The following is a 72,089-nucleotide window of genomic DNA, read 5'->3' as shown; positions in this document are numbered from 1 at the left end:
ACAGAAGGATCCAGTGGGTGGAGGAAGACGTCAAAGGAAAACAAGTTTAACCCCTTAGTGACCAAGCCTGTTTGTGCCTTAATGCTCAGGCCAAATTTTGGAAATCTAATATGTCACTTTAACATAGAATAACTCCGTAAAGGTTTTGCATATCCAAGTGATTCTGACATCATTTTTCGCCACATGTTGTACTTCATTTAGGTGGTAAAAATAGACCAATAGAATTTGTGTTTATTTATTTAAAGCGTCAACATTGGAAACATTTTGAAAAAATTATAATTTTTTTCACTTTTTCAACTGCAATATCTCAAATATGTGCAAACATACTGTACACATTTTTTTGAGATATGTATTTCCATCTGTTTATTCTGGATGCACATTGGAAAAACTTCAGTTTTTTTTTTTAACCATTTAGGAGACGTACAAATCTAACATTACTGCTCAACATTTTGAGGAACATTTTGTTTTTTTACACCAAGCCAAGATTGCAAAGGCTCATAGGCGTCAGAATGAGATACCCCCACAAGTGACACAATTTTACAAAATATATATTTGAACGTATTTACTGAGGGGGGTCGTGAGTATTTTGACCCCACAGTTTTTTTTCAGGTTTTAATGTAATTTAAAAGAGAAAAAATAAAATTTCATATTTTTCCAAAAATGTCATTTAAAAGACAAGATTTCTTTCTGTAGTGCACATGAAAATGAGAATTTGCAACCAAAATGGATACCCCTGTTTGTCCTGTGCTCTGAAACATACCCATTGTGGTCCTAATCTTGGGTCCCTATGTACAACGGGGCCCAAACCGAAAGGAGCACATGGTGGCTTTCGGAACAGAGATTTAGCTTGAAGGTGATTTAGGCCCCATTGCACACTTGCAGAGTCGTTGAGTGGTGAAAACGATGGGGGACGCCAACACATTATCCCATCCTGAAAACTAGACCCCACAGTTTTTAAATGAATCTGAGCAAAGCCCAAGGAAAAAATTGTGATTTTCATTTTTTTGTTAATTGTGTCATTTTAAAAACATTTTTTTGTACAGCACACATATGAATGAAGACTTACACCCCAAAATGGATACTCCTGTTTGTCCTGTGTTCATAAACATAGCCATTGTGGCCATAATCTTATGTCCGTATGCACAACGGGACCCTAACCGAAAGGAGCAGCCAGTGGTTTTCAGAATAGACATTTTTCTTAAAGGTGTTTGAGGCCCCATTGCCCATTGGAGACCACTTGAGCTGCCAAGATGATGGAGAACCCAACATTTGACTACATTTTGAAAACTAGACCCCTTATCGCATTCAACTAGCGATGTACTGTATATTTTTAATCCACATTTTTTGGATGAATCTGAGCAAAGCAGAAGGAAAAAAATACAATTTTCATTTTTTTGGCAATTGTGTCTTTCTTTTTGTACAATACACGCATGAATGAAGATTTTCACCCCAAAATGGATACCCCCATTTGTCCGATGTTAAGAAACATACCCATAGTGGCCCTAATTTTATGTCCGTATGCACAACGGGGCTCAAAAGAAAAGGAGCATTAAACTTCAACTGTGTTTTAACTTTTATGTAATCTTCATTATCATTGGTTAACGGCTATCACGTTACTAGGAACCACTCAATGTGGCCATTGGTCAGTATTTCAGGCTCCCGGCTACTGAAAGTACCCAGGAGCAAGGAAACTTTATATTTCCTGAGCGAGCCGCAGCTTTTGCGCTTGTGTCCGCCATCTTGCAGATGGGCGCATGCGCTGAAGTTGGGTGGAGATCCATGGATAAAGATCCAATGAGAAACATTTGCCGGAGGCCTCAGGTAATTTCACCACCCCTCACGAATTGGATCCACGGAAGGTGAAATTGTAATTTTTTTTTTAATTTTACGTGATCACTGTTTTCTATTAGAAAACAGTAATCACATGACCAGGGAGTATTGCACCCCACCCCCACCCCCGTGAAATCTCAAAGCTCACATAGGCTTCATAAAACAATCTAATCTTTATTATTCTATGGTCTAAAAAGGTAGGCTTTGTTTCTGCACAAAAGGGTCCTTTTTAAAGCTACCTATTACATACACATACACCACTTAAATAACAAGACATAAAAAAATACACAAATCACAAACAAGTATACACCCACAATAATCAGTCCATAAAAAGAAAGCAGGTGCAAGCACATAGCAAATATGGTCAGGCAGTGTGTCCAGAGCGGTGTGTGGAGTCTTCTCTGCTGTGTCATGTCTCAGTAGCGTCCGTGAAGATCCACTGTGCATTCGCGAGAACAGGCTGATATTGCGGCACCACATTGCACTGAACAACTGAAATAGCTGCCATGCGTCATCGCTACGGCAACCACAGAACTGGGCAGATGCTAAAACACAGAATGGCAGTATTAGCTGCACACGCGTCATCGCCACGGCTACCACAAAGCTGGGCAGATGCTTAAAGAAAGTAGTAGGTCTCAGCGCTGCAGAGGTATGTGATCAACAAGATCACATGACCCATAACATGGAAAAAGCAGGGCAAAGCTTCAATATCACAAAAATATAAAGTAGTTTTAATAGGAGTTTTAATGCAGAAGTATCCCATACAACAATAATAGCCTTAATATGATAGCTACATTCAAATCATTAAAAAGAAGATAAATAAATAAAGTGATGATAGGGAACATAAATATGGAAAAACCCACCAACTATACACAAAAAAACAAAAGCACAACCAATCTTGCAAAGAAAAAGAAAAAGGGAAAACAAATAAGACTGCATAAAATAAAGTATATATGTGTAAAAACCAAAGTAAATCTTGGAGGAAAAAAAACACCCACTACCATAAAGAGTAATATTAAACAAACAACAAAACCCCAAACACATTTTATACATAACAAAATTGAAGAAAATTTTTTATTTTGCACAAATATATAAATCAAATAACAAAATCATTTTTATTATGCGCAAAACAGAGGGGCAGAACAAAAGAAGATGAAGCAGAGGAGACAATCCACCGAATCGGACAACACAACCTGAAAGGGAAAGAAAAAAATATGTAAGAACACAGAAATAAATACAAATCAAACACATAATTCACAGCATAGTAGATAAAAGAAAAACAAAGGGAAAACGCCTAACAGAATATATCATATATAGGTCTAAATTCAACCCATTAGGTGTCAGAGTGTTCAAATTATAGATCCATCTCAATTCTTTTATTTTTAGGATGGAGACCCGATCTCCACCTCTTGGTAAGAAGGGGCACATGATCAATGACCTGAAAGCGAGGCTGACTAACATTGTGTTTCTTCTCTAAAAAGTGCTTGGGGACAAAGAGCTTAGTATTACCGGTGTGTATGGTGGATTTGTGTTTTATTACACGAGAACGTACCTCCATGGTTGTCTCACTGATATACATCAACCCACATAGGCATGTGATCAAGTACATTACATAAGAATACAGACATGAATATCAGTTTTTAATTTTATATCGAGCACCTGTATATAGATGATAAAATGTGTCACCTTTGGTGATGTTCCCACAGCACAAACAATTGCAGCAAACAAAATTGCCATTTTTCAATGGTGCAAGTGTACTTGGTCGCATTGTGCCGCCTATGTCAAAAACTGGTTTAACCAAATGATCTCTAAAATCTTATTTCTCTTGTACGCCATAATTGTATAAGTGTAGAATTCTACGACATTATTGCAACCTTTAGCTAAAAAAGACCAATATTTTTTAATAATATTGGAGATCTTACCACTGCAAGGATTATACGTGGAGACAAAAGGTATCTTTACCGGCACATCAGCTTTAGACTTAGGAAGCAAATGTTCACTGCATTCTTTTAATCTAGCCCTAGTAATTGCCTCCTCAACAGGGGTTTTGGATATCCCCTAGTGAGGAATCTGGCGCCCATCTCATTGAGCCTAGAATCAACATATTCACTATCAGTCACTCGTCAGACATGGAAAAGAGCGTATCATGAATTTAGTGTGGTTGCTGCTATAATGCAGGATACTATTTTTGTCTGTTTAATGAACAAATCTGTAGATGATCTACCACCTACTTTAATAACATTAAAATCCAAAAATTGAATGTTGCTTACCGAATGATGGTGAGTGAACTATATTTCCTGTCAAACAGCATTAAGGGAATGATGAAAATAAAGGAGCTCTGTTATACTTCCCTCCCATACCAAGAAAATGTTGTCTATATATCGTAGCCAAGACTTTACTTAAGGCCAAAGGGGTGACAGATACACGTTGTCTTCCTGGAACATTGAAACCCTTGGCGGTGCCCTGCCACTGCGTGTAGTGCATCCCCCCAAAACAAAGTAGTTGTTGGAAAGGATCAATCCACGTAGTGGCAGGGCAAAGCCACAAAATCCGGGGAACTAACCAGACTGAGTGATACAGTGGTTAACCATTTCAAGGCCGCACTTATGCTCAATTGAAGTATAAAGTGACACTACATCAAAAGAAGCTAAAATAGATGCATCTGTCACCCCTAGGTCGCTGATCTTGGTCAAGAAGTCATCAGTAAGATGAACATATAATTTTGTGTCTTCTGCATATAGCCTAAGGATTTTGTCCAGAAATCTAGCTGCATTGCAAAAAAATAGAGTTGCAGCCCGAAACTATCTGGCACCCTGGTGAGTCAATTAAACTCTTGTGGATTTTTGGGAGCATGCAGAGGATAGCGATGCTAGAATGTAATACATCAATATATCTGACCAGCTCTGCATCAATAGTGCACTCAAGGAGCGCCTCATTTAGTAATACATTCAACTGTACCTGGAACCTAGAAGTAGGATTAGGTGTAAGCCTTTCATAAACAGTCATGTCATCCAATTGTCTAAGTATCTCGTTCTTAAATTTATCAGCATCAAGAACCACAAGTGCTCCGCCTTTATCAGCTGGCTTAATGACTATATTGTGGTCTTCAGATTGTGTTTTCAGTGTAATAGTATTAGCTTTAGTAAAATTATAGTTGAGCTTCATTTTAGATCTAGTCTGTTGTGTTTTTAATCTGGGGACATCATTTTGAACCAAAGGGATAAGCTTCAACACAGTGGTTAGAAGCAGTAGGTTGAAAACTACTTCTGTTGCACAGTCCAACACCAGCCAAACAAAAAATTGACAGAATGCAGCTCTTGTTCGTATTGGACCAGTCTCTCTTTCTTCATCTGCTATGCCTCTTTCTTCCTCACCGCTTGTTCAGTCCATAATGTCCCTCTTTTTCCTTTTCAGGGATGATGTTCTGTCTAAAAAAGAATTGTTTATAGAGGGATCACGTGTGGATTCATTAGTAGAGATGGAATCTACTGGGGAGAATGTAAGCCGTGTGCATTGTTGGTGCCGTCTCGCCCGAGAACGTCCTTCCACCTGGCCAATCCATATGTAATTCTGTGTTTTTTTATGAGATTGTCAATTAAACACCGTAGCATTTAAATAGTCACTTTGGTCATAGAACCACTTAGCTCTCTTCATGCTCTCTATTCCATCCTTATGTTTTTTAAGGGATAATTCAATTTTACCATGATCAGTGTCCCATTCATGTTGCGAGTTTTTTTGTAAGATCTCCTTTTTAAGATCCACAAGTTGTACTTTGCAAGTCTAAAGTTCGATCTGTAGGAACTCAACATTCAGTAAAATGACATCAAAAGAGAACTTATTGATGTGCATTGTTGGTGCCGTCTCGCCCGAGAACGTCCTTCCACCTGGCCAATCCATATGTAATTCTGTGTTTTTTTATGAGATTGCCAATTAAACACCGTAGCATTTAAATAGTCACTTTGGTCATAGAACCACTTAGCTCTCTTCATGCTCTCTATTCCATCCTTATGTTTTTTAAGGGATAATTCAATTTTACCATGATCAGTGTCCCATTCATGTTGCGAGTTTTTTTGTAAGATCTCCTTTTCAAGATCCACAAGTTGTACTTTGCAAGTCTAAAGTTCGATCTGTAGGAACTCAACATTCAGTAAAATGACATCAAAAGAGAACTTATTGATGTGCATTGTTGGTGCCGTCTCGCCCGAGAACGTCCTTCCACCTGGCCAATCCTTATGTAATTCTGTGTTTTTTTATGAGATTGCCAATTAAACACCGTAGCATTTAAATAGTCACTTTGGTCATAGAACCACTTAGCTCTCTTCATGCTCTCTATTCCATCCTTATGTTTTTTAAGGGATAATTCAATTTTACCATGATCAGTGTCCCATTCATGTTGCGAGTTTTTTTGTAAGATCTCCTTTTCAAGATCCACAAGTTGTACTTTGCAAGTCTAAAGTTCGATCTGTAGGAACTCAACATTCAGTAAAATGACATCAAAAGAGAACTTATTGATGATGCTCTCAAACGTTTAAAAAAAAAGTTGACTATTTTCCATCAGAGTAGGTCTAACATGTGGTCTTAAACCCCTCAGAATCCTTCTGGTTTTATAATACTCAGTTAAAATTACCATATGTAAATCCAATCGCACCTCATCATTAACATTCCAAAATAGGTGAACTCAAGAAAGTACCTACACTCAAAGCACCAGCCATGATCCTGTCGGCATCCTCCTCTATGCATGAAAATACCAAGGAATTGACCACAGTACCTTGGACCAGAGCAAAACATCATTTATCACTGCATTGTGGTGCACGCTAGTTTTAATTGATTTGTTTTGTGGGTACAAGCAAAAAACAATTAGTTTGTTCATTTTTCATTGGTGATAAAAACTATGTGTATACATTTATAGTTCTGTAATCGTTCATTGTTAATCTTGATGTTTTAGTGCTATTGTGTTGACTTTATGTATTAATACTGTTTTTCCACTGATGTTGAGGCCAGCACCTATGAGGAATACTGAGAGTTAATATATTGCCTTGGGAGACATGTATGTTGGAGGGGTAGCTGACACGGACACCAACACCTCTTGTGGTGGGTACATGGATTTGTCCTGCAGACCTAGTTATAATTCCTTAACTGTGCATCTATTCTGTGGACTGCTTTCCAGTTAGGGTGGCCGAGGCTGGGATTGCCCAGAATCATCAGGTGTTTGCATTATCTGGAAGTAGAACTGGATCAGAGCAGCAGATACTAGAGCAGTTTAAGGAGCGAAAGGTGAAGGAAATAAAGCCTGTTCTTTAGTTTAAAGAAAGGAGCCAGTATCAGTGTAAGCTTAAAAAGGCAGTTTAATAAACAGCACGGGGGTATAGATATTATTACAGAATGTGAACATAAAGGAGACATTATTACAGAGTGTTGAAATAAAAAGAGGATTATTAAAGGGAGTTGTGGCATAAAAGGAGACTTGAAACAAAGTGTTAGTATAAAGGGGGAATAATTACATAGTGGGGACATAAAGGGGGCATTTTTAAAGAGTGAGGGCATAAAGGAGGCATTAGTACTGTTTGTAGCATAAAGAGGGAATCATTAATACTTGGGGGGGATCATAAAAGGGCATGATTACTGAGTGAGGGCAAAAAAGTAAACACTTTTACTGTGTATGGGACTTTTGAAGTGGCACTTACTATGCAGGGCCTATAGGTGGGGCAAAAAAAGGGAGGTACTATCAGTGTGTGGGGCACTGTGATACGTATTATTACAATCTATATCACTATGAATTTGGAGAGGTGTGAACAACATAGGGGGGGGGGGGGGTTATGGCAAAAAGAAGAACCAAGATGTCTGTATGTCAAATTCTGCAGAAACAAGGAAGGACTATTAGAAATGTCATGGCGGTCTGTGCTGCATAGAGAAGAAAAAGGAAAGTAAATAACTCCAACCAGAAATGACCGCACTTGTGATCACTGGATATAACAGTACTGTAGCCATCATATGGTTTGCAGAGCACCTGCTTATAACTGGTATCTACCACCATATCGTCACTGTGTGGTGGAAATTCTTGGTCCTAGTATAGTGGTATTATTGTATAACTATATAAGTATATGAAGAATGTTTTATAGGCATGTATGTGGGAATATCAATGCAGTACACTTAAGACTTGTGCCCCTGATCTCCTAAAACCCCATCAATAGCCCTAGAAGGGTTAGAGATCAGCACTACTGCACTATGTATTCCACTTATTGAATTTCCTGAATGCGATTTTAGTGGTAGAATATTTCAATATATAGGACCCATCATCAGTTTTGACCAAGGTCATACTTTGTGTAAAGCCGGCACTGTGGATAGCTATATCATGGCTCTGTACATCCTCCATGTTGTACACAGACCTAGTATAGTGAAGATCCAGTACTCTAAGGGTTCTTAATGTATTTGTAACTACTTCTGATTTAAAAAAAAATTACGACCTGTGTCCTTGAACACACTATTACAGTATTCTTCTTGCCTTCATAATATGCTATGGTATACAAGCACTATGTGACAGCACATTGATTGCTATGTCTAAGTACTATTGAACATGGGGGGGCGTGGCCTGGCTGCTGAGGAAGATGGAGGTCTCTCTTTGATCTTACTGGAAGAAACACAGCCTAAACAGCTACTAACTTAACATCCAGCAGCAAAATTACTCACAGCTATTCCCTTTCCTACCTGGATCTTGAGGATGCCTAAAAGAAAGTCCTCCAAAGCTCCGAGACTTTTTTGCTGCACGAGGAGCTGGTCAGGAGAACGCAGTAGTTAACAGGGGACTGCCTCCCCTACCAGCTTTACTTCATGCAGAGAATCGGAGCATACTCCTCAGCCCGCTGGACAGAGTAGCCGTACTGCTGTAAATCACAGACAGAAGAGGATTAGAAGGTGATAGATAGCGCTCACTCGGAGGGTATTCAGAGATGAAGTTGATAAAGGATTGTTGTTGCAGGACGGCAAATGTTCGTGGTTGCTCGGGAGATCTCATATATGCATGAGAGAGCAGCTGGAGAGGGCTCCAATCATATGAAATGAGGGAGAAGAAATGAATATAAAATAAGAGAAAAAGTCCTCAGCGCTCGAACCCAGCAAGATTTGGAAATGTGGAGTAACAAGTTATATAACTTACTTCGTGGAGGCGCCTATGTGTAGGCACCTCCTGATCCAAGATGGCGTATCAAAGATCTCTATTCCATCTATTCAAGTATGAAAAAGGCCTTAAGGCCGAAACGCGTCGTACATTACTGTGAGTATGAAATTGTGGAACTATCATCGCTGCCGGTGTCCACTGACCTTTGATACGCCATTTTGGATCAGGAGGCGCCTACACATAGGCGCCTCCACGAAGTAAGTTATATAACCTGTTCCTCCACATTTCCAAATCTTGCTGGGTTCGAGCTCTGAGGACTTTTTCTCTTATTTTATAGACAGCAGAGGAGGAAAGTCCAGGGGCTTCATCTCAGGGAGCAGTAAGTGCAATTAAAGGAGAGCCGTCTACCAGCCTGGCAGGAGTCAGCAGGATGGTGCCTGTGCACCGCTCTTCTCTCTCCTCTCCCTCAACTCTCCTGATGAGTCAAACTGTCAGCACAGCTGAGACACCAACAACTGAGAATCAGCTACAAAAGGAAATGTCAGTGATAAGACCTCAGACTGGGGGAAGTGAAACTACTGAGGCAGCACATGTCACCCCTACACTACCTCACAAGATGGCTGCTGAACTTTCACCATGTCTCCCCTCCTCCTCATCCCCTTCAAAGAGCCCAGAGAAATAAAGACCTAGACTCTCACCTCCCTCCTCCCCACAGAGGAAGATCCCATAGCAAGTCTCCCTGCATCCAGTCACCCAGCTTCAGAGGAGTTTATTAAGAATACTTGCTGATATACCCGGCTTCGCCCGAGTTAATTTGGTACTGGTGTTTATCTGCTGTTCACACGGAAAATCCTATGAAGTCGTGGTTACTTTAGAGATACCGGGAAAAAATATGTTCACCATTTTGCATGGTTCTTTGTGTTACCCAGGAAACAGCATGTGGAGGTAACCATGAAACGTTTTCTTTATATAAAATGACATCGGGAAGTGAGAGAATTAGATTACGTACATAAAATTTGGATGCTCATTCTTTTGCTCTTAAAATTGAATAATCGAGTTGGGACCCATGAGCTTTTCCTATTTATGACATAATCAATGTCCGTGCCAAATTTCATGTCTCTATGACACCGGGAAGTGAGAGAATTAGATTCCGTACATAAAATTTTGATGCTAATTCTTTTGCGCTTAGAATTGAATAATCAAGTTGGGACCCATTAACTTTTCCTATGTATGACATAATAATCAATGCTCGTGCCAAATTTCAAGTGAGAGAATTAGAGTACGTACGTAAAATTTGGAAGCTTAGTCTTTTGCGCATTGAATGAATAATCAAGTTAGGACCCAATAACTTTTCCTATTTATGACACAATCAATGCTCGTGCCAAATTTCGAGTTTCTATGACACCGGGAAGTGAGAGAATTAGATTCCGTACGTAAAATTTGGACGATAATTCTTTTGCGCTTAAAATTGAGCAATCGAGGTGGGACCCATTAGCTTTTCCTTTTTATGACACAATCAATGCTCGTTGCAAATTTCAGCTTTCTATTACACCAAGAAGTGAGAGAATTAGATTCCGTACGTAAAATTTGGTCACTAGTTCTTTTGTGCTAGAATTGAATAATCGAGTTGGGACCCATTAACTTTTCCTATTTATGACATAATCAATGCTCGTGCAAAATTTCAAATTTCTATGACATTGGGAAGTTGGAGAATTAGATTCCGTACGTAAAATTTGGACGCTAAATCTTTTGCGCTTAGAATTGAACAATCGAGTTGAGACCCATTAGCTTTTCCTCTTTATGACATAATCAATGCCCGTTCCAAATTTCACGTTTCTATGATACTGGAAAGTGAGAGAATTACATTCCGTACGTAAAATTTGGACGCTAGTTCTTTTGCGCTAGAATTGAATAATAGAGCTGGGGCCCATTAACTTTTCCTATTTATGACATAATCAATGCTCATGCAAAATTTCAAATTTCTATGACATTGGGAAGTTGGAGAATTAGATTCCATACGTAAAATTTGGACGCTAGTTCTTTTGTGCTAGAATTGAATAATAGAGCTGGGACCCATTAACTTTTCCTATTTATGACATAATCAATGCTCATGCAAAATTTCAAATTTCTATGACATTGGGAAGTTGGAGAATTAGATTCCATGCGTAAAATTTGGACGCTAGTTCTTTTGCGCTAGAATTGAATAATAGAGCTGGGACCCATTAACTTTTCCTATTTATGACATAATCAATGCTCATGCAAAATTTCAAATTTCTATGACATTGGGAAGTTGGAGAATTAGATTCCGTACGTAAAATTTGGACGCTAGTTCTTTTGCGCTGGAATTGAATAATCAAGTTGGGACCCATTAACTTTTCCTATTTATGACATATTCAATGCTCGTGCCAAATTTTAAGTTTCTATGACATTGGAAAAATAGAGATTTAGATTATGTACGTAAAATTTGGACGCTAGTTCTTTTGCGCTAGAATTGAATAATAGAGCTGGGGCCCATTAACTTTTCCTATTTATGACATAATCAATGCTCATGCAAAATTTCAAATTTCTATGACATTGGGAAGTTGGAGAATTAGATTCCGTACGTAAAATTTAGACGCTAATTCTTTTGTGCTAGAATTGAATAATCGAGTTGGGACCCAATAGCTTTTCCTATTTGTGACACAATCAATGCTCGTACCAAATTTCATCTTTCTATTAGACCAAGAAGTGAGAAAATTAGATTCCGTACGTAAAATTTGGACGCTAGTTCTTTTGCGCTGAAATTGAATAATCGAGTTGGGACCCATTAACTTTTCCTATTTATGACATATTCAATGCTTGTGCCAAATTTTAAGTTTCTATGACATTGGAAAAGTAGAGATTTAGATTATGTACGTAAAATTTTGACGCTAATTCTTTTGCACTAGAATTAAATAATCGAGTTGGGACCTCTTTACTTTTCCTATTTTGGACATAATCTATGCTCTTCCCAAATTTCATGTTTCTACGACATAGGGAAGTTGTAGAATTAGTGGTGAGTCAGTCAGTGAATCAGTGAATGAGTGAGTCAGTGAGGGCTTTCGTCTTTATATATATAGATGTGATGATGCTGAGGGGCTGGATTCAGAATGATCTTAAAATTCTTCAGGATTCAGTTCTTTCTTACAGGAAATAAGTGAGCGCACAGGTCACATAGAGGTTAAAATGGAGGAACTTACTACAACCCATAACAGCTTTATAGACACACACCATGCATTAGAGGAGAAAGTAGTATGCTTGAAAGCCAAGATGGCAAATCTTGAAGACAGGAGTATGAGGAATAATGTAAAGTTTAGGGGTATTCCTGAGAATTTCTCATCAACCAACTTAACTGACTTTCTAATGAAACTTATAGCAACTCTTCTGCCTAATAGCTCTGAACAACATTGTATAATTGTCAGATTGTCAGGTCACAACGCCTGTCTGACTCAATCCCACGAGATGTGATAGCGAGACTTCATTTGTTTCATACTTAAGAGGCCCTAATATTTGCCGCAGGTAAACTTACCAATTTACTCAGTCCGTATACCAATATATACCTCTATGCTGACTTATCTGCATCTACCATCCAATCAAGGAAATCCCTCTCACGTCACACAAGCTCTGAGAGAGGCTAAAATCTCTTAAAGGTGAGGGTTTCCCACAAAACTGCTCATCCAAACAGATAAGGCCTCATGTCCACGGGGAAAATCAGATCCGCTGCGGATTTGGGCTGCGGATGCACTGTAATTGTCTTTTAGTTTTCATGCGGGAGATCAATTGAGCTATGTGCTGTATGAGCTCCCACATGCGTGATCCACACTAAAATGGAGCATGTCCATTTTTTTTCATGCTCCAGAAATTTTTGAATTACCATCCACGGGTATTTATCTACCCGCGGGTGGTGAATGCATTCCTACGGGGCGCGGATCCGCGTGCGGGAAAAACGCTGCAGTTTTTAACTCTTATTTTCCCCATGGACATGAGGCCTTACAGTAGCAACTCCTGAAGAAGGAGAGAAGATCATTGCTCAATGAAACATCCCTGTTTCAAAAAAAACAACAAGATGCGATCCAAATGCGCCCAAAAAAGAATTCCAGGAACTGACCAAACTTCTCTTCCTCATGAGATTAGTGTATATTCTATACATTCCTGAGGTTTAGTCGTCTCACAGCTGCTGGACTTAATCTAAAGCAACCAGATATTAGGCTGGCTTATTGCCAGGTGAACTTGTTCTAATGTTTCCCCCCCCCAAAATAGGCAGATGCTAAAATTTAATTTGCTGATTAAGTTTATATGTTCCATTTTCCAGGTCTCTGAATATTCACCATCTAGTGGTAACTGCATGGCTTTCTATCAAGAGTCCTACTATATGTTCCTTATCTTTTAGTACAATGATTTTTTTGAATATATGCACTGTCATAGTGATTCCAATGGTAACTTACTTTTTTTGTATATTATGTCACTTAAGATTCTGTTGCAGAACACCAAAGGGCTAAACTCCCCTTTTTAAAAGAGCACTGATCTGGAAAGATGCAAACTTGTCCAAAGCTGACGTGCTGTGCCTACAAGAGACGCACTTCATGCAGGCAGATGGTTCAAGATTCACCAAAAAAGATATTTATGCCTTGGGCCACCAAAAAACATGCAGGAGTCTTAATTGCATTAAGAGAAAACGTACAATTCACTCTGACAGAGCAGGTGGTTTACTCAAGGGGAGGATATCTCATCCTGGTGGGCACCCTATACGGGAATCCTATTACCCTAGCCAAAATATATGCCCCAAATAGTGCCCAAATATCCTTTATGAACAAAATCATTAAAAAAATAAAGAAAATTCAGAAAGGAAAGTTAGTTATGTGTGGGGACTTTAATATCATCCCAGACAAAACAATTGATTCCACAGCTGGCCACAGAACCTCCCCACGCAAATCCCTGGTTACATGAAGAGGCTTTATACAATACTTTTAGGTGCCTTAAGATCCTCTTTAAAAGAGTATACCTTCTACTCACCATGTCACAAAACATTCCCCCATATAGACCCCTTTCTGGTGGACAGATGGAAACTCCCATTAAGCCTATCCTCAGAAATAGGTACAACGACATGGTTTGACCACTCTCTTATATATTTAAGACTTGCACTGTGAAATCCTCATGGGAAAGCCAATATATGGCGCAACAATGTTTCCCTGCTTAAACCCCCAGAAATCTAGTCTCAGATAAGTGATTCATTAAAAGAATATTTTGACTTTCATGCAAGCCCAGATGTAAGTCATTTTACCATTTGGAATGCCCACAAGGCAGTTATCCGAGGTATACTAATAAAATTAAGTGCCCAACATAAAAAGAATAAAAGAGTTAAAATTAATGATCTTTTGGATAAAATTCAAAAACAGAAAAGGGTGGCTTAAACTTTTCCATCAACAAAATGCCAGGCCAAATTGATGGCACTAAGACTTAAATTGAGAACAATTCTATTAGTAAATTAAGACAAATTCGTTATCTATCCGCAAGCCAACTACTATTCCTTCCTAGAGAAACCCTCAAAATTAATGGCCAGTCTTTCAGAACAGAGACATGTGAAGGCAAACATTTTAATTTCTCGTCAAATCAGATGACCCCTCAACCAAAATATCTTAACCTCAACTGATAGTTATATCCTTCTATGACAAACTATGCAATCTGAGAGATGACCTTTCAGTCCTACAACCCAGCTCAAATATAATCAATGATTTTCTAAGTAAAATGGCCCTCCCTACGTTAGGCGACAAAAAACACAATCTAGACAAACCCATATCGATCTCTGAAGTATCCAAAACTATTAACCTTCTAAAAAACTTTAAGTTCCCTGGTCCTGATGGTTTCCCAAATGAATATTATAAAATATTTTCCCTAATTTTTTCCCCATACATCGCCTCCACTTTCAATGAAGCAATGACTAAGGGCTCCCTACCCAATAAAATGTTACAAGCAATTATAGTCACTATTCCCAAACTGGGTAAACCCTCTGATTCACTACGGATAAACTACAGACTAATATCCCTCCTCAACACAGATGCAAAGCTTTTTGCTATAAGACTCCTAGAGGTTTTGCTGGAAATAATCTACAATGATCAAGTAGGATTTATGAACGGTAGACAGGCTGTGGATGGCACAAGAAGGACACTTAACTTAATCAGCGCAATGGGGTCGAGTCAGGCGCCTTCTCCCTTCCTTGCCCTGGATGTGTAGAAGGCGTTCAATAGACACCATTGAGGCTTCGCATTTGCCACCCTTCAGAAGTTTGGAGTGGGGAGCACTTTTACAAGCAGTTAAAGCTCTCTATTCTATGGAATCTGCCAGAGTCTTGATTGACGATGCACTTTCCTCTCCCTTCCACATAACAAATGGAACATGCCAGGGATGCCCCCTCTCCCCTTTACTGTTCATAATGGTCATGGAACCACTGGCGGAATTGATTAGGGTGTCCCCAGAGATCAGAGGTGTCCTGTTAGGGTTTAGGCAATACAAATTTGAACTTTTTGCTGACGATCTGCCCCTGTCACTGGTTGACCCCCTGAACTCCCTGAGAGCAATACATGATATTATTTCAGAGTTTAGCAGAGCTTCAAATTACAATTTAAATATAGAGAAATCACAAATATTGGGGATCAACGTAAACACAACATTGAAAGCAGACATAGAGAGAGAATTTTCCTTCCAATGGAAACCCACAATCCCATACTCGGGTATAAAACTATGCTACCCTATATCAAAAATCAACCCAATGAATCTGGATCCCCTAAATCTATCTACCCAAAATTATTAAGGTATAAAATTATTACCTTGCCAAAAATCTTACACTTTTTTCATACCTTAGTCTATCCAATTCCACGTCTAGTGTTAGGCAAATTTCAAAAACAACTTATGGGCTACATCTGGAACCATAAAAGGCCAAGAGTAGCAGCTCAGACTCTATATCGACATTGCAAGCATGGTGGTCTGGGAGTTCCCAATTTACACGCTTACTACTAAGCAACAATCATGAATCAATCTACTGTGTGGTGGGATAGCTCCCAGACTCCAGCCTGGTACCACATGGAGAAACACCTCAATGGGAACAGATCTTTAGAGTCCTTGCTTAAGGCCTCAATGCTAGAAACACTCTATCCAAAAACAGGTCTAACTTTAAATATGCAAGGTTTGTCCCCCCTATACTTTTAACTCTCCAGACCTGGAACCTTTGTGCTCATAAGCTTAGGCTCTCCTCTAGAGGGAGACATTTTGATTTACCCATAGAAATTCTCACCTACTATATTCCTAACCTAAATATTGGAAGATGGAGTAAAGACGGCATTAAAATAATCGGGATAACCTTCCATTCTCTCTACTTAGGGAAAGATTTGACTTAGAGATGGGAGATTTCTATTGCTATTGCCAAATCCAATCCTTTCTTAGAAGACACTGCTTGGTGAGATACGCTCTCCCAGACAGTGTAATGTCTCTTATCCCTAAGAGTCAGGTTCCAAACAAGTCCTTGACCAGAGTATTCTATAATGACATCTCTGGTGATCTGGGAAACACCAGAAAGATCCATTTACTGAACTGGGAAAAAGACCTGAAAAGTAATTTCTCTATACCCCAATGGTTGACTTCTTTTGAGTGGGCAAACAAATCCACCTTATCTGCTACTCTTCTGCTAACCCAGTAGAAGGTTTTAACTAGGTGATATTGCACACAATCCAAACTTGCGAGAAGCTTCCCCACAGTAAGCAAAAGGTGCTGGAGGGATTGTGGTCAAGAGGGGACACTATATCACATTTTCTAGGAGTGTCCTCAGATACAAATATTCTGGAGGGATGTATTTCGAATTATGCAAAATGCTACAGGAGTAACCCTAACTTGCAACCCACACCAGTCCCTATTGCTCCTGAATTGTAATTCCATTCCTAGATATTGTCAGAGTTGGGTGTGCCACTTTCTACTAACCGCGAAGCTACTCATAGCCAGACGGTGGAGATCTTACCCTCCTCCCTGCATTAGAAATTTGGAGAGGAAAAGGGGCAGCGAGATCGCCTGAGAAGCAAGAGTCGACCACATCCTCCCAATCTGAGTGTATCCTAAAAATTCTCCATTGGCTAAACCAAATTCCTCCTGAAGTTCTGGTATAACATTAAAGTCTCAGCATAATATCAGATTCCCCTTTTGTAAACTCCTTATTTTTCTTATCACTCTATCCAAAAATCTTACTTGATGGGTTTTGGGTGCATAGATCTTGGCTATAGTCATGTGAAAGCCTTCAATCTTACACATTAATAGAATAAATCTCCCATCCACTTCTACCTCCTTTCCCAATAGTTGAAAGTCCACAGAGTCTCTCACAGCCACCAGTACCCCTGCTTTCTTCCAAGGGCCATTAGCCTTAAATATTTTAAGGAATTTAGGATGGGCCATCTTAGGCTCTTTGCCTTGGGCGAAATGAGTTTCTTGGACACATAGGATGTCTGTTCTTGTAGTTCTTGTAGTTAATGCCTCTTTCCAGAGCGCCGATCCTTTGAAAGGGTTAAGTCCCTTCAGAGAATTCAGAGCTAGCAAATTTACCTCCATCGTGGTCTTAATGGTAAAGCTCTAGAACTCTTATTTGGAATTGTGTGGTCACATAAAGATTCATAATGGGGCTTCTGTCTAGGATTTTTTATGTGCTGACTCTCAATTTGATAGCAGATGCTGTTTTAGGGGGTTCAGAAAGTTCAGGGTGGGAGTTCAAGGTTGTAACTTTTGTTCAATATCAAAATTCAAAGGAAGAAACAAAAACAAGAGTAACTGAAAAGCACCATTATGGGTCTCTGGACAACTGGAGACCTTATGTGCAAAGGCCTTGTATTAGGGTGCGAAAAGTTCCGCTATTTTCAGGATGGTTCCTCCTCTGTTGATGTAAGGGGCCAGTGATGAGAGAACTTTACCCTATATAAGGAGAAACGGGAAGCCATGGGGATCACCGAAGGTTGGTTGGTGCTTTTTTAGGGTGCGAGGCTCTTTTCTTCTGAGACCATTCTTTTTCAATTTGGGAGGGGGCTGTGTTTTTAGAAACCAGTAGCTTCCATTTCTCCAGTTGCGAAATTCTGTCATCTAGAGATGATATGGTGGTGGATTTTCCATCTCTAAACATGTATAATTTAGTTGGAAAGCCCCATTTGTAGATATTTTTTTTTTTCTTAGAACTTCTGTATTTGGGGCAGGGTTTTTACGTGCAGCCATGGTTAGCTGGGAGAAGTCGGAGAAGATTTTAATGTTCGCATATGGAGAAGGGAGTTCCTTGAGAGTTCTAGATTTCTGAAATATCTCCTCTTTTATGTGGAAATAATGTATCCTTGTTATCACCTTCCTAGGACCTTTTCTGGAATATTTTTTGGCTTAGGGAGTCTATGCATTCTGTCCAAAATAAACTCAGCAGGATTAATATTTGGCAGCAAGGACTTCAAGGAACATAAATCTTCAGATCTCACTGTCTCCTCTATTCCTCTAAATTTAAGGTTATTTAGTCTATTACGATCTTCCTGATCTGCTAGTTTAAATTTGAGGGCTTCAACTTCCTCGGACAGCTTGTAGTGAGCAACTATTAGCTTGTTATGGGAACTTGTTATTTCTCAAGTCTTTGCCTCTAAATGATCGACCCTGTCGCTTAGTTCTAGGATGTTAGATTTCACTCTTCTGTTCATGGCAGCTAAATCTTTTTGCAACGTTCCCCTAAGAGCCAGCACCATGTCCCTGATGAAGAACTGAGAAGCTGCCTGACTGGAGCATTCAATGCTCAGGATTGGATCCAGCATGCCCCCTCCCTCCTCAAAATCCTGGACAAGGGGCACCTGGGAACCACTCTTCTCCAGCCTTGGCTTTCTTTTCTTGGGCTTTGTCTGGGAGATGATAATTCTTCTCCCTCTCTGCTTTCTGCAACCTCCATGTTTGCAGTCGTACACCCCCACTCCCCACAGCCTGCACTATGCAGAGATGATTCCTCCTGATCCTCAGTATGTAAGCTTAGGGTTAATGCCCTCTTACCCTTTCTTCTGTCTTGTAGTTCCCCTCGGTCAGCTTGGAGAACACCAGTGCAGACAGCCCCCCCTCCTCCACCGCCCACGCTGTACAGGGCTGCTTCCTCTCCCTTCCCTGTCTGCAGCTCTGAGGCTGTGTGGTTCAGGGTAGGTGCACAGGGGTTTTCAGAAGGCGAAGGGCAATGGGAAGCATTCTACTACCTCGTCTATCTTGTGGATCCCCTCTGCCCTCCGCCTCCATCCCCAGCTTGTTCTTGACAGAAGTGGTGGCCACAATTTCCTGCTCCTCTGCTGCTCCATGTGCTGGAAAGAAACCTGTCAGCCTCTTCGGTCCTGCTCTGGCTGACTTTCTTTTTGTCATCTCCCTTCTCCAGGTGCCTTCCGATATCTGGAAGGAGGGTTTTCCGGTCCTCTGGAGTCTCTAGGAGTCGCTGAAGGTGACTATTAGACGGAGCTACACTTTCATGTGTCAGTCATTAGCACATCCAGGCCATGCCCCGAGAGTAGACTACTTTTTCATATCAATGAGGCACTCAAATTGATAACATCACTGTATCTGATCATGCTCCAGTACACATTATCTTAAATATTCTACCAAATAACCTAGGTGAATGGAGGTGGTGTCTAAATCAATCTATCCTGAGGTGAGAGGACACCCGGCTGGAGATAAATAAGAGACTAATAAAATTCTTTGATATAAAGTCTAGACAAAACACAAATTTTCTCATAATTTGGGAAACACACAAAGCATCAGGACTCAGGACGATCCCTAATGGACTGCACAACTGCTGTTGAGGCCACTAGCAAGCATCAGTCCTGCCTCTTTGCTAAAGATATAGAGAGAACCTCCCCACTGGAGAATCAAAATAAAAAAACAGCAGCGCCTCTGGCCTTGATGGTAGGGGTTTGTTAGAGCTACAAAGCTACTAATACCCCCTTAGCCCGGTGTTGCTTTGGGTCACCTATCGGGGAACCCATCAGTGCAATTTGGCATGCTACGGGACGGATACTATATAGGAGGGTGACGTCATTTATTCATCACCAGTTCTGTATTCTCTTACACATGACTTTTCCTCTCAATTTGCAATACATATTTGATTGATATTTAATTCAGTCTGTCAGTCTCATCTAGGCTCCCATATCTACTGAAGATCTGCCATTTTGGCGGTGAAACGGTTGAGCTAGAGGAGCAACACAATCAGTTGGCAGACTAAGCAATCAACACTATGAGCTAGAGGAGCTGCAACAAGTTGGCAGGGTGAGTAATCAAAATTATCCGATCTATTGAGTGTACAGTACTATATTCTTGGTGTCTCTATAGTAGACACCTTGAGTCTCTCAGGGTTCTCACCTCTCTATCTGAGCTGAGAGCTGTCACTCTCCCCCTTATGTGTGTCTGAGTTTTTCTGCTTTTTGTCTGTCTTGTCGCTGGATCGTTTCCCTTATATCTGGATACCCAGCTGTCTAGCCCTAGTGTGTATGTTTTTAGTAGGTTCTAATAAAGAGTATCAATAGTGATCTTTTAACAAGTCTAATCTGTGAAGGGCTATTATTACTATTTAGACTTTCTGCACTCTGTGAATTTTTTGCACATGGGGATAAAGGGGGCAAACTAATGTCCTCACTTATAAAAAAGACAAGAGAAAATTAGGAGGGAAAAAAACTACAGCCTCATCAGATATATCTGCAGCCTTTCAAACCTATTATACTAAACTCTATCATCTCAATGAAGGCGAGACCCAACTGTCTTCAGACAACAAAGCTAGGGAAATAGATAGGTGTTTGAAGGAATTAAACTTACCCTCACTAAGCTCGGATAAGACGGGGAACCTGCTTGCACCCATTAGTCAAGAAGAACTTAGTTCAGTGATAGGCAGCTTCCCAAGTGGAAAGAGCCCAGGACGAGACGGTTACTACAAAACTCTACAGCAGACGATACTGCAGCTCACTCTCAATGCTATCATAAAGGGTGCTCCTCTTCCTAGGCAGCCACAAGAAGCACATATAACCCTGATGCACAAAGAGGACAAAGACCCAACCCAATGCAACATTTATAGACCTATTTCTTCACTAAATTTAGATGTGAAGATGTGGGCAAAACTATTGGCTCTTAGGATTGGTAAAATTTTCCCTGACATGATAGCGGATAATCAGACAGGTTTTGTGAAGGGTAGAGAAGGAAAAGCATTAGACAGTGTAGACTGGTCCTACTTGAAACCAGTTCTACACAAATTTAACTTCCCAGCACAACTAGTTAACACACTATTTTCCTTATATACCCAACCACACTCTAGACTGAGAATGAACTGCACTCTATCCCAATCACGAATGGTACCCATCAGGGTTGCCTTTTATCCCCAACATTATTCGTACTTACACAAGAAGCCCTTCTACAAGCAATCAAACAAAATCCAGAAATACAAGGTCTCATAATTGCTGATGACATTCTTTTTTGTAATCTCAAATCCCCAACAGAGTATTTTAAAACTGAACAACTTATTGGATCTTTATGGAAACCATTCAAACTTCAAGGTTAATAAAAATAAATTGGTGATCTTAAATATTACTATGCCACCACATAGAGTAAGAGAAATTAAAGATAATACTCTGTATGCCTGGGCAGAACACTCTATTGACTACTTGGGTATTAAGCTTAAAAACCTCTCCACATTATTCGAATTCAATCTCTTTCCACTACTAACTGAAATTAAGACCTTGTTAACTATGTATAACCTTCCTATTATATCTTGGTTTGGCAGAATAAAACTTATTAAGACATATATTCTACCCAAGATACTTTACAAAATAGAAATGCTATCACTTCACATACCACAGTCATTCTTTAAACTTACTCCTGTGCACAATTAAGTGTCTCACTTCACCACACCGGAAAAATATGGAATATTTTTAAAAAAACATGACAATTCAGGACATCCATGGGGTTATACACAATGATCCTCAAACCATAATAGATACTCTTGTGCTGCTCAGTAAGGTTGAAGGCCTGCCCTGCATCTTGCACATCTCTCCGCAGTTATCTCAAATTTTAAAACTCAACACTTATCTTCGAGACCCTTAACAGATTTTGAAAAATGAATAAGTAGCCAGAACAAAACCTCTAGGAAGATTTTGTCGTTGACCAAAAATTTCACCTCCTCTTGTGCTACATACTGTATGGACCAACTTTCATCTCATCATGAGAAAAGTGGAGCATAAAAATATCTGATGCCGAAATCAAAACAATGTTTAAAACTACATGTTGGATCTCACCATGTGTCCATCTGCAGGAGAACCATTGCAAATTATTAATCAGATGGTATAAAACCCCAGAGTGGCTACATGCATACAAACTCACAGAAACGGACAGGTGTTGGAGGTGCCAAGAACATACAGGTTCATATCTACATATTTGGTGGAACTATCCTAAGATCAAGATATTTTGGGCAAAGGTTGCAAGGGAAATGGGTACAATTCTTAGAAAAAAGATACAGCTTTCTCCTGACAAAGTTATTCTTAGTAGACCAAGTGCACCCCTAAAAGATAAACTAGCCTCTTATATGATTGCAGTGGCTAAAGCACTAATCCCCCTCCTTTGGGGAAAAACTAACCCACCTTCTTTATATATGCGGAAAAACAAGATAAACCAAATATATACATTTGAAGAACTACTTAGTTTTTATTGGTATCATTTGGGATGAAGGCAGAATTCTGGTTGCTTTTTATTGAGTTTTTTAGGAGTCTAGCTTGTAAAAAAAAACTGCCACTGCAATAGTGGTGTTTATTCATGTGCTGTTGCCTTTACTGTATGGATTCTGTTATCCTAATGGCAGACTCCCTCAAGCATGCTTCTGCATGAGCAATACTCAGAGAATAAACCCATTGAATGCAATAGGTTCATTCTCATTTTTTTTTTTACCCAGCACACTTTATTTTAGTACGCATTTGTGCACCAAAGGCCCCATAGGAGTCCATAGAAGGGGTGTTCAAGCTGCACAATTCCATGGGGGGGAAAAAACATGGGGAACTAATTAGGCCAAGTAGGTATTTTGCTTGGGGTGCAGCTGTGTCCTGTGCCAAAGTGAAATGGCCCAGTGTATTGCCAAGTTTTTTGTGTTTGAAGTTCTGTTACACCTTTAAAAAGGACAAAGAATTAAATGTAACACAGTTTTATTAATAGAACTGTTATACAGTTGCATATAGTGAATGATATTGCATACACTTTTGCAAAAATGTCTAGCAAAGGTTAAGTACTTGGTAACTTACTTACACATCACTAAGGGCTGTTACAAGCATCATCTGCCTAGACCATCAGCTGGGGAAGCACCAGCAAGAATAGAGAAGCCCTGGGAAGTTCACAGCAACATGCAGCCACGGGAACAGAGCGTCTGACTCAAATTGGACTTCCCATCTTATAATACACAGTAACAAATATTGTACATAACCTAGCATTATATAACCTGTAAAAGGTCAGTGCTGATGTGTTAGCAATCTGAGTCACAGAAAGTCTAGAGTGGCCAAACCCCCAAATACATGTGAGACACAGGGACAAGACTTGTTCCCAGACTACGATAGCAGTGCGCCCAGAAATTTACAAGGTTTTAGCTAGTCTGGAAAACAGATTGTATAAACTACACTATTCAATAAAGAGGCATAGATGGCTAAAACAATACAAATTGGTGGCTGCAAATACCCAACTAAACCACTGTTATCATACCCAGCCTGCACAAAAAGTACATTGATATGTGCAAAAACACGTGCAAAAACGACTCAATCACAGTGCTAAAACATTCCGCTACCCTGTGTACAGCCGACATTATTCTGCAGGTCATTAAAGTTGCAGACAAATATGCACATGTAACAATATTACATATTATATCGCTGATTACTTCATAAGGGTCAATGATTCAGGGATTATTCTGATTGCCAGATTGGAGTGGAGGAGGAATTTTCCACCTATAATGAGGAAAATTGACTTCTACCACGTTTTCTTTTTTTTTTTTGCCTTTCTCTGGATCACCATTGGGCGGTTAAAGGCTGATCTGGAAGAATTTAGGTCTGTTCTTCTGCATTGCACACTATGTAATCTTTGACAAACTTGTCTCCTGAGTACAATATATATTTTTTCCCATCCTTATTCATCTTAGATTGCAGTGTGGGGCATAAAATGAAGGAAACCTGTTAGCTAGAATAAGCTGCCCAAACTGCAGGTCTCATGCAATAGAGTATGAGGAGATGAACAGTTTGGGGTGAGATGTTGTTCATTTGTTGAACAGTTTAAGTTTCAAAAATACGTGAATTACAGACAACCATGCTAGCCATAAACTATCGCCTTTTAAAGTAAAATGAAGCCTAGAATCTGTACATATGAAAATAACAAAGTCTTACAAAAAGAGCAAAATTTGCTGTATATGACTGTAGATCTGCCACAGATGGCATTAATCAAGTGCCAGTCCAGGTAAGATGGTGATGCTTCGTGTTGGTGGGGAAACTGGATCGGTTTTCTGTAGAAACAATAGGGGGCAAATAAAGGGTTAGCCAGCGGGTTAAGAGAGGTAGAAAAGGACCAAAAGAGACGCCGAGACAAACTAATACATTGTTCACACAACTACAGATATATATTTTTAGGGCTCTTTCACACAAGCGCTGTTTTCACACAATATAGCCGTGAGAAAAGATAACATCACCTGGCTACTTCAAGCTACTTGAAGTAACCTGTTCACACGATCCGAGGTGTTGGCTTTGTGCTTTCAATGCTCCCATAGGAGCCTATGGAAAACATGCAGCAAAGATAGGGCATGTCCTATCTTTGTGCACACCTTGGAGCACTCACATGTCCTATCTTTGTGCACACCTTGGAGCACTCGCATGTCCTATCTTTGTGCACACCTTGGAGCACTCGCATGTCCTATCTTTGTGCACACCTTGAAGTACTCGCATGTCCTATCTTTGTGCACATCTCGGGGCACTCGCATGTCCTATCTTTGTGCACACCTTGGAGCACTCTCATATCCTGTCTATTGCAGGCGAGTGCATTTTACGCATCTAAAATTCCTTCATGGGAACGCTTCTATAGCAAACCATTGGTTCTATTTAGACACAATCTATTCATGTGCCGCTAATGCATATGGAACATGCTCATGTGAAAGAGCCCTTATAGGAAGAGGTTCAGTATGCAGTAAATTGTATTTTATTCATTCAACCTCTGCAGATTTCAGGCCATAGATGGCCTTATCAGTGAATACAAAAACAGCTGTCAATCACTGATAGGACCGCCCACTGGACTTCAAAGTCCAATATGAACATGAGTTTTTAAATGAATAGAATACAATTTTTGCAAATTAAGCGAATTTAGTGTGTGATAGAAATACAGCTTTCTAATATGCTCTGTACTTCTGTTCCTCGCCATTTTCCATTTGCAGGATATTTTTGTGTTTGTGAAGGATAACAATCTGAGTCTGAAAACCTATATATGTATATTAATATATATTAATTTATTTTGTTCGCTGAACATTGGATACCGTTGTATCTGTTCTAGACAATGCTCTGTGAGCTAAACAACCTGGACTCCAGGCTGATAAATTGTCACAGACAGGTTTGTGCAATTGCTGCTGATGTACTTTTGCAGAGTATTGTGTTTTGATCGCTGCTCATGGTTTCTGGTCATGGCCGGCGGCTACTCCTACCTACTCCCTCTGCTGGTCACGGCCAGCAATACTCCCCAGCTGTTAAGAGTAGCAGAGACCATCCAGTCTGCCAGGGCTCCTGTCACTGCCACCCACAGGGATAATGCACACTCTCAGCCCTCTTTTATATATCACATTTGAAAGTACCATTGGGCTCCAAGCTGCCTCTTTTGCTGTTATACAAGAACTCTGCCAGTCCTCAAGTTTGAATATTGACCATGTCTCGATGTGTTCCATGGCGCTTCTGACCTGTCCATGTCATTTGCCACTAAAAATGAGACAACTATTAAGTTAATGGTTCAGGAGCCCATAGAGGTAAGAGGGGTTAAAAAGTAAGAACCAGGAAACCCTAGGTGCTGCCTCTGGAGTAGCCCAAAGTCAAATCAGTCAGTGGGTTTACACCCGCTGCTTGACACGCAAGTGATAAGGTAACATTTTTATTTTTCCATGAACATAGATGTATGATCCTTTGTTTTTTGGGGGGACATGATTTTTTAAAAATACTAAAAAAGTTAAATGGGGTAGAACAAAAAAAACGTGTAATTTCATCATTGGTTCCTGGATGTTAGAATTTTGGTGATGTCTGAGGATTTTTTGTCTGTGAGTTGTGATTGTGGCAACCTTCAATTTGCACTGCAGCTCCATTAACTTTTTTTTCGTTCAAATATTTTTTATTGGTTATAAATCTGTCCACAGTTTAAACATAATTTAGGTCACTTCAAAAGTCCTGAGACCAAAACAAAAAAAGAACCCAAAAACTATTGTATGAATATCTACTTTAAAGTCCGTTATAAATACTATGAACTTGAAGGGGAGAAGAGACAGTATTTCGCAGAAAGATGAGATTGCTTTATGAGTGTTGATTAATAGACAAATGTGTTGTATAGATGTAGAGAGGCGCGCTCTCGCCTTTTCTCCTCTCGATCTTGTCTTATGATACGATACTGGGTGTCTCGTCTCGACCCTTGTTAGAATTCTGGCCTGGACTTCTCCTTTACTGCCGACACGAGTTTTACTTACTCTAAGACATACATTGGGATGGGGGAGGGGTGAGGAAAAGACCAGGGGAAGAAACATGGGGGTGAGTGGGGGGGGGGGAGAGGAGAGGTATATGGAGATAGGCGATGTGGTCGGGGGGGCGCTCCATGCGCGGATGAAGTGGTCGAGTTAGTTGATAGAGCCTTGATCTATCCACTTTCTGAGGTTGTCAGATCCCCTGAACGCTACCCACGGCTGCCATGTCTTATAATAGGCTTCCCATAGTTTGGGCTCGTCTGCTCCCTGCTCGTCGAATCTCATGAGGGTATGGAGTTCCTCCACCCACATGCCCCTAGTTGGGGCGGTTGTTGAACGCCAGAGTCTTGGGATGAGTCTTCTTACCGCTATTATAAAGTGTTTCAACAAACTTGATTTAGCTATTCTCGCAGCGCCTGGGAACAGTGAGAGCAGGGCGAGTTTGGGTGTCATTATCACGTCTGAGTGGTTAACATGGTTGAACAGGGTTGTCACTTCCTTCCAGAGCTCGGCTACTGGTTGACATTCCCACCATATGTGGATCATGGTGCCTCTGCTCCCACTGCATCTCCAGCACCCCGAGGAGGCCTGGGGAAAAACCCTCTGTAATTGGTCAGGGGTTCTGTACCATCTTGAAACGATCTTGTAGTTGAGGTCTTGAATTCTACTCGCCGTGGAAACCTTATGAGTAAGAGTCCAGATTTTGCCCCAATCCTCGTCGGGGAGGTTTTCACCCAGCTCTCGTTCCCATGACTCTTTATAGTTCAGGGCCTCGTCCCCCGTCTCCCGACACAGCAGTATTTTGTATAACTTAGAAATCATATGCCTCTGGCTTAGGCGTGATAAGCAAATTTGTTCAAACTCCATAAGGGATGCCGTCAGATTCACTTTTGGTATCAGCGAGCTCACAAATCCCCTTAACTGCAAGTATTGAAGCCAGGAACCTGGCTGTGGTGGGGACTGGCCCAGGATCTCTGTCATGGGTTTCAGTCCCGACACTGTCACTACATCCCTTAGCCTGGGGGTTGGTGTGGCTGGGAGGGACAGCAGTCTCGTCTGGCTTATAGTGGTTTCGAATAGAGGGTTTGCTGTGAGCGGTGTTAATGGGCCTGGGACTGTGACTAAACCATATCGGGGCGCGAAGCTCGCCCATACGTGAAACAATTGGAGACTGAAGGGGGAGATGTTCGGAATTGCCTTAACACATCTGGGGGGTATCCAGGGCGCTCCGTAAAGGCCATCGGGCTCACCTGAATGCTCTACTTCCACCCAGAGTCTTGAGCTCCTACTTTTGATGATGTCAAGGACGCAGTTTGCGATGTTGGCCTTGTGGTATAGAGAAAAATCTGGTAGCCCCAATCCTCCCCTTTCTTTTTCCCTCGTCAATACGGAGAAGCGTAGACGTGGTTTACGGCCCCTCCAGACAAAGTTTGTGATCAGAGACCTAAGTTTTTTGAAGAATACTCTTGGGAGCCCTATTGGGATGGCTTGACAGATGTAGAGAAATCTGGGCAATACATCCATTTTTACTGCGTTAATTCGCCCATTCCACGAGATGTAGAGGGGATTCCATTTGCCCAAGTCCTTCTCCAGGTTCTCGACAAAGGGAATAAAGTTTAATTTATAGGCTGAGGCCAACTCTGCTGAAATGTTTATTCCTAGGTATTTTAAGTGTGAGTCAACCCACCGAAAGGGGAGTACCGATCTCAGGTGGGTAACCTCGGCCTGCGGTAGCGAGATGTTCAGGGCCTCTGATTTCTGTGCATTAATTTTATAGTTGTTAATTCTCCCGAATTTTTCGAATTCCTTTAAGAGCACAGGCATGCCGACTCTGGGATTGGATAAATATAATAACAGGTCATCGGCGAATAATGCCATTTTATGCTCTGTGGAGCTAATCTTAAGGCCTTTTATTGAGTCGTTGCTTCGGATGGAATTGGCTAGGGCTTCCATGGTAAGGATGTACAGAAAGGGTGAGAGGGGACACCCCTGTCTCGTCCCGTTGCTCACTCTGAGCCGGTCGGACAACGTCCCGTTCACTCTAATTCTAGCCGTGGGGTCCTGATAGAGCGCCATGATCCACTGGAGCATCCGTGGGCCCAGTCCGATTTTCTCTAGCGTGGCTGAGAGGAAGGCCCAGCTCACCCTGTCGAAAGCCTTCTCTGCGTCAATCGACAGGAGGCATAGGGGAGTATTTGTTGATTTGGCCCTCGCTATTAGGGACATTGTTTTAATGGTGTTATCCCTTGCCTCTCTGCCAGGAACAAAACCGACCTGCTCCAAGTGGATCATTCTGGGGATTTGGTTCTGTAATCTATTTGCTATCAGTTTCGCGAACATCTTGATGTCTATGTTTATTAGTGAGATTGGTCTATAGCTCCCGCAGGCCGAGGGGTCCTTATCCGGTTTAAGTATAATTGTGATATGAGCTTGTAACGCCTGCGTGGGGAACGGGTGGCCTCTGTTTACAGTGTTGAAAGCGTCTAGTGCTATTGGGGCTAGTTCTTCCACAAATAGTTTGTAAAATCTGGCCGTATACCCGTCTGGGCCTGGGCTCTTGTTGACTTTCAGGTTTTGGATTATGTCGGTTAGTTCTGCTGGTGTGAAGTCTTGCTCCAGGGCCTCTGCCTCCGCTGATGTCAGGCTCTTAGGGGCATGTTGAGAAAGGTAGGTGTCTATCTCGTTTTTAAGGAGCTGGGTTGGGGCATGGGGCTCTGTTGGGATGTTGTAGAGTTTATCATAATAGGATTTAAACTCCTCCAATATGTCTTTGGTGTTATGGACCAATTGACCTCTGGCAGTTTGGATTTTGGGGATATATGTTTGGGGGGACCTGGGGTGAAGGGTTCTGGCTAGGTGGTTTCCGCATTTATCCCCATATTCAAACGACCCTTTTCTAAGTTTGTCCCTGAAGGCCAGAGAGCGTTGATCTAGTATCCCCAAGATCTGTTGGCGGATTGAAGATATTTCCGCTCTCAGGACTTCGCTTTGCTGTCTTTTATTAGCAGTTTCCTTGGCCCTCAGGGTGGCCAATAGCCCTGTAAGGGTGGCCGATCTTTCTTTTTTGATCCTGGCCCCCTGGGAGATCAACACGCCTCTTAGTATACACTTAAGGGTTTCCCATTTTATAGGTGCGGGGGTCTGGTCCGCTTGGTGTGTCTCCTTGAAAATTTCTATCTCTTTTCTGAGTGCTGCTACGCATAGAGGGTCTTTTAGGAGGTTATCATTAAGTCTCCAGGACTGGCTTCTAGGTGTAGCTCCCCAGCCCGCTAGGCCCCCAAAGACTGGGGCGTGGTCTGACCACAGCATGTCCCCATGTGAGCATGAGGGGGAACTGTCTAAGAGACTGTGTGAGATCATAAGATAGTCAATCCTGCTATAGGAGTTGTGAGCTGCTGATTGGAAAGTGTAATCTCGGGTGTCTGGGTGCAATATTCTCCAGAGATCTATTAAATGTAGTGTGTCTAATTTTTTTTTGAGTGTCCTGGTTGCTGCCCGGGAGACGGAGGACTTACCCGATGTGGTGTCCATGACGGGGTCCATTGCCGTGTTGAGGTCTCCACCCAGAATAATTTTCGATCCGTCTGCAAAGTTGGCTAGGGCATTCAGCACCCTCAGCGCAGCGGATACTTGGTTCTGGTTGGGGAGATAAATATTGGCAAAAGTGGTTACTGTACCTAGTATTTCTACCTTAAGAAAAATATATCTGCCTCCTGAGTCAATCAGGGAGTCGACTTGCTGGTACTGGAGGGTCCTATGTAAGGCAATGGAAACCCCTCCCGCCTTTCTCAGGGGATCGGGGCTATGTAGCCATTTGGGGTAGTATGAGGAGGAACAGGTTGGCACGCACCCCGCCTTGAAGTGGGTCTCTTGTAGCATAGCTACCATCACCTTTTTTTTATGTAAGTGGTAGAGGAGTTGTCTTCTCTTCTGGGGGCTGTTCAGGCCTTTGGTGTTGTAGGTGCAGAAGGTTAAGTTCGCCATTTGGGCTTAAATGCGGGGGTGGTTGCGTGCCTCCCCTCTCCCCTCAAATGGGTAGTGGGTGGGGGGGAATGGGGAGAAGTGGGCACAAGAGGGGAAGACACATAAGGGAATAACATAGGGGGGAGAAACATGTAACTTGCAAACAAACAGTAATAGGTGAAGGGGCACTAAGAAACCCCTATAACTAATGGTCTGCCTAGGATAGGCAGGAAACAACAGCTTTAATAAGCTGTTAGCCCTACGTGGGAGAGTGGAAGCTACGAAGGGGTGGGCTCTCTCCCGCTTCCCGACCCCGTATGAAGAATGATTCCCGGGTTTAACGTCCGGGACTATTAGGCATGTATGTGAACGTTCCCAGACCCGGCCGAGTCAGTTCCCTCCCCTGTTGGTTTAGGTTTATAGTGTGTTCATCTAGAAGGGGTGAACATGAAAGAGGGGGGGGATAGGTATGGAAGGAGTATAGATATGAAAACAGATGAATCAGATCGGTATAGCTTTGCATGACAGAATAAGAATGAGTTCGTCCGGATCATTCTACTGCTCCACTTCTGTCGTCGTTTTTTCCTCCCTGGCGGAGGTCTCTGCGTCGGCGTCTGGACCTCGGGGGTGCGGGTTGCCACGTGTTTCTGGGGGGCTGCACCGGAAGGAAGGACGGCGATGGCCAGTCCGGAAGTTGGACTGGAGGGAGTTCCAGAGCGCCCAGGAAATGCGGCAAGTCTCCCGGTCCTCGAAATGTTGATGACTTGCCATTCTTGGAGGCGTGTAATTGGAAGGGGAAGCCCCACCGATAGGGGATCTCTCTTTCCTGAAGGAGAGTCAGTAAGGGCCTCAGGGCCCTGCGCAACTCTAGGGTTCGTCGAGAGAGGTCCGGAAGAATCAGGATCGGGGTTCCCTTGAAAGACATGTCTTTGATGTAACGTATTTTTTGTAAGATTAGGTCCTTGTCCTTGTAAAAATGGATTCGGCAGATCACATCCCTGGGTCTGCCAGGGTCGGAGGGTTTCGGGCCTAGTGATCTGTGTATTCTGTCTATTTCTAGTGTGGAGGACTCTGGTCTTTTTAGAATATTGTTAAAAAATGACTGGGCCCAGTTTTCGAGTTGTGATGGTTCGACTTCTTCAGTAAGGCCTCTTATACGCACATTATTTCTTCGATGACGATTTTCCAAGTCATCTAGGTGTGTATAGAGCTCTTGGATCTGCTGTGAGTGTAGATGAAGTTCTTGATCATGGGCCTCGAGAGTCTCTGTGACCTTTTCCTGTGCCTCCTCCACAGCCTCTACTCTCTGGCCTATTTGGCGAATCTCGTGTTGCAGGGACTCTACATCCTTCTTGCGCGCAGTCTCGAGTTGCTGAAAGAGAGTATCGATATGATTCTGCGTCGGTAGGGCCCGGAGGTGACTTTTCCAGTCCCAGCTGTCTTCGGCCACTGGTGTGAGGGTTGGATTGCTGGGTGTTCTCTGTGTGGGACGCCCGAGGTGCGGTTGGTCTACTATGTCACTGGGGTTATCCCCGCTATCTGGGTTTGGTTTACATGGTTGTGTCTTCAGGACCCTGGGTTTAGCTGCGCTCTGCGGGGCGATCTGTGTGGGTCTCCTCTGGACCCCACTTCTCTGTGGGAGCGGGGAGCTATGGGTTTGCTGAGCTGTAGGGCCGGCCCCTGCATCAAGATGGCGGCTATTTGAGGGATCTTTGAGAGGGTCTCTAGATCCTGGCGATGCTTCGGGGGAGCTGTGTGTTGGTGGGGAGCTGGGCCGCGACGGGACATGGCACGGCGATGGGGTATGATCCCTTGTTTGTTGATGTTTGTTTGATGGGGGTCCTCCCCTTGGCTCTGGGGATTGTGGGAGCTCAAGGCTTGAGCTGGCTTTAGCCCGCGTTTTGCTGTCAGGGGGGGCTGAGCCTATTACCCCTTGGGGCGATGGGGCCCCTTTTTGTGTGGAGCAATATGGAGGGGCTCTGCTCTGTTGGGCTGTGTCCCCTGGCACTTGTGTTCCTGTGGGGCTCTGGTATAGTGTGTGCAGTGGGGTGTCTGGGGCTCCGGTGTTTACAATCATTGGGGAGAGTATGTCATCACTCTCCCCTGTGCCCGGCTCTTCTGCTTCACTCACCGCTCCTGCCGCCGCTGGTGTTATGTTCCGGTCTCGGCTGGCTGCGCTCGCTCTCCCTCTGCTGTTCCTGGCCATCTCGGGGGGGACGCTGTTCTCCGGCGCCTCTCCGCTGTCTCCTCCGCTCTCCCCGCTGTGCCTGCTGTCGGCACTGCGGTGTATGGTGTCTTGGCTCCTTTCAATCATCTCCGGCGGCTGTTCCTGCTCGGAGTCGGAGCTTGCCGGCCTCGCCGGAAGTGCTGCGGGCGCCATCTTGGGTGCGGCGGCTCGGCGCTCCTCTCCAGCCGCTCTCCTCATGTACGCTGCAATGCCGCTCCCGGAGACTTTCGGCGATGCCCGTGGGGTTCCTCTCCTCCTTCCCTTCGCCATGGTTGTGAGTAGCCGGGTCTGGGTCATCCACGGACGAAGATATAGGGGTCAGTCGCGGGAGCCGAGCTGGGATGCGACTCACTCCTTCATGAGCTAGCCACGCCCCCTAGCTCCATTAACTTTAATGGCAGTGCAAGGTCACAGCGCTATACAGTGATCTATGGTTATGTGACCCCTACCACAGTGTAAGTTGTTGTGTTGCCCTAGCCTTAGGGAGGATTAGAAAATCTGCCCCATTTTCTTTTACATCATGATCTTTACCACTTAATGTAAGATGATATTAATTCCTTAACACCACAGAATGTGCATTTATGTTCTGGTTGTGTGGAGTTTATATAGAGCCGGGCTATGAGCAGTTCCTTCTCCATACACGACGGGTGCCATCTTTCTATGAGACTAAACTGCCCACAACAGCATGATCAGTGCTGACAGGTCAATCCTCTAAATTCTGCTGTAAATTCTCATAGTGGCATTTAAATGCCCCTGAATAGATGACAGGGTGACATTTGGTTGCCTCCTGAAGCACCACAGGGCTGCCCATTAAACATTCTGAGCTGGGACTAAAAAAATTTAAAAATAAAAAAGTTTTATTAATTATTGGAAAAAATACAAAGGTACTAAAAAATTTTTTTTTTAAAAGTCTTCTCTGTTTAATGAAAAATAAATAATAGCATATTTGGTATCGCTGCATCTATTAATGTTTGAACTATCAAAATAACATTATTTTTCCCACACAATGAAAGTAATCAAAAAAATAAAAATACAAAACGCAGAATTGGTCACAATTAGAGATGAGCGAGCTCACTCGTCCAAGCTTGATACTCGTTCGAGTATTAGGGTGCTCGAGACGCTCGTTACTCGAGACGAGCACCACGCGGCACTCGACTCTATTACATTTCCTTCCCTGAGAAATTTGCGCCCTTTTCTGGCCAATAGAAACACAGGGAAGGCATTACAACTTCCTCCTGTGACGTTCCAGCCCTATCCCACCCCCCTGCAGTGAGTGGCTGGCGAGATCAAGTGATCCCTAAGGATTTAAATCAGCTCCGCCCGCGGCTCGCCACAGACACACGCTAAGAGAGATCAGGGACAGTGTTGCTGCTGCTGCTGCTATAGGGAGAGTGTTCGCGTCTTCAAGAACCACAACAGTTCCTTCTTAGGGCCACAGCTCACCAAGTGCATTACTGTTGTGGCTGCTGTGAGCAGTTTTGCACTTTTTTTTTTAAATGTATATCGGGCGTGCAGGCTATAGCGTTCTCAGGCTGCAGGCTGTACTTGAGTATAGGGGCAGTATTGGTCAGGCAGGGACAGTGGTATTGTAGAATCCTTTCTACAAGAACCCCAACGGTCCTTCTTAGGGCTACCTGTGACCGTGTGCATTTAACTCTGTGGTTGCTGGGAGTTGTAGTACCTCAGTATTGCACAGCAGAGCCAGCGTGCAGCCTTCATGTAAATATTTTTTGGTCTGCAGTTAGTGTAACGTCAGCGCTGTCTGCTAAGTCTACGCCAAGAAACCACAAATTTTTTACAGCGCTCTGTGTTACACGCGTGCTGTCTCAGATGTGTACGGTGTGTCAGACACCCATAGATTGAAAGTGCAATACACACTGCATAGCCTCAGCCTGCATTGCATCGAAAAAAAAGGAAATTTTAAAAAGAAATCCTTTTTACGGCTGACGGTGACCCAGTGCATTTGCCGGCATGGCCTGTGGGAGCTCACGTACATCCAAACATTTTTACCGCTCTGTCTCTGCTCGATTCTTTATCCACCATGCTGAGGGGTAGGGGTAGGGGTAGAGGACGGGAACGCGAGCGAGGACGTGGAGTTCCAAATGAGGGTGTGGGTATAGGCCGAGTTCCTGGTCCAGGCGAATCACAGCCGGCTGCTGCGGGAGTAGGAAAGAGGACAGTTTCTGGGGTCCCCAGCTTCATATCACAATTTTTGGGTCCACGTGGTAGACCTTTATTAAAAACCGAGCAGTGTGAGCAGGTCCTGTCGTGGATGGCAGAAAGTGCATCCAACAATCTATCGACCACCCTGTCTTCCACTCCGTCCACTGCTGGAACTCTGAATCCTCTGGCTGCTGCTCCTCCTTCCTCCCAGCCTCCTCACTCCATGAAAATGACACATTCTGAGGAGCAGGCAGACTCCCAGGAACTGTTCTCGGGCCCCTGCCCAGATTGGGCAACAATGGTTCCTCTCCAGGAGTTTGTTGTGACCGATGCCCAACCTTTGGAAAGTTCCCGGGGGCGGGGGGATGAGGCTGGGGACTTCCGGCAACTGTCTCATGAGCTTTCAGAGGGTGAGGAGGACGATGACGATGAGACACAGTTGTCTATCGATGAGGTAGTAGTAAGAGCGGTAAGTCCGAGGGAGGAGCGCAAAGAGGATTCGGAGGAATGGCCGCTGGACGATGAGGTGACTAACCCCACCTGGTGTGATAAGCCAACTGAGGACATGTCTTCAGAGGGGGAGGCAATTGCAGCCGCAGGACAGGTTGGAATAGGCAGTGGGGTGGCCAGGGGTAGAGGCAGGGCCAGAGTGAATAATCCACCAGCTGTTTCTCAAAGCACCCCCTCGCACCAAGCCACCGTGCAGAGGCCAAGGTGCTCTAAGGTGTGGCAGTTTTTCACTGAGACCGCGGACGACCGGTGAACAGTGGTGCGCAACCTTTGTTGTGCCAAGATCAGCCGGGGAGCCACCACCACCAGCCTCACCACCACCAGCATGCGCAGGCATATGATGGCCAAGCACCCCAGAAGATGGGACGAAGGCCGTTCACCGCCTACGGCTTGCGCCACTGCCTCTCCCCCTGGGCCCCAACCGGCCACTGAGATCCAACCCACTTCTCATGACACAGGCACGACCGTCTCTTGACCTGGAGCCACACCCTCACCTCTGCTCTCCTCGGCCCCATCCAGCAATGTCTCTCAGTGCAGCGTCCAGCTGTCGCTAAGAGAATCGTTGGAGCGAAAGCGCAAATTCGCCGCCACGCACCCGCACGCTCAAGCTTTAAATGTCCACATAGCCAAATTGATCAGCCTGGAGATGCTCCCCTACAGGCTTGTGGAAACTGAGGCGTTCAAAAACATGATGGCGGCGGCAGCCCCACGCTACTCTGTCCCCAGTTGCCACTATTTTTCACGGTGTGCCGTCCCAGCCCTGCACGACCACGTCTCACGCAACATTGTACGTGCCCTCACCAACTCGGTTACTGGCAAGGTCCACTTAACAATGGACACGTGGACAAGCACAGGCGGGCAGGACCACTATATCTCCCTGACGGCACATTGGGTGAATTTAGTGGAGGCTGGGACCGAGTCAGAGCCTGGGATCGCTCGTGTCCTACCCACCCCCAGAATTGCGGGCCCCAGATCGGTGCTGGTTTCTGCGGCGGTGTATGCCACCTCCACTAAACCTTCCTCCTCCTCCAATGCAACCTCTACCTCGCAATCAAGACGTGTCAGCAGCAGCACGTCGCCAGCAGTCGGTGTGACGCGGTGCGGTAGCACAGCGGTGGGCAAGCGTCAGCAGGCCGTGCTGAAACTACTCAGCTTAGGAGAGAAGAGGCACACGGCCCACGAACTGTTGCACGGTCTGACAGAGCAGACCGACTGCTGGCTTTCGCCACTGAGCCTGCAACTGGGCATGGTCGTGTGTCACAACGGCCGTAACCTGTCTGCAGCTCAGCAGCCTCACACACATGCCATGCCTGGCCCACGTCTTTAACTTGGTGGTTCAGCGGTTTCTGAAAGGCTACCCACACTTGTCAGACCTCCTCGGCAAGGTGCGCCGGGTCTGCGCACATTTCTGCAAGTCCAACACGGACGCCGCCACCCTGAGGACCCTGCAACATCGGTTTAATCTGCCAGTGCACCGACTGCTTTGCGACATGCCCACACGGTGGAACTCTACGCTCCACATGTTGTCCTGGCTGTATGAGCAGCGTAGAGCTATAGTGGAATACCAACTCCAACATGGGCGGCGCAGTGGGAGTCAGCCTCCTCAATTCTTTACAGAGGAGTGGGCCTGGATGGCAGATATCTGCCAGGTCCTTGGAAACTTTGAGGAGTCTACCCTGATGGTGAGCGGCGATGCTGCAATCATTAGCATCCCCATTCCCCTGCTATGTCTGTTGAGAAGTTCCCTGCAAAGCATAAAGGCTGATGCTTTGCGGTCGGAAACGGAGGCAGGGGAAGACAGTATGTCGCTGGATAGTCAGAGCACCCTCATGTCTATATCTCAGTGCATTGAGGAGGAGGAGAAGGGGGAGGAGCCTGAGGAGGAAGAGACAGCTGGGCCCACTGCAGAGGGTACCCATGCTGCTTGCCTGTCATCCATTCAGCGTGTATGGCCTGAGGAGGAGGATCCTCAAAGTGATCTTCCTAGTGAGGACAGCCATATGTTGCATACAGGTACCCTGGCACACATGGCTGACTTTATGTTAGCATGCCTTTCCCGTGACCGTCGCGTTAGACGCATTCTGGCCACTACGGATTACTGGGTATACACACTGCTTGACCCACGGTATAAGGATAACCTTTCCACTCTCATTCCCGAAGAGGAAAGGGGTTTGAGAGTGATGCAATACCACAGGGCTCTGGTGGACAAACTGATGGTAAACTTCCCATCTGACAGCGCTAGTGGCAGAAGGCGCAGTTCCGAGGGCCAAGTAGAAGGGGAGGCGCGGAGATCAGGCAGCATGTTCAGCGCAGGCAGGGGAACACTCTCCAAGGCCTTTGCCAGCTTTATGGCTCCCCAGCAAGACTGTGTCACACCTCCCTAGTCCAGGGAGTCGGAGGGAGCACTGTAGGAAGATGGTGAGGGAGTATGTAGCGGATCGTACCACCGCCCTCCGTGACGCCTCTGCTCCGTACAACTACTGGGTGTCAAATCTGGACACGTGGCCTGAACTCGCGCTGTATGCCCTGGAGGTGTTGGCTTGCCCTGCGGCTAGCGTCTTGTCAGAGAGGGTGTTTAGTGCAGCTTGGGGAATCATCACGGACAAGCGTACCCGCCTGTCCACTGACAGTGCCGACAGGCTCACACTCATAAATATGAACAAAGCCTGGATTTCTCCAGACTTCTCTTCTCCACCAGCGGACAGCAGCGCTACCTAAAGACCTTTGTCAATCTGTGTATAATATTCGTCCTCCTCCGGCTCCTCCTCCTGAAACCTCACGTAATCACGGCAAACGGCCAATTTTTCTGTGGGCCAAAAGGCTCATATTACTTTTCTAAATAATATTTATCCGTTTCAATTCTCATTAAAGCATTAAAACTTCCACCTGAACCAATTTTTATTTTGACTGGGCTGCCTCCAGGCCTAGTTAAAAATTAAGCCACAGTACGCTAAGCGATTAATGGGTTTCGCCTGCCCTCTGGGTTGGGCATGGGCAATTTTTTGTGGGGTACATTTGTACTGTCGGTACACCAATTTTTTGGGCCCTCGCCTACAATGTAATCCAAGTAATTTTTATGGGCTTCGCCTGCACTCATGCTACACCAATGTGTCAGGGGTTGGCCTACACTTTTGCTACAGAAATGTAACTCTGTTCTGGCTAGCTATACTTCTGCCACAGAAATGCTACAGGGGTCTGACTATACTTCAGCAACAGAAATATAACTTCGGTCTGCCAATACTTCTGCTCCTGAAATGTTACCTTGGTTTGTGTATTCAGTTACTACTGTAATTTTACTAATAGTGGGCTCTGCCCATATTGCTTCAACGGAAATGCTACTGGGGCATGTCTATACTGCTATAACAGAAATGTAACTAATAGTGGGCTCTGCCCATACTACTTCTACGTAAATGTTACTGGGGCCTGTCTATACTGCTACTACTGAAATGTTACAAATACTATGCTCTTCCTACACTGCTGCCAGGGAAATGTTTTTCTGCTACTTTGCCCATACTGCTTCTACGTAAATGTTACTGGGGCCTGTCTATACTGCTACTACTGAAATGTTGCAAATACTATGCTCTCCCTACACTGCTGCCAGGGAAACGTTTTTCTGCTGCTTTGACCATACTGATTCTACGTAAATGTTACTGGGGTCTGACTATACTGCTACTACTTAAATGCTACAAATGCTGTACTCTCCCTACACAGCTGCAAGGGAATTGTTAATATGCTGCTTTGTCCATACTGCTTCTACGTTAATGTTACTGGGGTCTGAGTATACTGCTACTACTGAAAAATGCTCTTCCTACACTGCTGAAAGGGAAATGTGAATCTGCAGCTTTGCCCATACTGCTTCAACGTAAATGTTACTGGGGTTTGTCTATACTGTTATTACTACTGAAAAATTACTGCACTCTGTCAATACTGCTGCAAATGAAATGTTACATTGCTCAGCCTACACTGCTGCAACGGAAATGTTAAAGGGGTGTGTCTATACTGTTACTACTACTGAAATGTTACTGGGGTCTGTCCGCACTGCTGGAACTGAAATGTTACTGGGGTCTGTCAATACTGCTGTAAATGAAATGTTACTGGGGTCTGTCTATACTGTTGCTACTGAAATGTTACTGGGGCCTGTCCCTAATGATACTACTGAAATGTCACTGGGGTCTGTCTACACTGCTGGAACTGAAATGTTACTGGGGTCTGTCAATACTGCTGTAAATGAAATGTTACTGGGGTCTGTCTATACTGTAGCTACTGAAATGTTACTGGGGCCTGTCCCTAATGATACTACTGAAATGTTACTGTGGTCTGTCTACACTGCTGGAACTGAAATGATACTGAGGTCTGTCAATACTGCTGTAAATGAAAAGTTACTGGGGTCTGTCTATACTGTTGCTACTGAAATGTTACTGGGGCCTGTCGCTCATGATACTACTGAAATGTTACTGGGGTCTGTCTGCACTGCTGGAACTGAAATGTTACTGGGGTCAGTCCGCACTGCTGGAACTGAAATGTTACTGGGGTTGTCTACACTGCTGGGAGTGAAATGTTACTGGGGTCTGTCTAGACTTATACTACTGAACTGTTACTGGGGTCTGTCTATACTTATACAACTGAAATGTTACAGGGGTCTGTCGATATCGTTACTACTGAAATGTAACTGATACTGTGCTCTGCCTATACTGCAGCTACTGAAATGTTACTGGGGTCCGTCTATACTGTAACAACAGAAGTGTTAATAGGGTCTCCCTAGACTTCTGCAATATAACTGTTAGTGGGGTGTGCGTATACCTTAGCTACAGGAGTATTACAGGGGTCGGTGCATACTATGGGTACACTAAGTGTTCTCATTGCGGTGTTCCACGTACATGGCCCAAAAAAAAAATACACAGTCTGACTAGGGCATGCAGTGTGGGCCGAAGCCCACCTGTATTTAATCTGACGTTAGCTCTGCTGTCCAGGGCACTGCAATGGGATATATTTATGTACCGCCGGTGGGTTCCAGGGAGCCACCCATCCTGTGGGTCCACACGGACATCACATTAGGGAGTTGTACCTGCCTGTGTATACTTATAAAAAAACCCAGTCTGGCTGGGGCATGCAGTGTGGGCCGAAGCCCACCTGTATTTAATCTGACGTTAGCTCTGCTGTCCAGGGCACTGCAATGGGATATATTTATGTACCGCCTGTTGGTTCCAGGGAGCCACCCATGCTGTGGGTGCACACGGAATTCCCATTGCGGAGTTGTACCTGCCTGTGACTATTTATAAAAAACCCCAGTCTGACTGGGGCATGCAGTGTGGGCCGAAGCCCACCTGCATTTAATCTGACGTTACCTCAGCTGTGCGGGGCAATGCAATGGGATTTATTTATGTAACGCCGGTGGTTCCTGGGACCCACCCATGCTGTCGGTCCACACGGAGTTGTACCTGCCTGTGTCTACTTATAAAGAACCCCAGTCTGACTGGGGCATGCAGTGTGGGCCGAGGCCACCTGTATTTAATCTGACGTTAGCTCTGCTGTCCAGGGCACTGCAATGGGATGTATTTATGTACCGCCGGTGGGTTCCAGGGAGCCATCCATGCTGTCTGTGCACACGGAATTCCCATTGCGGAGTTTTACCTGCCTGTGACTATTTATAAAAAACCCCGGTCTGACTGGGGCATGCAGTGTGGGCGAAGCCTACCTGTATTTAATCTGACGTTAGCTCTACTATCCGGGGCACTGCATTGGGACAAACTACAGGAGCAATACAGCGCTAATGAGACGTGCACAGCTACGCTAGCATTGGAGTCCGCTGTAGGCCCGCGATTGCTGAGGGTTTGTGCAAAGGCCTATGTTCTGGGTGCAGTGAAAGTCCGCTTCCTGCCTAGGATTGCTGAAGCTGTGGGCCGAGGCCTATGTCGTGGCCGTGGTGCAAGTCTGCCATGTTTGGCCGGTCAGATCAATTTTTGGTTCATGTCTTGGGTTTCCTAGGACCCACCTATGCTGTTGGTGCAAACTTAGTTCCCATCGCGGTGTTTGACCTGTCTGGCACAAAGACACTGACTGACTTGGGCAGGGGGCAGAGCGCAGACGGCTTTCCCCCATGCAGTGTCGATTGAGCTTTGCGACACCTTGACAGAATGAATACTGTGTGACACATGGATTCCCCATTGCTATGCCCACGTTTGCAGCTCCTGACGGAGGTGGCACAGGACTGGATTTCTGATTGCTTCTGTACAGCATTGTGGGCTATCGCCCCGCCCCTTTTAAAGAGGGTCGCTGCCTGGCCCTGCCAACCCTCTAAAGTGTGTGCCTCCGGTTCCTCCCGATCGCGGACACACTTATAAATAGACATGAGGGTGGTGTGGCTATGCAGCCAGCGTGTGGCATGAGGGCAGCTGAAGGCTGCGCAGGGACACTTTGGTGTGCGCTGTGGACGCTGGGTCGTGCGGGGGGGGGGGGGGGTTGGGCAGCATGTAACCCAGGGGAAGAGGCAGCGGTGTGTCCCGCAGGCAGTGCTTGTGCTTAGTTGGAGGTAGTGTGGTGCTTAGCTAAGGTGTGGCTTACTAATGAGGGCTTGTGCGAAGTAAAAATTGTTAAGGGGGGCCCACTCTTGCCGCTGTTGTGGCTTAATAGTTGGACCTGGGAACCTGAAATGCAGCCCAGCATGTTGCCCATCACCTGCCCTATCCATTTCTGTGTCGTTTCCATCACTTTCTTGGGTTTTGCAGATTTTCACCAATGAAAACCTTAGAGAGCATCGGCGAAATACAAAAATGCTTGAGTCGCCCATTGACTTCAATGGGGTTCGTTACTCGAAACGAACCCTCGAGCATCGCAGACAGTTCGACTTGAGCAACGAGCACCCGAGCATTTTGGTGCTCGCTCATCTCTAGTCACAATGCCTCCAGGAAAATAAGTTAATAAAAATCGAGCAAAAGGTTGTATGAAAACAAAATATCAATAGAAACTGCAAGACGTCCAGCAAAAAAAACCCTCACACATCAAAGGAAAAAATAAATTTATGGCTTTTAGGAGATGGCAGCAGAAAATATTTTTTTTGTTTTTCCCAAGATTGTTGTTTTTTGAAAGTAGTACAGGAAAAGCAAAACCAATAGAGTTGGTATTGTCATAATTATAGTATCCTGCAGAATAAAGTACTCACGTAATTTTAATCAATTTTTTGAAAACAAGACCCCACACCCCCAAAATAAAATGGCAAGAGTGTGGGTTTATTTCCAATTTCATTCCACTTAGAAAATTATTTAAAGTATTTCAGTACATTTATGGCAAATGAAATAGAACCATTAAGACATGCATCTCATCCCACAAAAAAAGAAGTACTCAGGATTTTTTGAAAGGGAGTAGAAAAAAATGAAACAAAAGATTTTAATCCTAGTGCTATAACAACAGTGAATTCTCAGCTGAGAACTCATATCAGGAGTGTTGCTCCTCTACTATATTGTTGGACAGGAGTTCAGGTAGATATCCAGAAACAGCATAAATTGCTCATCTTCATCCTCCTTGTGTGATGGAGGAAGAACATGAAGAGGGAGATGTAATAGCAAAATTATGAAATTATTGTTCCTAGAATGAAAAGGTGTTAATAATCAAAATTTGTCTAATCAATGAATGTACAGTTATGTTGTGGTAACTAACACAAACAAGAAGTATGAAGTATAAAAAAGGGCAGACACCTAAAAATATAGCTTTTAAATATCCTTTAGAGAGACAGGCACAGAAGGAATAACAAGCAATTAAAAAGTACCCAATTGGTACTTAGAAATCTTATCTAGGGAGGAAAAGAGAATAAAGAGTGAAATTCCAGAGCCATCTATCATGCATATTCATATACTACCACTATATGTCGAAAGACAACCATGGAAAATGTATATTTAGAAGTGATATATGTTTACCCTCCATTTACCTTATAGAGCCACTACTTCTATGTTCTCTCTGGTTTCTGCATCTTTCCTTTGGAATAAGAAATCAGTTACACTCTGGAGAACCTTGGACATCTGACTCCTGAGTTTAGCTGTTCTGTAGGTCAGGTAGGAGGAATGTAGAACCAGGAGAAAGTCCAAGACAATAAAAAGCCATAGAAGGTCCGCACAGTACAAATAGTAATATAAGACACAAGCAAAAGCGGTAGAGAAGTATAAAGTGTTATATATGAAAGTGAAGGACAGTAATTTCATCACTGAGTAATATGTCTCCAGATTGATGGATAAATTACTGCTCATCTTCATCTTTGTTGTGTGATGATACAACGAGGCGAAGAGAAAAATTGTGGAGATGCAATAGAATAGCAGTGGGAAGAACGCTCCTATAGTATAAGTGTATACATAATGCATATTGCTACAACTCATGGATAGATTGTGTATGGTTGTATTGTACGTCACACCTTTCATCACATCACTAGTAACCACTGAGAAGGACATCAAACAAGTGAAAGCAGAGAGAAGTACTGAGGCTCCAATGAAATAAACAGTCCTGTGTGCTATCATCCCCTTCAGATACAGGAACAGTCTGCTGTGGAAGTTGGAGATCTTCAGGCAGAAGACAACGGAGAGCAGAGATGTTAGCCAGAAATTGGCATAGGAAAAGAAAATATTAGCAAAGAATATAACAAGCAGAGGGATAAGTGAATTCAAGCTTTTCAGGCGGAACGTATACAAAAAAATATATAGTGTGTCACCACACTGAGTGCACATCCTTGAGACCCCAATAGAAGTTACAATGTGGTCAACAGGAGTCACAGATCTTCCTTTCCACCAGTCGGTGACATTGACTCCTATAATAAATGAATGTATCACCAGTCCAGTTATGAGAGCAATCAGTGCCAGGACCAGGAGACTCAGATACAGGACATCAGTGTCACCCTGTGTAGCATCATCCATCTTCACTGTGCTATGAGCCTCCTAATAACACCAATAGTCTTCATTGAAGGTTAAATAACATAATAATACATCTGTTTCCATCTAGTCAAATATTGGGAGATTTACATTTGGAATGCAAACTACATCACAGACTCCGAGCAGAAGCAACACAAATCACCTGTCATAACTCTCTGTACCGCTGAATAAACAAGACGTGAAAACTAACTTATCAGATTTACTGTTCTGAAAAAATGAGCTACAATGAGAAGGAAAGCTTGCTGATGTAGCAGCTGAAGTTTGATGTTGGGAATGCTGAGTTGATCTTTTCATGGATGCTGACAAGTGATATAAATGAGTTGACTTCGGGTATTATGAGCTGCATTTTCACTACTGGCAAGTAATATTGCTCCTCACGATTGGCCAGGGAATTTTTTTGTTTGAACACTAGATTTCAATTGGATATGAGAACATTTTTAATAAACACAAGAGAAACTTTACCCGTTACAAACAGCACTATATTTGAAGGGGTAGATACATCTGGCAGGTCTTTTGCAGAATAAGATGGGTCAAGCAGATCTTTTTGGTGAAAATTGCAGTAAATTTGTTTTTTTCATAGTGCAAGCTGAACCATGTGAGTATGCAGTCAATCAGCAGGCAGGGTGCCTTGATGTCAGTAAATATATCGGCCATCTTGAATTTGGGCAGCACTATAATTTGATGTCTGTATCACATTATCCAGCTCTATTTAGTCACATGGCCATGGCTTTAGCAGTGTCAACAATGACATGTGCATCATGTAATTGTAGTTTAACTTAGGCTGGCTACACACGGGTGGATCGGATTCCGCATGCAAAATCCGCATGCAAAATCCCATAGCGAAATTCAATGTTGTGCCCAGCTGGCATCCACACAGAGCCGTCGCACATGTGCTGTACAGATTTTATTTAAACCTCTGCTTTTCCTGCTTCATCACTTAGCGATGAGACGTAATCCATGACCTTTCCACAATGTCATTGCAGAAGGGCTGTGGATCAGGCACCAAAATAGAACATGCAGAATTTTTTCCTCCGCGAGAGGAAAATGGCAATAGTTTTTTTGCTCATGTAGAGGAAAAAGCAATTTTCAATAGCATGTTATAGACATTATTTGCTGCGCAATCCGGAAGCTGACACCCTCTCTAGATTCCGCTGTGCAAATCTGTCCGTGTGCAGGTGGCCTTACGGTTCACGAGCGCCATCTTTAAAACTTTATATATAAAAGTATTACAATCAAACACCCCACCTACTTGAAAAAGCAGTTAGTTACACCCCCGAAATGCATTGTAGAACCATCTTAAAGAATCCCCCCCCCCCTGACATACTATCTCTTGGTATAAAGAATCTCTAAACCAACTACCTGTGTCATAAGCGCCTAATTAAGGGTTATCACAAGCAAATGTGGACATGGAGATCTGCCTTAAAAAGCAGCCTCCTCACAGTTGTAAATATTCCAGATTTCTACCTGTATTATTAACTGAGGAGAACCGAAATAAATTAACTTTAAAGGTTAGCCTTTATTACTAATTATTAAAATCCTATAGGGAACCAACTATTAAACATGTAAAATCTAGTTTGTCTTCCAGATTTATAGATATTGATTTAGGAAGAAAACAGGTAATGTGGTATATCTTGTATTGCTTTTAGTATATGTGTGGTGACTCAAAACTTCAAGACTGCGAACCGTGTTTTCCCTCACATACTACTATGAAAAATAGGGATTTGTATATATACGAAAAGACCAGTAGGGTAGGGGCACACAGCAGCCTTGATCAAAGCAGCAGAGTTAAATGAACTGTCATTCAATTTTATGACTGTGCATGTAAATGATCACAGATAGCCATCCAATCCTTCTCAGAACTGAATGATGTCACTCTGAATGAAATCACAAATAGGTCACTATAGAAATGAAATATTTATACAATGATATATCCAGAATAACCTTCCCACAGAAATAATATTCCTGCCAATCGATCATATATAGAGAGGAATAATCATTGAAGATAAAGGATCAAAATACCTATTTCTCGCATCACTACATAGATTAAGCTCCAATTAGTACAAGGATATTTGGACACAGTTCACCCTAGCTGTATAGAATTAGCTTGTGATTTGCAAGTCAAGTGTATTTTATACAAGAGTGTAACTGGTCTGTTATAGAGGATTAATAAAATAGCCCTAAATCTGTGATTGGCTTATTAAAACAAGCAACAATTCTCAGTAAACAGACCCCATTTCCAAGCGTATATTATATAGGTAGCCTAATGCAATTGAGAGATTTGCTATGTATGAAGTTATCCGCTTAGGCTGGAGGCTGTAATGTGCACAGACACTTAGCATATGAGAATGATAGACCACAATGGCGGCTTGCTGAGAAGGTGGACATAGATAGATGAAGTAGCAACCTTCATACAGGGTTAGATGCTGACTAGTTCTCTATCTCACTATTTTACTATCTTACTTTACCTCCCTTCAGCTATTTCTAAATTAGCTGTTATTACTCACTCTTTCTATCTTGCTGATGGATTGCTATCTATCAGACTCTCTCTGTTTCCTCTAGAGTCCCTTTGTCTTTCTCTCTATTACTCTCATCTATAAAATGACTTTCTCTGTTTTGTCTTTCTTTCTCTCATTAAAGTTGCTTTACTGGTTTTACCTTTTTATTTTTCTATCATCTACGCATTTCCTCAGTTATAGTAATGCTAACTAATTCATCAGCATGATATAATATCAAGACAGACAGTCATTCAGACAGCCGAGATGTATGGCTTGTCATTTCTGATAACAGACTGTTAGGCCTCTACCAATATCTAGCCACCATTTCCCTTATCTGACTAGAGTGCTAATCAAAAGTATCGATCATCTGAATGTTTTTATTTTCGTCCATTTTATTCTTTACAGTCAGGAGATCATTCCTCTTCTGCATGTAAAATCATGAGCAATACATATCATGTCACTGGGATATCAAAGGAAGCAATTCCTCCTAGCTCTTATAAATTGCCCTTTTGGGATACCTTTCTTCAAGGCCGGAGGGTGATGACTGTCCCGATGGAATGCCGTCATAAAAACAGACCCAACGGCTGAGATACCGCGATGGCCTGGCGGTCTCGCACATGTGCAACCATCACTGGTGACATCATAGATGATGCTTAACCATACCAATGAGCCCGGGCGAGTATTGATAGACAAAACCATGCAGACACCAGCCACAACTCACAATGGACATAACGAGCAGTGAAGGCAGCACAGGTCACCAACTAATCTCACACTGTGGGACCAATCCATAGCTTACATTACAGACAGATCATTCCCAGTAGAGGTAATAAATGAACATGGCCAAAACACAATCATGATGTAAGGCCTACATTAAATCAACGCAGTCAGTTCTATAATCAGATCTTTAATTCTTTTTATTATTATTGATCTTATCAATAAACCTCCGTAATGCATCATCAAAACCATATAACGAAAAGGACCAAGGTATAGTAAAGGCAGTATGTTACAAGGAGTCAAGACATTAATTAAACATGTTTGTCTGGAGACAGGGTAAAGAGATAGGCATACCATATACATCAAAAGACTTCACTAGTGGAAAAATGCAAGTATTATAAAACAATAAACACGTAATCAACCTGCTATATGGACGCAATTCATGATCCTATCTAGATCTTGCATGAACATTGCACACAGAAGGTAGATGGGGAGAGGGGGGTTTGAATCAGAGTTCAAATATCAATATCTATTCATGCCTTCCAAATCAATTTAAAATTTGATATACTAGACTTATTTAAGTAAACTAACAACAATCTGCGGTGAACATACATTCAAGAATTAGGTTTTTTCAGGAATGCAAAAAAGGATGTCAGAAACAGCCATGCATATACCGGCAGCTTATCAAGCAGTTATTCTCAAAATCCCTAAAGTCTTTTAGATACAAGCAGAAAGGGACAGGCATTCATTCATGCTTTTAGGAGTGCAGGATTCCAAACTATGAATACATGCACTTTCCTTTTGGAGCAACCTACGGTTGATGTCCCCTCTCCGACCAGTAGGTCTAATCAGCTCTATCGCTATAAAGCTAATGGCGTCTGGATTTATTATTATGACATTCTCAAATATGTGTTGCCAAACTTGTGAGCTCACCTCGATTAATATTGCTGATATGGGCAAGCACTTCTTTCCTTAATTGCTGTACTGTTTTACCCACATAATCCATATGACATGGACATATGATTACATAGACTACTCCTCTGGATCTACACATTATGAAATACCTTATTTCATCAACTTTGTTTAGTGGAAACTTTTCATAAATCTACATGCCTTACAGACCAAGCAAAGGAAAAATCCCCTGATGGAACTAGATGCCAACCATGTGAGTGAGTCAGGTGCAGGTGAAAAGTGACTATGCACTAAGCGGTCCTGTAAGCTTCTTTCTCTTCTACATATTATTGATGGTCTTTCCGTATTTTGTCTTCCCTTAAGATATTCCAATATATAGCCACAATTTCCCATATCTGACTAGACTGCTCATCAAAAGTACGAATCATCTGAATGTTTTTATTTTCGTCCATTTTATTCTTTACAGTCAGGAGATCACTCCTCTTTCTTCTGTATGCAAAATCGCAAGCAATACATATTGTGTCACTTGGGTATCCTCTTTGCTTTCCTCTTTGCTTAAACCTATCAGCCATCTCATTGACTTTTCGGTCAAACTTCTGGTCATTGGACCAATTCCTCAAAGCTCTTAAAAAGTGACCTTTCAGGATACTGTTCTTCAAGGCTAGAGGGTGATGGCTGTTCCAATGAAGTAGGTTATTTGAGGAAGTTGGTTTTCTAAAGATGGCAGTCTCGAGAAGGCCTGACTCCATTTTAGAAATTTGTAAGTCCAAAAAGGTGATTGACTTAGGATAGATTTCTGAGGTTAAAAATATGCCAAGGTCGTTCATTTTCAAACAAGACACAAATCCCCCAAATCAGCCACTATTCCTGACCACATTTTCAGAATATTGTCAATATATCTCATCCATAGGTCTATTTTTGATGTCCAGGGTTTATTAGATTCCCCAAATACATGCGCTTTCTCCCATCAGCCCAGGTATAAATGTGCTCTCCATTGTGGTACCCCATAGCTGGTGAAAGTACTTAACCTCAAACAAGAAATAGTTATGTTCCAAGACATACAAGAATAGCTGGAGTACAAGATCATTATTAATGCTAAAATGTGTACCTCTCTGACTCAGGAAGTACCTTGCTGCTCTGATATCTCCAAGATGGGGAATGGAGGTATACAGAGACTCCACACCAAGGCTCGCTAACATTACATCAATCGATACACATAGATCTTCTAGACGCTTCAGTACATCAGTGGTGTCTATAGATAAAAGAGCACACTCAGCTTGATGCCCATTCGAGCATTAGGGTGTTCGAGATGCTCGTTACTCGAGATGAGCACCACGCGATACTGGAGTCAATTCCATTTCCTTCCCTGCGTGTTTAGCGCCATTTTCTACCCAATAGACATGCAGGGAAGGCATTACAACTTCCTCCTGTGATGTTCCAGCCCTATCCCACCCCCTTGCAGTGAGTGGCTGGCGAGATCAAGTGAGCGCTGAGTATTTAAAGTGGTCCCGCTTGCCTCAGACACACACTGGGAGAGCATAGGGTAATTTCTGCTGACGAGATAGGGAAAGTGTTAGTGTAGGATCCTGTCCTCAAGAACCCCAACGGTCCTTCTTAGGGCCACATCTGACCGTGTGCATTACTGTTGTGGCTGGCTGGGAGCAGTTTTGCACAACTTTTTTTTTTCCATCTCGGGCTGTGCAGGCCATTACAGCTATAGCGTTCTCAGTCTGCACCATTCTGTATCTGCAGTGAATTGTACGCAGAACGTAGGGCCACAGCCACTTCTAGTGGGAAAGTGATATACACTATACAGCCTGTATTCTTTTTAAAAAAACAAAACAAAAGCTCCTTTGTTGGGCTGCATCTCACCATCTGCATTTTACTGGGTGGCTGCTGGGAGTTGTAGTGCTTCAGTATTATGCAGCTAGGCCTGTTTGCAGCCTTCCGTATTATTTTTTTCTGTCTGGAGTTTGTGTTACAATACCGCTGTCAGCGTAAATGTGTACGCAAATAATTCCATAATTATTTACACCGGCCTGTGTCTGCAGTGAATTAGACGCACAGCGTAGAGCCAACCCAGCCACTCATAGAGGGAAAGTAATATACACAGTATACAGCCAGCATTCTTTTTTTAAAAAAAAAACAAAAGCTCCTTCGTTGGGCTGCATTTGGCCATGTGCATTTAACTGGGGGGCTGCTGGGAGTTGTAGTGCTTCAGCATTACACAGCTAGGCCTGTTTGCAGCCTTTCGTATTATTTTTTTCTGGCTGGAGTTTGCGTTACAATACCACTCTCAGCGTGAACGCAAATAATTCCATAATTATTTATACCATTCTCTGTCTCCAGTGCATTAGACCGCGGTCCCACCGGTTAACAGTACTGTAATATTACCGGTGCCACTGCAAAGTATTTCAGCTCAGCCGCTGTGCAGAGCGTCTCACAATACCATTTCCGTTGGTGGGGTAGAGATAGCCACAGTTGACAGCACTATCCACTGGCTTTACAGTCTTCTCCCATTCCACACATCCTCTATAATCTACAAGTCTCTGCGAGCAGTAAATTACCCCAAGGTATCAGCGCAAGACAGCGGGTTAATTTTTTCAAGTCACAGCATAGAGCCTCCGCTATCTACAAGTCTCTGTGTGCGGTGAATTAAGCCACAGTTGTCAGTGCTGTACAGTGGCATAATTTATTTGGCCCCTGCTCTATTCGTAATCCGCCATCATGAGGGGTAGGGGTAAGGGTCGAGGACGTGGACGTGGACACGGACGAGTCATCCGTAAATAAATGTATCACAGCAGCACCCCTCAGTCCAGAAACCACCCAGTGGGAGGTAGGTAGTACTGCACAGAAGCTCACACAAGAGGACCAGATTCCCTTGAATCCTCCATACGTAACAGATCAAAAGATATGAAGATGAGCAGCGCCAGGAGTGGATGGTTTTCTTAAAAGTGCATCATGAGATGCTTCTTTATCAAATCCAAATCCAGTAATAAAACAACAACGTTTCGACTCATGCAGGGGTCTTTTTTAAGTCCACTTGAAAAAGACCCCAGCGTGGGTCGAAACGTTGTTGATGCACTTTTAAGAAAACCATCAACTCCTGGCGCTGCTCATCTTCATATCTTTTTAAGTGAACACGGACGAGGACGCGGAGGTCCAAGTGAGGGTGTGGGCACAGGCCGAGTTCCTGGTCCAGGTGAATCACATCCGGCTGCTGCGGGGTTAGGAGACAGGCAAGTTTCTGGGGTCCCCAGCTTCATATCACAATTTATGGGTCCACGTGATAGACCTTTATTACAAACAGAGCAGTGTGAGCAGGTCCTGTCGTGGATGGCAGAAAGTGCATCAAGCAATGTATCAGCCACCCAGTCTTTTACGCCGTCCACTGCTGCAACTCTGAATCCTCTGCCTGCTGCTCCTCCTTCCTCCCAGCCTCCTCACTCCATGAAAATTACATATTCTGATGAGCAGGCAGACTTCCAGGAACTGTTCTCGGGTCCCTGCCTTGAGTGGGAAAAAATGGTTCCTCTCTCACCTGAGGAGTTTGTCATGACCGATGCCCAACCTTTGGAAAGTTCCCGGGGTCCGGGTGATGAGGCTGCGGACTTCCGGCAACTGTCACAAGAGCTTTCAGTGGGTGAGGAGGATGGTGATGATGAGACGAAAAGCGAGGAGTCCCCCAACTGTTTCCCAAAGCACCCCCTCGCGCCAAGCCACCATGCAGAGGGCTAGCTGTTCAAAGGTGTGGATGTTTTTCAGTGAGAGCGCGGACGACCAACGAATAGTGGTGTGTAACCTGTGTCGCACAAAGATCAGCCGGGGAGCCACCTACCAGCCTCACCACCACCAGCATGCGCAGGCATATGATGGCCAAGCACCCCACAAGGCACGACGAAGGCCATTCACCGCCTCTGGGTCACACCACTGTCTCTTTCCCTGTGCCCCAACCTGCGACTCACATCCAACCCCCCTCTCAGGGCACAGGCACGAGCGCCTCCCAGCCTGCACCCACACCCTCTCCTCCACTGTCCTCCACCCCATCCAGCAATGTCTCTCAGCGCAGCGTTCAGCTGTTGCTAGCACAAGCGTTGGAGCGAAAGCGCAAATACGCTGCCATCCACCCACGTGCACAAGCTTTAAACGTGCACATTGCCAAATTAATCAACCTGGAGATGCTGCCGTACAGGCTTGTGGAAACAGAGGATTTCAAAAACATGATTGTGGCGGTGGTCCAATGCTACTTGGTCCCCAGTTGCCACTATTTTTTCCGGTGTGCCGTCCCCGCCCTACACCAGCACGTCTCCCGCAATATCAATTGTGCCCTCACCAACGCGGTTACTGGGAAGGTCCACTTAACCACGGAAAAGTGGACAAGTACTGGCGGGCAGGGCCACTGTATCTCCCTGACGGCACATTGGGTGAATTTGGTGGAGGCTGGGACCGAGTCAGAGCCTGGGACTGCTCACGTCCTACCCACACCCAGAATAGCGGGTCCCACCTCGGTGCTGGTATCTGCGGCGGTCTATGCCACCTCCTCTAAACTCTTCCCCTCCTCATCCTCCTATGCAACCTCTACCTCTCAATTAAGAAGTGTGAGCAGCACGTCGCCAGCAGTCGGTGTGGCGCAGAAGCACAGCGGTGCGCAAGCGTCAGCAGGCCAAGCTGAAACTACTCAGCTTAGGTGACAAGAGACACATGGCCCCCGAACTGTTACAGGGTCTGACAGAGCAGACCAAGCTCTGGTTTTCGCCGCTGAGCCTCCAACTGGGCATGGTCGTGTGTGACAATGGCCGTAACCTGGTGGTGGCTCTGCAGCTCGGCAGCCTCACACACGTGCCATGCCTGGCCCATGTCTTCAATCTGGTGGTTCAGCAGTTTCTGAAAAACTACCCATACTTATCTGACCTGCTCGGCAAGGTGCATCGCGTCTGCCCACATTTCCACAAGTCCACCACGGACGCTGCCACACTGAGGACCATGCAACATCAGTTTAATCTGCCAGAGCATCGACTGCTGTGCGACGTGCCCATACGGTGAAATTCTATGCTGCACATGTTGGCCAGGCTCTATGAGCAGCGTAGAGCAATAGTGGAATACCATCGCCAACATGGGCGGCATAATGGTACTCAGCCTCCCCAATTCTTTACCGAGGAGTGGGCCTGGATGGCAGACATCTGCCAGGTCCTCGGAAACTTTGAGGAGTCTACCCAGATGGTGAGCGGCGACGCTGCAATCATTAGCGTTACCATCCCGCTGCTATGCCTGCTGAGAAGTTCGCTGCAAGGCATAAAGGCCGATGCTTTGCGGTTGGAACAAAAGACGGTGGCTTACAGTCCCCTATGATGATAGTCAGACCACCCTCATGTCTATATCTCAGTGCGTTTTGGAGGATGAGGAGGAGGGGGAGGAGCAGGAGGAGGAGCAGGAGGAGACAGCTGGGCACACTGCAGAAGGTACCCATGCTGCTTGCCTCTTATCTGTTCAGCGTGTATAGGCTGTGGAGGAGGAGGATCCTGAAAGTCATCTTCCTAGCGAGGACAGCCATGTCTTGTGTACTGGCACCCTGGCACACATGGCTGACTTCATGTTAGGCTGCCTTTCTCGTGACCCTCGCATTAGACGCATTCTGGCCAACACGGATTACTGGGTGTACACCCTTCTCGACCCACGGTACAAGGAGAACCATTCCACTCACATTCCCGAAAAGGAAAGGGGTAGTAGCTGGGGGAATCATCACGGATAAGCGTACCCGCCTGTCAACTGCCAGTACCAACATGCTTACACTCATAAAGATGAACAAAGCCTGGATTTCCCTAGAGTTCTCTTCTCCACCGGTGGAGAGCAGTGGAACCTAAAGATTCTTTTCGCTGCAACCGCAGATAAAAGCACTCTTCTCTATCACCAGAAAAACAGGGCATTTAGCTTTGTCAATCTGTCTCTGATATTAGTCGTTCTCCTGCAACTCCTCCTCCAGAAACAACATGTCATCACACTGAACTGCCAATTTTTCCGCGGACCAAAAGGCTCATCTAACAATTTTTTACAATTTTTCAAAGTTTCAAAAGTATTGATACCTTAACATGAACCATTTTTTTTACAGGGCTGCCTCCAGGCTCTGTTACAAATTAAGCAACAGCAAGCTCTATCTTTCAAAAAATATTTATGGGTTTTACCTGCCCTGTCGGTTGATACATTTTTCAGAGGTACACTTGTACTCTTGGTACACTAATTTTTCGGGCCCATGCCTACACTCTTATCCAACTTATTTTTCTGGCCTTCGCCTACACTCATGGTACCCCAATGTTTCAGAGGTTGGGCAATACTCTTGCTACAGAAATTTTACTGAGGTCTGCATGCCTATACTACTGCCACGTAAATGTTACAGGGGTCTGCTTATACTTCTGCCACATTAATGTTATAGGGGTCTGCCTATACTTCTGCTACAAAAATGTTACTGGGGTCTGCCTATACTTTTGCCACGTAAATGTTACAGGAGTCTGACTATACTGCTGCTCCAAAAATGTTACAGGGGTCTGCCTATACTTCAGCCACGTAAATGTTACAGGGGTCTGCCTATACTGCTGCTACAAAAATGTTACAGGGGTGTGCCCACACTTCTGGCACATAAATGTTTCAGGGATCTGCGTATACTTCTGCTACAAAAATGTTACAGGGGTCGGACTATACTGCTGCTACGAAAATGTTACAGGGGTGTGCCTATACTTCTGCCACACTAATGTTACAGGGGTCTGCCAATACTGCTGCTACTAAAATGTTACTGGGGTCTGCCTATACTGCTGCTACAAAAATGTTACAGGGGTCTGCCTATACTTCTGCCACGTAAATGTTACTGGGGTCTGCCTATACTGCTGCTACATACATGTTACAGGGGTCTCCCTATACTGCTGCACTTAAATGTTACAGGGGTCTGCCTATACTGCTGCTACAGAAATGTTACAGGGGTCTGCCTATACTTCTACTACTGAAATGGTGCTGGGGTCTGCCTATACTGCTGCTACAGAAATGATACTGGGCTCTGCCTATACTGCTGCTACATAAATGTTACAGGGGTCTGCCTATACCTCTACAGAAATGGTACTGGGGTCTGCCTATACTCCTGCTACCGAAATGTTACAGGGGTCTGCCTATACTTCTACTACAGAAATAGTACGGGGGTCTGTCTATACTACTGCAACCAAAATGCTACTGGGGTCTGCTTATACTATGGGTGCACACAGACTTCCCATCGCGGTGTTTTACCTATCTGGCCCAAAAACACTCACTGACTAGGACATAAATTGTGGGCTGAGGCCAATATGTATTTTCTCATGTGTTACCACAGTTATCAGAGAAACTTGTTTGGGACAAACAAGAGGAGCGATAGAGCACTAATTAGACGTTCACAGCCGGGCTAGCATCGGAGTCCGCTCTACGCCCCCGATTGCTGAGGATTTGTGCAGAGGCCTATGTGCAGTTAAAGTCTGCCATGTTTATGCACTCTGATTTCTTCATGGTTCATTTCTTGGGTTGCCTAGGAACCACCTATGCTGTGGGTACACACAGACTACCCATAGCTGTGATTTACCTCTCTGGCACAAAGTCACTGACTGACTTGTGTAGGGGGCAGAGTGCAGATGACTTCCCCCTTGCGGTGTCGATTGAGCTATCCGACACCAACACAGAATGAATAGTGTCAGGGGACCCGGATTTCCCATTGCTATGTAACTCGCTGCACCTTGGGTCACACAGTGTGTTTGTTGGGACCGAGCCTGACCAAGGGCCCGCTCACATACTTCCCACACAGGCTTCAGTGGGTCCTGGTCATAGTTTCTTGGCCTTGTAAGGCCACCTCCTCCTCCTGCTTGTGGTCAGGGGATCAGCACTGGGCATCATGTATTTCCTCTCGTGTTACCACAGTTATCAGAGAAACTCGTTTGGGACAAACAAGAGGAGCAATACAGCGCTAATGAGACGTTCACAGCTGCGCTAGCATTGGAGTCCGCTCTATGCCTGCGATTGCTGAGGGTTTGTGCAGAGGCCTATGTCCCGGGGGACATTTTTGCGACGGAGGTGGCACGGGATTGGAATGATGATCGTACGTCAATTTCTCATCGATTCTCAACAGCATTGTGGGCTATCGCCCACCCCTTTCGAAGAGGGTCACTGCCTGGCCCTGCCAGCCCTCTGTAGTGTGTGCCTCCAGTTCCTCCTCATCGCAGATGCACTGAGAAATAGACATGAGGGTGGGGTGGCTATGAAGCGAGCGTGTGGCATAAGGGCAGCTGAAGGCTTTTGTGTGCGCTGTGGATGCAGCGTCGTGCGGGGGGTTGGGCAACATGTAACCCAGGAGAAGAGGCAGTGGTGTCACCCGCAGGCAGTGATTGTGCTTGGTTGCAGGTAGTGTGGTGCTTAGCAAAGGTGTGCCTTGCTAATGAGGGTTTATCCGAATAAAAAATTGTTAGGGTGGGGGGGCAGACTCTTGCCCCTATTGTGGCTTAATAGTGGGACCTGAGAGCCTGAGATGCAGCCCTGCATGCTGCCCCTGCCCTGCCCTATCCGTTTCTGTGGTGTTTCCATGACTTTCGGATGTTGTCTGGTTTTTCACAAGTGAAGACCTATCCGGAGCATCGGTCATATACAAAAATGCTCGAGTCTCCCATTAACTTCAATGGGGTTCGTTACTCAAAACGAGCTCTCGAGCATTGCGGAAAGCTCGACTCGAACAACGAGCACCCGAGCATTTTGGTGTTCGCTCATCTCTAATCTCTACCAAACTGTTTTCTTTGATATTCTGTAATTGAAACTGAAAATGAAAGATTTCATGTATACTAATGTATGAATTTGAAAAGACAAGATTCTCTCTTTGACTGCATTGTAAAAAGAAAAAGGTTCAATAAAAAGTGATTTAATAGTGAAAAAAAATAAGGTAGTGTTAATCTGGGGGTCGCTATGATTTTGCCGATACAAGATTTATACAGGGTATTTTATGTTTTGGGTTTTTTTCGCTCAGTGAAAATATTCTTTACTTCTATATTCAGAAAACCATACCTTTTTATTTTTCAATCTATGATGCTGTGTGAGGGCTCGTCTTTATACGATAAGCTGATGTTTCTATTGGTATCATTTGGGATTAAGACAAAATTCTGGTTGCTTTTTATTGAGCTTTTTTAGGAGTCTAGCTTATAAAAAAAAAACGCCACTCTGCAATAGTGGTGTTTATTCATGTGCTGTTGCCCCTACTGTATAGATTCTGTTATCCTAATGGCAGACTCCCTCGAGCATGCTTGTGCATGAGCAGTATACAGAGAATAAACCCATTGAATGCAATAGGTTCATTTTCTTTTTTTTTTTTTTTACCCAGCACGCTTTATTTTAGTACTAGAGATGAGCGAGCACCAAAATGCTCGGGTGCTCGTTACTCGGGACGAAATTTTCGCAATGCTCGAGGGTTCGTTTCGAGTAACGAACCCCATTGAAGTCAATGGGAGACCCGAGCATTTTTGTATATCGCCGATGCTCGCTAAGGTTTTCATTTGTGAAAATCGGGGCAATTCAAGAAAGTGATGGGAACGACACAGCAACGGATAGGGCAGGCGAGGGGCTACATGGTGGGCTGCATCTCAAGTTCCCAGGTCCCACTATTAAGCCACAATAGCGGCAAGAGTGCCCCCCCCCCCCCCCCCCCGCACTGTCAGCGTAAAGATCATTCTCCTGGTCCACGGCAGAGTATTGCTTTCTGGACGCAGGGCTTGAAATCCCCGCCTCCAGAAACACAGCCAATCACAGCCATTCAATGACATCATTGTCATTGGCTGTGATTGGCTGAAGGCACGTGTGTTTCTGGAGGCGGGGATTTAAAGCCCTTCGTAGAGAAATCAATGCTCTGCCGGGAACCAGGAGGGAGCAGCAACAGCCTGCAGGAGCACCGCAGAACACCAGGAGGGAGCAACAGCCTGCAGGAGCGCCGCAGAACGTCAGAAGAAGTAAGTAATGATTTTTATTCTTTGCTCCACTGTATTGCCGGCGTATAAGGTGACAGTTGGGGGGTCGTCTTATACGCCCCGTCGCCTTATACGCCGGTATATATTTTTATTGTAACACATTTCTGGATGAATTGCAGGGAACGGCTTATATATTTAACCCCTTCCCGACAATTCATCCCCGCGCACGCCGGCAGCCCATTGCTTTCAGTGGAACCTGCTGTATTGCTGGCTCCATTGAATTCAATGGGCAAACATCGTTCTTCTAGGATTTGTCTTCTATATGTTCTCAATGGGGTCGGCGCTGCTGCCGCCGGCCCCATTGAGCGCATATAGAGAAGATTTATGGCCTTAAGAAGGACCGTTGGGGTTCTTGAAACCTAAAATAACTCCTAACACTCTCCCTATAGCAGCTCCGGCACCAACAGCGCTTTCCCTGAACTAATGTCAGAATGCATCTGTGGCGAGCCGCGGGAGGGGCAGATTTCAATACTCGGGTGACACCTAATCTCGCCAGCCACTCACTGCAGGGGGGTGGTATAGGGCTTGAACATTGCAGGGGGAAGTTGTAATGCCTTCCCTGTCTTTCTATTGGCCAGAAAAGAGCGCAAATTCCTCAGGAAAGACAGTGAAAGTAACTCGAACATCACGTGGTACTCGTTACAAGTAACGAGCATCTCGAACACCCTAATACTCGAACGAGTATCAAGCTCGGACGAGTATGCTCGCTCATCTCTATTTAGTACGCATTTGTGCACCAAATGCCCCATAGGAATCTATAGAAGGGGTGCTCAAGCTGCACAATTCCATGACGGATAAAGGATGGGGAACTATTTAAGCTAAATAGCTATTTTGCTTGGGGTGCAGCTGTGTCCTGTGCCAAAGTGAAATGGCCCAGTGTATTGCCAAGTTTTTTGTGTTTGAAGTTCTGTTACACCTTTAAAAAGGACAAGGAATCAAATCTAACACGATTTTATTAATAGAACTGTTATACAATTGCATATAGTGAATGATATTGCGTACACTTTTGCAATAAATTCTAGCAAAGGTTAAGTACTTAGTAATTTACTTACATATCACCAAGGGCTGTTACAAGCATCATCTGCCTGGACCATCAGCTGGGGAAGCACCAGCAAGAATAGAGAAGCCCTGGGAAGTTCACAGCAACATGCAGCCACGGGAACAGAGCCTCTGACTCAAATTGAACTTCCCAGCTTATTATACACAGTAACAAATATTGTACATAACCTAGCATTATATAACCTGAAAAGGTCAGTACTGATGTGTTAGCAATCTGAATTACAGAGAGTCTAGAGTGGCCAAACCCCCAAATACATGTGAGACACAGACTTGTTCCCAGACTACGATGGCAGTGCGCCTAGAAATTTACAAGGTTTTAGCTAATCTAGAAAACAGATTGTATAAACTGCAATATTCAATAAAGAGGCATAGATGGCTGAAACAATACAAAATGGAGTCTGCAAATACCCAACTAAACCACCGTTATCATACCCAGCCTGCACAAAAAGTACATTCATATGTGCAAAAACACGTGCAAAAACGACTCAATCACAGTGCTAAAACATTCCGCTACCCAGTGGTAGAGAGGCGGGACGGGGTGGAGCTAATTCCTGAAACTTAGCCCTGCCCTGCCCCGCCTCCTCTCATTGCAAATAGTGCGGAGGGGCGGATAGGGGGTGGAGAGGAGGCAGAGACGGGGGGCAGGAGCTCAGAGCACTGCTCCTGGCTTTTCCAGCCTCCTCCCCCTGTAGAGAGTGACGCCGTATATTGGCTGGCGTGAATACCCGGCCGATATACGGTCGTCTGAATGCACCCTAAAGCCGCCATTATTCTGCAGGTCATTAAAGTTACAGACAAATATGCACATGTAACAATATTACATATTATATCACTGATTACTTTAGAAGGGTCAGTGATTCAGGGATTATTCTTATTGCCAGCTTGGAGTGGAGGAGGAATTTTTCCCTTATAATGAGGAAAATTGACTTCTACCACATGTTGTTTTCTGGGGGGTTTTTTGCCTTCCTCTGGATCAAAATTGGGCGGTTAAAGGCTGATCTGGAAGGATGTAGGTCTGTTCTTCAGCATTGCACATGACGTAATCTTTGACAAACTTGTTTCCTGAGTATAACATATATTTTTTTCCCATCCTTATTCATCTTTGATTGCAGTGTGGGGCATAAGATGAAGGAAACCTGTTAGCTAGAATATTCTGCCCAAACTGCAGGTCTCATCTGCTAACCCTCTCTATCCTGCTGCTACTAGCTGCTGGGGATATCTCTCCCAATCCTGGCCCACCCTCCACTGCTCCCAGCTATCAACCCCTACCTGACTCACTAATAAAATCCCCAAGCCCAACTGCTAGCCCATGCATACCCTCCCCTGACTCCTTTAAATGTGCGCTCTGGAACTGCTAGTCAGCATGTAACAAACTCTGCACCATCCACGACTTTTTTACTGCTCATTCTTTAACTCTGCTCGCTCTCACAGAAACGTGGATACAGCAGTCTGACACAGCCTCCCCTGCTGCACTGTCTTACAATGGCCTGCAGTTCTCCCATACCCCGAGACTAGATGACAGGCGTGGCAGAGGAGTAGGTGCTCTTCTCTCCCCGAAATACACCTACCGGATCATCCCCCTTGTACCCTCACTCACTTTTCCATCCTTTGAAGTACATATGCTACGGCTTTTCCGTCTGCTGTCCATGCGAGTAGCAGTTATCTACCGCCCCCCAGGTGCTCCTCCCCTGTTTTTGGACCACTTTGCTGCCTGGCTCCCCCAATTCCTACCCTGTGAAATTCCAACCCTCATCTTAGGTGATTTTAACATCCCCACTAACGACCCCAACTCCCCATCTGCCTCTCAGCTTCTTTCGCTCCCCTCCTCCCTTGGTCTCTCTCAACTCACAGCCTCTCCCACTCACACGGATGGCAACACTCTTGATCTGGTCTTCTTCCGTCTCTGCTCTGTTTCCAACTTCACTAACTCCCCTCTCCCGCTCTCAGATCATAACCTCCTCTCTTTCTCTGTCACGCTCCCTAACATCTCTCCAGACCCACCTACCTACCGTACCTACAGGAACCTTAAGGCCATTCACACCCAGGACTTTGCTGAATCCCTACAGTCCTCTCTGTCCCCTATCTCTCTCCTCACCTGCCCCAACCTGGCTGCCGCTCGCTACAACACCGCTCTCAAACATGCCCTGTATGAAGCAGCGCCCCCCAGGACCCAAGCCATCCGATGTAGGCCGCGGCAACCCTGGCTCACGCCTCAAACACGCTTCATCCGGCAGTGCTCTAGAAGTGCTGGACGGCTGTGGAGGAAATCGCAAACGTCCGCAGACTTCGTCCACTACAAATTCATGCTCAGAACCAACAACCTCGGCCTCCACCGCGCCAAACAAGTCTATTTCACCTCTCTAGTCTCCTCACTATCGCACAACCCTAAACGTCTCTTTGATACTTTTCACTCCCTTTTCAGCCCTAAACCGCAGCCCCCTGTGATGGATCTCAGTGCTGTAAAGTTGGCTGCTTACTTAAAAAAGAAAATAGATGACATCCGTCAGGAAATAACTTCCCAATCCCAGACTAGCCCTGACCTTAGTCTTGTCAGCACTGCATCTAGCTCCTGCTCACTGTCTGTACTCAGACCAGCGACAGAGGAAGAAGTCTCCAAATTGCTCTTCTCTGCTCGCCCCACCACCTGCGCCAGCGCCCCACTCCCCTCACACCTCCTCCGTTCCTTCTCTCCAGTGGTCATCTCCCATCTCACCACTATATTCAACCTCTCTCTGACCTCTGGCATTTTTCCCTCTTCTTTCAAACACGCCATCATATCCCCACTGCTAAAGAAGCCGACTCTGGACGCGACTGATGCTGCCAACTAGCGACCCATCTCAAACCTCCCCTTCATCTCCAAACTACTAGAACGCTTGGTTTACTCCCACCTTGTAAGCCATCTATCAGAGCACTCTTTCCTAGACCCCCTACAGTCTGACTTCCGACCTCAACACTCGACAGAAACTGCCCTTACTAGGGTATCCAATGACCTACTGACAGCCAAATTGAGGGGCGATTACTCCCTACTGATCCTCCTCGACCTTTCCGCAGCGTTTGATATTGTTGACCACAAACTCCTCCTCAGTATGCTTCGCTCCATTGGCCTAAAGGACATTGCTCTCTCTTGGTTCTCCTCCTACCTATCTGACCGCTCTTTCAGTGTCTCCTTTGCTGGCTCTACCTCCCCTCCTCTTCCTCTCGCTGTTGGGGTCCCCCAGGGCTCGGTCCTAGGCCCCCTTCTTTTCTCTATCTACACAGCCCCAATTGGACAAACCATCAGGAGATTTGGCCTCCAATACCACCTGTATGCTGACGACACCCAGCTATACACCTCTGCCTGTGACATATCTGCACCTTTCCTCCAAAACATCACCGACTGTCTGTCCGCTGTCTCTAACACTATGTCCTCTCTCTACCTAAAACTAAACCTCTCTAAAACTGACTTACTGGTATTTCCACCCTCCACTAACCGACCTCATCCTGATATCTCCATCTCAGTGTGTGGCGCCACCATAACTCCTAGACAACATGCCCGCTGCCTTGGGGTCATATTTGACTCTGATCTCTCTTTTACCCCCTAAATCCAATCTCTGGCCCGAACATGTCAGCTGCACCTCAAGAACATCGCAAATATCCGCTCTTTTCTCACTGTGGACATGATAAAAATGCTTACTGTTGCCCTCATCCACTCCCGGCTCGATTATTGCAACTCGTTGCTTATCGGCCTCCCGCGCACCAGACTCTACCCTCTCTAATCTATCCTGAATGCGGCAGCCAGGCTCATCTTTCTGTCCAGCCGCTACTCGGATGCCTCTGCCCTGTGCCAGTCACTGCACTGGCTGCCCGTTAAATACAGAATTCAATTTAAACTCGCTACCTTCATCCACAAAGCCCTCCACAGTGCAGCACCCCCCTATATCGCCTCCCTCATCTCAATCCATCAACCAGCCCGGGCTCTCCGCTCTGCTAATGAAACCAGACTGAGTGCCCCTTTAATTCGAACTTCTCATTCCCGCCTCCAAGACTTCTCCAGAGCGGCACCAGTCCTCTGGAACGCACTACCAAAGGCTACCCGAGCAATCGGCGTGCTCTAAAAATGCACCTCTTCAGGGAGGCATACCTCATTCCCTAAACAAACCCCTCTGTTCTCTGCCTGATAACATGCTCTCTGCCCTAAATAGAACAATATAGGTCAGAAGCGGCGCTCCAATGGTGTATAGAAATACAAAAGAAACAGAGTTGGTAAGGAAAGGGACTCACCGCAACTGAACCGGTCCTGCGTTTTAGGCACCGGTCAGTTCGTTAATCCACGTGAGCCTCTCCAGTCATTTATTGAGATTAAAGTTGACGGTCTGGGACATCCCGGAGGGAGAGCAGCAGCAAGCAACTCCAAACAAGTGTGTTTAAGGAGGAAGAGGTATAATAAAAATTAGAGAAAAAAACTCACTTTTGCGCTCCGTCAAGCTTTATCAGTGTGTGTAGAGATCTTACTTGTTATAGGGTGCCTGGACTCCTGGCAACCTGCAACGCGTTTCGGCTTGTACTAAGCCTTTATCAAGCATGCTTGATAAAGGCTTAGTACAAGCCGAAACGCGTTGCAGTACCACCAACTTGTTTTAAATGTAATAAACTGACCTACAAGGAATACGCCTGCCTTATTGGAACTTCTGCTTTCTTGGATGTAAGGGGTGCCAGGAGTCCAGGCACCCCATAACAAGTAAGATCTCTACACACACTGATAAAGCTTGACGGAGCGCAAAAGTGAGTTTTTTCTCTAATTTTTATTATGCTCTCTGCCCTAGTGACTGCAATCCCTCCTAGCCATCATAAGCCGCTCCTGCAGTCAGACCATAGGCGTAGCGTCAGGGGGTGCTGGGGTCGCCATGGCGACCCGGCCCCTGCGCTCAGGGGGCCCCGACGCCGCCCTCTGCATAACCAACATGCACATTTAGTGCATTAATCGCTGACCGTTTTGACTGCAGCAAAATTCTCATCATGCGGCAGCCGGAACGGCCAGCGTGAGAGGAAGGTTCGGCAGAGCAGAGAGAAGGAGGGAGGAACTCACATGGGCCGGCAGCATATTTGGGATTTCAGCCGCACTTAAGCAGCAGTGAGCGATTCCCGCGACCTGATTGGTTGTTGGGTACACACCCCCCTTTGGAGATATATTAAGCTGCTTAAGTGCGGCTGAAATACCTAATATGCGGGCCGGCAGGGGAGAAGGAGGAAGTCACATGGGACGGCAGGGGAGGAGGGAAGAAGTCACATGACAGGGATCATGTGCTTCCCCCCCCCCCCCCCCCCTGCTTCCTGCTGAACGGGAAGCTTCTGAATTGCTGGCTTGCTGCTGCTGTCACATGAAGGAGAAGTGGACCGGGCCCTGGGGTAAGTGCATATGTATGTGTCTGTCTGTCTCCCTCCTTTATCTATCTATCTATCTATCTATCTATCTATCTATCTATAGTGTGTGTGTGTGTGTATATATATATATATATATATATATATATATATATATATATATATATATATACACACACACTATCTATCTATCTGCTATCTATATCTATCTATCTATATACTATCTATCTATATTCTATCTATCCCATATCTATCTATATACTATCTATCTGTTCATCCATCTATCTATATTCTATCTATCCCATATCTATCTATATACTATCTATCTATTCATCCATCTATCTATCTACTATCTATCTGCTATCTATATACTATCTATCTATCCCATATCTATATACTATCTATCTGCTATATATATACTATCTATCTATCCCATATCTATCTTTATACTATCTATCTATCTATATACTATCTATCTATCCCATATCTATCTATATACTATCTATCTATTCATCCATCTATCTATATACTATCTATCTATATTCTATCTATCCCATATCTATCTATATACTATCTATCTGCTATCTATCTATCTCATATGAGATAGCTAGATAGTATATAGATCGATGAATAGATAGTATATAGATAGATAGATAGTGTATAGATAGATGGATGAATAGATAGATGGTATATAGATAGCAGATAGATAGATAGTATATAGATAAATATGAGATAGATAGTGTATAGATAGATATGAGATAGATAATGTATATATAGATAGTGTAAAGATATAGTATATAGATAGATAGTGTATAGATAGTAGATAGATAGTGTATAGATAGTATATAGATAGATGGATGATTAGATAGATAGTATATAGATAGATATGGGATAGATAGATAGTATATAGATAGATATGGGATACATAGATAGTATATAGATAGATATGTGATACATAGATAGTATATAGATAGATAGATAGACACGTGTTCAGAAAACGCAGCTTGAAATCGTGGCATTTTTACCAGGATTTCGAGCAGCGTTTTTGAACACAGGTTACAGCGTCTGACGGCGCTTTTTAATGCACCCCATCGTTGTGAGGAGGTGTGTTAAAAACCACGACAACGCAAAAATAGAACAGACAGCTCTCGAAAATCACAGCGTTAGAAACACCGTGTTCGAGCGCAAGTTTAAGTAAGCTCATTAAAATCTCTGGGAGTGTTGTACCGCGGTTAGTACTGCGCTCGGGACACCGCGCTAATAGCGGTAAAAAGTGGTGTGTGAGAGCGGCCTGCGGGGCCACAAACAAATGTTCATGTGCAGGAAATGTGTCATGTTTGGAAAAATTACGCTAAGGGGGAGATCATGTATGCAGCACGATCTAGGTATGGGTACAGGGGAGTGTGGGGTGGAAGCCCAGGGGGGGCCCCGAGCTGAACTTTTGCACCCGGGCCCCTGAGCCCTTAGGTACGCCCCTGAGTCAGACCGTTTCTGCCATCACACGGCTAAATGTCTGACCATTGTCTATGTGTATAACATCGCTCACTCTTCCACTTCGCCATACCGTGCATATCTACAGCCCCTTTACCTTCTGTATCACCCCACTATTCGTAGTATGTAAGCTCGTTGGAGCAGGACCCTCACCCCTATTGTATCAATCAACTGATTACTATATGTAACCGTGGTTCTGTAATTTTTGTATTTTGTCTTTCTGTATTCCCCCTGTCTTTGTAAGCACTGCGGAATATGTTGGCGCTATACAAATAAAGTTTATTATTATTATGAATAGTTTGGGGTGGGGCGTTATTCATTTGTTGAACAGTTTGAGTTTAAAAAACACGTAAATTACAGAAAACCATACTAACCATTAACCATCGCTTATTAAAGTAAAATGAAGCCTATAATCTGTACATATGAAAATAACCGTCTTATAAAAAGAGCAAAACTTGCTGTATATGGGCTATTTCAGATGATCGTATATCGTCTCGGTTTTCACGCCGAGCCGATATACGGTGTCTTTGTCTGCAGGGGGAGGAGGGTGGAAAAGCCAGGACCAGGCACTGAGCTCCCGCCCCCTCTCCACCCCTCTCCACTATTTGCAATAGGAGGGGGCGAGACAGGGGCGGAGCTAAGTACCGACACTAAGCTCTGCCCTGTCCCGCCCCTCCCATTGCAAATAGTGGCAAGGAGCGGGAGCTCAGTTCCTGATCCTGGCTCTTCCATCCCCCCTTTACCCCCTGCAGACAAGGACACCGTTTATCGGCTCGGCGTGAAAACCGAGACGATATACAGTCGTCTAAATAAGCCCTATGGCTGTAGATCTGCCACAGATGGCATTAATCAAGTGCAAGCTATATAAACCTCCCACTCCCTCTATTCAGGTTTGGCCAGTCCAGGTACGATGGTGATGCTGCATGTTAGCAGGGAAGCTGGATCAGTTTTCTGTAGAAACAACAGTGGGCAAATAAAGGGTTGGCCAGTGGGTGAAGAGAGGTAGAAAAGGACCAAAAGAGACACAGAGACAAACTAATACATTGTTCACACAACTACAGATATATATATATATATATATATATATATATATATATATATATATATATATATATATATATATTTTAGGGCTCTTTCACACAAGCGCTGTTTTCACACACTATAGCCGTGAGAAAAGATAACATCACCTGGCTACTTCAAGCTACTTGAAGTAACCTGTTCACACAATCCGAGGTGTTGGCTTTGTGCTTTCAATGCTCCCATAGGAACCTATGGAAAACACGCAGCAAAGATAGGGCATGTCCTATCTTTGTGCACATCTCGGGACACTCGCATGTCCTATCTTTGTGCACACCTTGGAGCACTCGCATGTCCTATCTTTGTGCACACTTTGGAGCACTCGCATGTCCTATTTTTTGCAGGCGAGTGCATTTTACGCATCTAAAATTCCTTCCTGGGAACGCTTCTATAGCAAACTATTGGTTCTATTTAGACACAATCTATTCATGTGCCGCTAATGCATATGGAACATGCTCATGTGAAAGAGCCCTTATAGGAGGAGGTTCAGTATGCAGTAAATTGTATTTCATTCATTCAACCTCTGCAGATTCCAGGCTGTAGATGGCCTTATCAGTGAATACAAAAACAGCTGTCAATCACTGATAGGACCGCCCACTGGACTTCAAAGCCCAATATGAACTGAGTTTTTAAATCAATAGAATACAATTTTTGCAAATTAAGCTAATTTAGTGTGTGATAAAAATACAGCTTATTATTTTTTTGTTTGTGAAGGATAACAATCTGAGTCTGAAAACCTATATAAATAATAATATATATTAATTTCGTTTGTCCGCTGAAAATTGGATACCGTTGTATCTGTTCTAGACAATGCTCTGTGAGCTAAACAACCTGGACTCCAGGCTGATAATTTGTCACAGACAGGTTTGTGCAGTTGCTGCTGATGTACTTTTGCAGTGTGTTGTGTTATGGTCGCTGGTCATGGTTCCTGGTCATGGCCGGCAGCTACTCCTACTTACTCCCTCTGCTGGTCACGGCCAGCAATATTCCCTAGCTGTTAAGAGTAGCAGAGACCATCCAGTCTGTCAGGGCTCCTGTCACTGCCACCCACAGGGATAATGCACACTCTCAGCCCTCTTTTATATATCACATTTGAAAGTACCATTGGGCTCCTAGCTGCCTCTTTTGCTGTTATGCAAGAACTCTGCCAGTCCTGATCTGACCTTTGAATATTGACCATGTCTCAATGTGTTCCATGGCGCTTCTGACCTGTCCGTGTCATTTGCCACTGAAAATGAGACAACTATTAGGTTAATGGTTTAGGAGCCCATAGAGGGGTTAAACAGTAAGAACCAGGGAACCCTAGGTGCTGCCTCTGGAGTAGCCCAAAGTCAAATAAGTTAGTAGGTCTACACCCGCTGCTTGACACCCAAGTGATAAGGTATCATTTTTATTTTTCCATCAACATAGATGTATGATCCTTTGTTTTTTTTGTGGGACATGATTTATTTAAAGACACACAAAAAATTTAATAGGGTAGAACAAAAAAAAAAAAAGTGTAATTCCATCATTGGTTCCCGGATGTTAGAATTTTGGTGATGTTTGAGGATTTTTTGCCTGTGAATTGTTATTGTGGCAACCTTCAATTTGCACTGCAACTCCATTGACTTTAATGGCAGTGCAAGGTCACAGCGCTATACAGTGATCTATGGTTATGTGACCCCTACCAGGCCGTAACTATAGAGGATGCATGGGATGCGGTTGCACCCGAGCCCAGGAGCCTTAGGGGGCCCATAAGGCCTCTCTTCTCCATATAGGGAAACCAGTACTATGAATAAAGCATTATAGTTGGGGGCCCTGTTACAAGCTTTGCATCGGGGCCCGGGAGCTTCAAGGTACGCCTCTGACCCCTACAACAGTGAAAGTTGCTTCTTAGCCCTACCCATAGGTAGGATTATAAAATCTGCCCCATTTTCTTTTACATCGTGATCTTTACCACGTAATGTAAGATGATATTAATTCTTTGACACGACAGAATCTACATTTATGTCCTAGTTGTGTGGAGTTTATATGGAGCCGGGCTATGAGCAGTTCCTTTTCCATACACGACGGGTGCCATCTTTCTATGACACTAAACTGCCCACAACAGCATGATCAGTGCTGACATGTTAATCTTCTAAATTTTGCTGTAAATTCTCATAGTGGCATTTAAATGCCCCAATCATTGTTCAGGGATCCTGAATAGATGACAGGGTGACAATTGGTTGCTCTCTGAGGCACCACAGGGCTGCCCATTAAACATTCTGACTGGGGACTAAAAAAATGTAAAACTAAAAAAGTTTTATTAATTATTGAAAAAAATACAAAGGTACTAAAAAAAATTTTTTAAAAGTCTTCTCCGCTTAATAAAAAATAAATAATAGCATGTTTGGTATCGCTGCATCCATTAATGTCTGAAATATCAAAATAACATTATTTTTCCCACACAATGAAAGTAATCAAAAAAAATAAAAATACAAAACGCAGAATTGGTCACAATGCCTCCAGGAAAATGTGTTAATAAAAATCGAGCAAAAGGTTGTATGAAAACAAAATGATATCGATAGAAACTGCAAGACGTCCAGCAAAAAGCCCTCACACATCAAAGGAAAAAATAAATTTATGGCTTTTAGGAGATGGCAGCAGAAAATATTTTTTTTTGTTTTTCCCAAGATTGTTGTTTTTTGAAAGTAGTACAGGAAAAGCAAAACCAATACAGTTGGTATTGTTGCAATTATAGTATCCTGCAGAATAAAGTACTCACGGAATTTTAATCAAGTTTTTGAAAACAGGACCCCCCCCAAAAAAAAAAAAATAATAATAAAAATGGCAAGATTGTGGGTTTCTTTCCAATTTCACTCCACTTAGAAAATTATTTAAAGTATTTCAGTACATTTATGGCAAATTAAATAGAACCATTAAGACATGCATCTCATCCCACAAGAAAGAAGTACTCAGGATTTTTTGAAAGGGAGTAGAAAAAATGAAACAAAACATTTTAATCCTAGTGCTATAACAAAAGTGAATTCTCAGCTGAGAATTCCTATCAGGAGTGTTGCTCCCCTACTATATTGTTGGACTGGAGTTCAGGTAGATATCCAGAAGCAGCCTAAAACCATAGAGAGCTTACAAAGTATACATAAAAGACACAAGCAAAATGACCACAGAAGTCTAAAGCCTAAAACATAGTGGAATGATATGCGAATATGTGGTTAAATTACTGCTCATCTCCATCCTCCTTGTGTGATGGAAGAAGAACATGAAGAGGGAGATGGAATAGCAAAATTATGAAATGATTGTTCCTAGAATGAAAAGGTGTTAATAATCAAAATGTGTCCAATCAATAAATGTACAGTTATGTTGTGTTAACTAACACAAACAAGAAGTATGAAGTATAAAAAAGGGCAGACACCTAAAATATTACTACTAAATATCCTTTAGAGAGACAGGCACAGAAGGAATAACAAGCAGTTAAAAAGTACCCAATTGGTACTTAGAAATCTTACCTAGGGAGGAAGAGAGAATAAAGAGTGAAATTCCAGAGCCATCTATCATGCATATTCATATAAGGGCACTGTATGTCAATAGACAACCATGGAAAATGTATATTTAGAAGTGATATATGTGTACCCTCCATTTACCTCATAGAGCCACTACTTCTATGTTCTCTCTGGTTTCTGTAGCTTTCCTTGGGAATAAGAAATCAGTTACATTCTGAAGAACCTTGGACATCTGACTCCTGAGTTTAGCTGTTCTGTAGATCAGGTAGGAGGAATGTACAACTGGGAGAAATCCCGAGATGACATGAAGCCATAGAAGACCCACACAGTAAAAATAGTAATATAAGACCCAAGCAAAACCGCCAAGGAAGTATAAAGTGTTATATATGAAAGTGAAGGATACATATTTCATCACTGAGTAATATGTCTCCAGATTGATGGATAAATTACTGCTCATCTTCATCTTTGTTGTGTGATGATACAACGAGGTGAAGAGAAAAATTGTGGAGATGCAGTAGAATAGCAGTGGGAAGAAAGATCCTATTGTATAACTGTATACATAATGCATATTGCTACACCTCATGGATAGATTGTGTATGGTTGTATTGTACGTCACACCTTTCATCACATCACTAATAGGCACTGAGAAGGACATCAAACAAGTGAAAGCAGAGAGAAGTACTGAGGCTCCAATGAAATAAACAGTCCTGTGTACTATCATCCCCCTCAGATACAGGAACAGTCTGGTGTGGGAGTTGGAGATCTTCAGGCAGAGGACAATGGAGAGCAGAGATGTTAGCCAAAAATTGGTACAGGAAAATGAAGAATTAACAAAGGCTATAACAAGCAGAGTTATACGTGAATTCAAGCTTCTCAGGAGGAACGTAAACAAAAATATATATAGTGTGTCACCACACTGAGTGCAAATCCTTGAGACCCCAAGAGAAGTTACAATGTGGTCAACAGGAGTCATTGAGCTTCCTTTCCACCAGTCAGTGACATTGACTCCTATAATAAATGAATGTATCACCAGTC

This window comes from Eleutherodactylus coqui, chromosome 1, assembly GCF_035609145.1.
Source record: "Eleutherodactylus coqui strain aEleCoq1 chromosome 1, aEleCoq1.hap1, whole genome shotgun sequence".
In the NCBI taxonomy this organism is placed as follows: Eukaryota; Metazoa; Chordata; class Amphibia; order Anura; family Eleutherodactylidae; genus Eleutherodactylus; species Eleutherodactylus coqui.
The sequence above is the reverse complement of the archived record's forward strand: the minus strand, read 5'-3'. Positions refer to the sequence as shown.